This window comes from Neomonachus schauinslandi, chromosome 5 (assembly GCF_002201575.2).
Source record: "Neomonachus schauinslandi chromosome 5, ASM220157v2, whole genome shotgun sequence".
NCBI lineage: Eukaryota > Metazoa > Chordata > Mammalia > Carnivora > Phocidae > Neomonachus > Neomonachus schauinslandi.
This window is the reverse complement of record NC_058407.1, coordinates 24,210,791-24,282,879: the sequence shown is the minus strand read 5'-3', so window position 1 is coordinate 24,282,879 and position 72,089 is coordinate 24,210,791. Positions and strand designations below refer to the sequence as shown.

Here is a 72,089-nt window from a genome sequence, read left to right as displayed (position 1 = left end):
CAAATCTGTCTGAAATTTTTAATAGTGTCTTGTTTTATTATTCTGATTCTCTCTTTTCTATTGTCAACCATTTAAAACATACTTGTTTCCCTTTCTCTGTCATTTTTCTATTATATGATACTCCTGTGATATCGATTTTACTCTTTGATGTATCTGCTTACTTGGTTTATGCTGGATTATTTTTTCTCTCTCTTTTTAAAAAAAAATTTGGATTGGCATTTTAAGTAGGGTATTCTCAGAACTTTATCTGTGTAAATCGTGCAGGTCCTGGACTAAGGTTGGGTCTTTCTAAGAGCATTTTGCCAGGAGCTGCTCCCTGAGAAAAATTATTTGGATGATTTCTCAGTTTGGGAATCCCAGATCCTACACCTAGTGAAGGGCAAGGCCATGGTAACAAAATCTCAGGGGACACGTTTTAACCTAAAACACCAGGAAATTAAATACAATCCCTTGTTCTTTTTTTTTTTTTAAAGATTTTATTTATTTATTTGAGAGAGAGAGAATGAGAGAGAGAAAGAGCATGAGGGGGGGGAGGGTCAGAGGGAGAAGCAGACTCCTCGCTGAGCAAGGAGCCCGATGCGGGACTCGATCCCGGGACTCCAGGATCATGACCTGAGCCGAAGGCAGTCGCTTAACCAACTGAGCCACCCAGGTGCCCTACAATCCCTTGTTCTTTACCTGTGTTAATGAGCAGATTTTTTTCTAGTCCAACATTTATGGAGGCTGAAGTCTGCATTAGTTTCATATTGCTGCTGTAGTAAATTATCATAAACTGTAATTTTGTAGGTCGGAAGTCCAAAATGAATCTCATTGAGCTAAAATCAAGATGTCAGCTAAAAGGATTCCAAGGTGTCTGGAGACTCTAGGGGAGAATCCATTTCTTTCTTTTGAAGCTTCCAAAAGCTGCCCACATTCCTTAGCTGTTGGTCCTCCTTCCATTTTCAAAGCCAGCAATGCTGAATTAGGTCTTTCTCACATGGCATGGCTCTGATCTCTTCCTCTGTCTTCTTCTTCCACTTTTAACGACTCTTGTAATGACATTGGAACCACTCAGATAACTCAGGATAATCTTGTTATTATAAGGTTAGTTCATTCACAACCTTAATTCTCCTTTGCCATGTGTGGTAACATTCACAGGTTCCTGGAATTAGGATGTGGGTATTTTTAGGGAGCCACTTTTCTGCGGGCCACATGATGTTTTGAAGATCTCAGCTTCGTGCAAGGATCTTAGTTATAACATGCCACTCTGTGCAGTCCCAGACATCACAGCTGTTAAAACCTACACCCTTATGTTAGCAAAACCAAAAGCTTCATGCAGTGAGGCTACAGTATCAGCTGATATTCTTTCTACCTTGTTCTATTCTATTTGTTCTTCCACAGTCTAAGCATGGAATTTTTCAAGATGAAGGCTTAAGAAAACAATAACAAAATAAAACCATACATGTTAAGTCAGGTCCCTATAATATCAATGACTGTTCTCATGACATGAATGAAGATTTTATCACATGGGGGATGGAGGCGGTGTCCTGTCCCCTGCTCCAACACTAAGCCCATCTCACCCTGCAGTACCGTAGTTAAAACACTCTTTAAAGACAATCACTAAGTCACAGAGACCTTATTCTTCCTGACGCCTATCTGGTAATACTGAGAATAAGGCTGGTTTGATTGGTCAAACATTATATTTAATATTTACCACAATTATGAGATTCGAGCTGCCTGGAGAACCTGGCCAATGTCCAAGATTATCATGAACATAATTGCCTTTTGCAATGTAGAGAATACTAATTTACTATATTCCTATTCTGAGTCATTAAAATCTGTTTCTAATATCTTTACTTTGGTCATTTATTCATTGCTTCACTCACTCATTTGTTCAGCATATATCTAAGTATCTCCTATGCACTAGCTCCAAGAAGGAGAGTAAACTATGTAAGACATTTGCCCTACTCTCAAGGAATTTAAAGTCTAATAAAGAAGGAAGAGAATTTATAGTCTAACAGAAAAGAGAAAGATATTTTAGGAAAATAATCACTTTGCATTAAGAGGGAGTGTGTGTGTGTGTGTATGTGTGTGTGTATGTATTTATCCTCCAATCTCCAGGTGGGGAGGGGATGTTGCAGGGTTTTTTTTTTTTTCCTTTCTTTCTTTTTTTGTTGAGGTATAACATACATACAGACAGTTGCATGAATCCAAAGAATCAGCTCAAGGAATTTATTCAAATTGAGCACACCTAGTAACCACAGGGGATAAAGAAATAGAATTTCACTAGCACCCAAGAAGGCCTTTTCTGGTCAATACTTCAGCAGGAGGAAGGAAATATATCAAACAACTTTTTTTCCTATTCAACAATCTGCTTAATGCTTACTTTTCTGCGTCACAAGTCACCCTTGGACCATTGTTCGTCAGCTTTCAAAAATAGTTTCTCTGAGACAGCTCCCTTGTCCCCCACAAGCTGAAATCAGTGATGAAAGTCCAGGTGAAAAAGAGCAAAAAATTTCCAGCTGTCAAATTAACAGCCAGAGAGCATTTTTTTCCTCACAAAAGATGCGTCTAGACTCATGGAAATTAGAAGGGAAAAACAATACATTAGGTCATCAGGTGAAGGATTGTTCCCTGTGATATAATTCCTAGTTTTTTCTCTAGTTTAAAATGAGAGCAGCTGTTTTATTCAAAGTCAAGCCATACACATAAAGCACACCTAATGTACCCTTTATTATAGGAGTAGACAGGAAGCAAGCACCAAACCAATTAAATACTGTAACCCCATAATGTTGCATTAAAGTCTATGGCATGCTATTAGAAACCAAGTGATATAAAGCATCCTTTATTTTGTGTTTAGAAGGCACAGGATGGCCATCTGACCCAAAGGTGAACCTATGTGGCCGTAGGTAGACAAAGCATTCTCATCAAGGTATAGGAGTGCAAGCCTGTAGTGCTCAAATCTCCTTGAGTGCTAATATCTATCAGTAGCTACAAGAAATGCAAAAAGTCACTCTTTGGGATGAATCTTCCTTTAATCTTTTCTAGAATAGCCTCAACTCAGTTCAAGCAAAATGGCTAAAAGTAAGAGTGGTCTCTAGTAGGCAAATAACTCAGGTTGAGGTCTCTTGGATCATGTATTTGATGTTGTTTTTTCATGGAATTAGAAAAGGCATGAATCACAGCATTCGTGTTGTACATTTCAACCAAGTTGCTGTCGTTTAGTGACTTTTCTCCAAAACTAGCAGCTCTTTTAGGCAGAAGTTATGTTTTTGTTTTATTTTCTGCAACTACAACATCTACTACAGAACTTGGGACATGGTGAGTGTTTAATACATGTTTGGTGACTCAAGAACGGCTGTATGTACTAAGCTAAGGAGTTAGAACTTCATCCTAAAAATGATGGGGAGCCATCTCCTGAAGCATGTTCAGGAGAGGAGTGAAATGGTCATATTTGTTTTGTAGGAAGATCCTTCTGGTAATAGGATAGAACATACAGTATAAAGGGACTGACCTAGATGTAGGATGAGTCACTAGGAAGTTACAGTAGTATTCCAGACTAGATAGCTTGAACTAGGGTAGGGCATGTTAAGGTGAAAAGTAGGGGCTGATTTGAAGGATACTTAGAAAATAACATGTGTATGATCTAATGATTGATAGAATAGAGGGAAAGAGAAGATAGGGGAAGAGACTCTAACAATGATTCTTGGGATTCTGGATTGAGCTTATGGTTGGGTGATGGGTCAATCAGTTAAGATACAGAATATAATAGGTAGAAGGAGCAGGTCTGGTGTCAAAGACAGTAAGTTTACTATAGCCCCTTGGGCTGGAGGGGCTGGTGCAATGTCGGATTTAGAGTCAACAGAATAGAAGTGGGTTTTGAAGCTGTGGGTTTTGATACTATTTCACAGGAAGAAGGACACAGCATGGAAATCCAGGGGGCAAAGTGCCAAAAGGAGACCAAGATGGAGTGGTCAGAGAGATGGGATAAAATCTAAGAGAATAGAGTAAGAAAGAGAACATAGCTAACAGAGATGTGGACATCAAAAAGATTGGATGAGTTAAAGGCTGTGATGTCATATTGGGTACATTGGAACTAATTTGTAAGTGAAGCAGTTAGGTCTCTTTTTGTTGCAATTACTGGAAGCTCAGGTCAAATCAGTTTAAGGAATTTATTGGTTTCCATTGATGAGAATGAGAGGGGAGGAAGCAGGTTTTGAATGATATTACCATTTTCTCTCCCTGTCCTTCTACATTTTGGTCTCATTCTCTTCTACTGCATACAGGGTCCCTGTCCATGCAGGGATATGAGACAGGGGGCAGCTCCAGGCTTACATTTCCTCAGCCTTGTAACTCCAGAGAAAAGAAGGAACAACTCTTTCTCCACTTCAGAATATACAACTTGCTCAGAAGGACTCTGATTAGTCAGGCCAGGTTGTGGGCCCATTTCTAGGCTAGGGACTAGGTACTGTGAATGGCCACATGATCAGAATCACATGGTTTGAGAGGGGAGGAACAAATCCAAAGGAAAGAAGAGGAAAAAGTCCAAAGAGGGCAGGAATAAATCCAGAGGAAAGAAGAGTTGCTGTTTCCAGAATATGTGGGGAAAATGGAGGGCAACCAAAAACAACAGATGTCTACAATCTGTTGAATGATGATGGTGGAAGCCAGCTTGCAGTTGAAACCCAGTCAGCTTTTTAAACTCAGCTCTGACAGATATTGATTTAAAAATGAAGACAACCCCCCACAGACTAGTCTTCATTTTAAGGAAGCTTGCCTGTTAACTAAACATATGAATTTAAGATATATGTATTCTCAGAAAATCGCACATAAGAAAGGCAGACTTTCTTCTCCTTAATGGTGGTTGAAATTTGTTTTTGGCACGAGATAAAACTATAAAGTGATTTTTTTTAAACATTAGATGAAAACACTGGAACATTTTTCCAAGGTATTCACTTCGAGAAGCTGTACATTTATCTAGCAGTGAAATCACTGCACAAGATATTCCTGAAACTTCTCTTTTGAATTTGTCTCAAAGCTTGAAGGGGTAAAAATCTATTTCTTTAAAGGACAGATTTGAGTTTTTAAAACAAGTTGTCATTTGGAGTAAAATTAAGTGGAAAAGGTAAGTAAATAGGAATACAACACAATCATGTAGTACAATAATGAGATGGATTAATTTTCCTCTCCAGGACCCTAAATGATCTGCTCCTTTCCCCCCTTTTCTCTCCCTCACACCTATCTCTCTCTCTCTCTCTCCCTCTCATTCACTCCTTCTCTCCGTCTCCTTCGCTCTTCTCTCTCCAGTAGCTCTTACACACACCAGCCAGATTAATCTTCTGAAGCAGAATTCCAATCATCATGTCACTACCTTTTCCAAAATCTATCAGTGACTTCTGGCTACTCATATAAATATGTCCAAACCCTTCAGTCTAGAAGTCAAAGCTCTTTGCTGTCTTGCTAAAACTTGTTATTTGTTCTCTTTCACTCAATGAACTGAACTCTTGAATATTTTATGTTCGTTCTCTATGACTTTTTGTCTTTCTGTTCTGTATGTCTAATTTCTGCATCTCCTTTATGACACCAATCACCTGTCATCATTCCCATGTGTTAGCCTTCCCATGTGTTGCACTCCAGTTGATTATCCTTGGTTTTCTCCACCTGGGGTACAACTGTCATCCCTTCACCATGGGATTGCCCAGAGTTCCTATTTCTATTTATCTGGAATTTTGTGGGAAGATGGTGTTAGCACTGATGGAATGCTTTAGCTATCAATAATAATGATATATTTAATACAGCACTAGGATTTAAAAGACGCAGACAATAGGGAGACACCTAACACAGATTATATTGATCATTGCAGTGTAGTCAAAAAAGCAGCATAGTCTTTGGTGTTACTAGACAGACTGGGTTTGAATCCTAGCGCTTCCACTTATCAGCTGGGTGTTTTTAAGCAATTTATTTAATATTTCTCTAAGCATCTATTCTCCAATTTGTAAAATGGAAATGATGACATCAGTTTCGTAACTTTATGAGGATTAGAAGAGTCATGGAAAAGATTTTTTAAATGATCTTAGAGAGATGACAACCTCTACAAGTATGATAAAATCAAGAAGCCATAAAGGATTGATATTCTGACTTCTGAAAATGTAAACATTTTTGCATGGCAAAATAATGCTATAACCAAAGCCAAAAGAGTGGTAAACTAGAAAAAATGTTTGCCACATTTATGACAGATAAAGGGAGTAGTTTCATTCTCTGATCTACCAGTGAGGAAAAAAAACAATCCAGTAAAAAGAAGAAAGAAAGAAGAAAGAAGGAAAGAAAAAAAGAAAGAAACTAAGAAAGAAAAAATAATCCACAGAAAAGGAAATACAAATAACTTTTCAACATATAAAAAGATGTTCAACCTCACTTGTAATGAAGTAACTGCAAATCAAAACTCAGTGATATGCTATCTTTAACCGAACTGAAAGTAACGTAAATAAGTACAACTTCTTTGAAAGGCAATTTACCTCATATTCTTCTGAGCAATTCTTCTTCTAGGAATGTATATACCTTTGCCATCCAATATGGTAGCCATGACCACACCTAACCGGTTGCTAAGCCCTTGAAATGTGGCTTGTCTGAATTGGGTTGTACACTATAAAATATACACTGGAATTCAGAGACTCAGTCCAAGTAAAAGAATATAAAATATCTCATTGATGATTTTTTTAAAGATTATATTTATCTATCTATCTATCCATCTATTTATTTATTTTAGATTGAGAGAGAACATGCACGAGAGTAGGGAGGAGCAGAGGGAGAGGGACAAGCAGACTCCACATTGAGCACAGAGCCTGATGCAGGGCTCATCCCATGACCCTGAGATCGTGACCTGAGCCGAAATCAAGAGTCGGATGCTTAACCAACTAAGCCACCCAGGCACCCCTCTTGCTGATTTTTTACTTTGATTTACAAGTTGAAATATTTGGGAAATAGTGGGTTAAATATGATATACTTTAAAAATTAATTTTACTTGTTTTACTTTTTACTTTTTTATTTTTTTAAAGATTTTATTTATTTATTTATTTGAGAGAGAGCGAGAGAGCACACAAGTTGGGGGAAGGGGCAGAGGGAGAGGGAGAAGCAGACTCCCTGCTGAGCAGGGAGCCTGATGTGGAGCTTGATCCCAGGACCCCAAGATTACAACCTGAGCTGAAGGCAGATGCTTAACTGACTGAGCCACCCACGCACCCCTCTTTTACTTTTTTTAATGTGGCTACTAAAACATTTAAATTTGAGTAAGTTGTTTACATCATATCAGTATTTGACAGTGCTAGCAAATACAATTCTAATTGTGTGTATGAGAAATATGCATGTGTAAAGAATATCTGGAAACATCTTTAATTTTCGCTAACAGAGACTTTGTTAAATAAAACATGATACATCCACAAAGTGCAATATTATGTGATGAGAAAAAGGAATGAGATCAATATGTACTAAGGTGGGGAACTCTCCAAGCTAGATTGTTAAGTGAAAAAGAGAAGAGCACAAAACAGATGTATAGTAAGCTAATGTTGTGTTCAGTGAATAGTGAATGGATTTTTGAATGATGTATGTAAAAGTGTACGTATGTATAGAATATTATTGGAAAGGTGCATAAGAAATTATTTTTAGTTATTGTCCCAGAGGTGAAAAAATGTGGCTCAGTATCTGGGATGGGAGAAGATTTATTTTTAACTCTACCTTTTTCTACTGATTAAATGTGTTATAATATGTATTTACTATCTATTCAGAAAAAAAAGTATTTACAAGTCTTCATTGTTTTTTTTTTAAATATTTTATTTGTTTATTTGAGAGAGAGAGAGAGATAGCAAGAGAGAGAGCATGAGCAGAGGGGAGAGGGAGAAGCCGACTCCCCACGGAGCAGGGAGCCCGACGTGGGGCTCGATCCCAGGACCCTGAGATCAGGACCTGAGCCGAAGGCAGACGCTTGACTGACTGAGCCACCCAGGTGCCCCGGTCTTCATTGTTTTTGAAGAATTTCCCAAAAAGAATTTCCCAAAATCAGTTATGACAGATAATGATTCATGTTCATTTTTAAAAAGTAAAGATGGGTGACAGACACATGTAAACCATGCTGTCCTCCACATAGTAGGTTCCTAGGAAATATCCATTCCTTTCCCTTCCCCACACTTAGGCTAACAGCACAGATGTCATCACAGAATCTTTCCATGTTTTGGGGATACCTTCAGCGTTACATCACATTGTGACTCTAGCAATGTCAATTATTTGTAAATGAGGTAAGGCTACACGGCTCCTGTGGCAGTCCCTGGAAGTTAGTTATTTCCCCCCCAATAAATCCCAGAAGCTTGCTAGCTTACTTTTATACCTCTCTGGTCAAAATGGAAGGCAGCTTGTATAATATATAACTTTGCAGTCAGTATAGTACTATGGGCTGTCTGCAAATTTTATTACCATATTAAGGACTGAGGCAAACTTTTCCAGTTATTACATCCTCTGCACTCAAATCTTCACTCTCCTTGTCAGCCTCTAGATTCTTCAGCAGTTAAAACACTCTCTTTTATTTCTGTATCAAAAACTCTATGTGCCTTGCTAACCTCTTTGTCTACTTCAATCACCTCCTCTCACTTTCATGAAGTTTGTTGATTGATTGCTTCTCACGGGGTATGTCTGGCTTTCCAGCCTGTGTCTAAATTTAAAACACTAGACCCATCCTTCAGAAAATACACAGTGCTCAAGTGCATTTGCTCATAAAATACCTTTTGTTTTTTTGAACGAAAGTCTCTTATTCTGACTCCTTATTTCCATTCCTGTTGCCTCTGCTTGAGTCCGGGCTCTCTTCATCTTGTCCGGAATATGTCAGTTAGCTCTTAACTAGCCTGCATGCTTTGAGACTCCCTACCAGCAATCCATTTTCCACTTTACTGCTAGATTCTAAGAAGAGATTCTGAAAAACAGATTCACTCATTCATTCATTCTCCAAACATTTATTAAGTATCTCCTTTGTGTCAGGCATCATGCTAGGTACTGGGGACGAAAAGACATATTTTTCATAGGCAGGCGCTATGCCCCTGAGCTTTGGGTCTAGTGCAGGGGGCCAATGAGTAGATGCATGATTTACAGTCCAGTGGGGTGGGCCAAGGATGCGTGGCAGCACCCAGCAGGGGGGACAGTTTCTCAGTCTCTGCCGTCTGATCAAATTGGAGAGGGGCAGGACATGTTCTAAACAGAGGAAGCAGCAAGGACAAAGGCTAGACAAACTGGTACAGGGTATATCTGTCCTGTAAGGCTGAACAGGTAGCCAGAGAAAAGCTGGGGACGTCAGCCTGAGGCAGTGGTGAAGGGCCTAGGGGGCCAGGCAAAGGAGTTAGATTTTATTCTAAGAACCTGGGTTTTAAGCAGAGCAGTCATGTGATCAGATTTGCATTTTGTGAAAAGCAATGTGGTAGGAGTTTGGAAGATTGTTGGAGGGATCAAAACCTGGTACCACGAAAACAAATGAGGAGGAGACTCAACAATCCAGCCAAGAGTCAAGGATACTTTAAATCAAGATAATAGCTACTGGACATGGGGAGAACTGGACAGATTTGACAGTTATTCATCAACAGAATAAACTGGGTTTAGTGATGACCTATTTGGATGTTTGTGGGAAGGAGGGAAGGAACAGGGGAAAGTCAGTATTGACTTGCAAATGTCTGGTTTGAGCCCTTGGGATGCTCTGAGGGGCTATGGAAGAGGGGACAGTTTGGCAGAGAGGCAGTAGTATGATTTGGTGGAGACAGCAGCAGTTGAGTATGTATGGGTCTGCACTTAGGTGATTTAGACTGGAGATATTCAGTCTTCATCCATTTACACATTCAACAAATAACTACTGAAGGCCTACTAGATGCCAGGCACTGGTCTAAGCACTGGGAGTACAGTAGCAAGGAAAAAAGGGGTCAAAATTCTTATTCATGCAGCACTGTCATTCCAATAAAGAAACTAAACAAACCAAACAAAGGCAAATAAATGTATAATATTGTAAAATGTCAGGTAGTTAGGTGCTTTGAAGACAAATTCAGGTAAGAAGACAGAGCATGAGGAGGTGTGGGGATATTTTAGATAACGTAGTCTGGAGAAAAGAAGAGGTAAGAATTGAGCCCAAACCTGATTAAAGTGCCAGAAGGAGCCACGGGAAAGTCCTAGAAAGAGTGTGCAGAGAAGAACCATGTGGAGCAGCAGGGTCCCAAAGGAATGGGTGGTGGCAGTTGTGGGGAAGGGATGGAGAGAGAAGGGGTGCAGATCTCCATGTCATAGGACCCTATCAGTACCCGGAAACTGTAAGTTGTTAAGTATATGTCATCCTGCTTCCTTTTGAAACCAATCCTAGCTCCTTAGGCAGTACTAATTCTTTTGTCCACTGAGGCTCCCCAGCACTTGATAAATATTATAGCATTTACCACTTTGTATCACTAGTATGTGTTACCTTGGTATAATCTGAGCTTCTTCAAGGTAGGGATATTGTTCATCTTGGTGACCGAAATCACCTAACCCGCACAGCTTCCTGGGAAGTTGGAGGACTCACAAGTGTTCATTGACATTGCAATAATAACAAACAATGTGGTTTTTTGGCATATCCCTGAAAACCACTATAAAATATATTATCTAGCTGCTCTATCCTTTCTAAATCTTGACGCCTTAAAATATGAATGGGTCAATATTTTGTACTTACTTTTTTTCTTTTTAAATTTACTTTACTTAAAAGAATCAGACATATTGGAATAAGTTAAAAAGAGGAACATAAAACCACAAGGCTAAAAAACAAAACAAAAAAAACAAAGTCCCTTGCTTTTATTCATCATCACCCACTTACTACTCTCCCTGAGGCAACTTTTTTTGTTGTGTCTTTTGGATTTCATCTCCATCTCTCTGAATAATAAGCTTATTCATGATAAATATTTTTTCAGTTTTAGGATTTACTATTAACTTTCCACCATAGAAGGCAGGGAATCAGTTCTCACAGGACCCAACCACATGCAAATGCATACTTCCCATCTCCCTACCAACTCAAGATAGCTGTATCATAATTTTGGTTAAATTAACATTCCATGTTCATTTTTATGATTATGTTAATATTACTCATCACAGAATTATATGGTATATTGTCGTTGCTATTTCCATTTTTCCTTTCTTGCACAACTTTTTGTTTCCCTAGTGTTAGCTTTCTCTTATTGTTTGGCTGGTTGGTTGGTTTTCCAGTTTTTTATGTATTCAGTTAGGAAATAAGCCCTTTACCTCCTCTCTCCCAGTTCTGCAAATCTCTTCATAACACAATTAAGCATGTCAAATATGGGTGTGTGTGTGTGTGTGTGTGTGTGTGTATTTTTATTTTTGACAATAGCACTCCTGGAGCCTTTTGACCTGCTGTCTGGACTGATTGCTCTTTAAGCCCAGTGTCCGGCTGTTATCCTGGGATTTTCCTTCAGTGACATCCTGGGGATTCCCTTTACCTTTCTCGGGGTGGGTACCCACGCTTCCTCTCTCTAGGTTTGCTCCTTTGTTTTGGTGGAGCAACCCCTCAAATAGCTTCCTCACAGGGTGCATGGGAGGTAAATTGGTTAAGATGTTACATGACTGAAAATGTTTTTATTCCTCCCTCACACTTGAATAGTAATAGGACTAGATAATTTTTAGTTAATAATCTTTCTTCTTTGTTTTGCTCAAAAATATAAAGGGATTGTTCCATTGTCTTATAAATTCTAGTATTCCTATTAAAAATGTGGAAGCCATTTGAATCCTTGAAACTTGTGTAGTAACTTTTTTTTTTTTTATTTTGGGGAATGTTTAAAATTTCTCTCAAACCAATATTCTGAAATTTGACAGTTGTGTATTTTGGCATGTCTTTTTAAGAAATAATTAATTTTGTTTTTCTCTTCTAAGTCAAGGACATCACTTTATTTCTTAAGGATCTGGAACTCTTAGTCCCTGAAATTCTTTAAAATAAAATTTATTTAGGTATAATATACAAATATTAAACTGCATAGTTTAAAATAAACCCTTCTGTGAACTTTCATGGATGTGCTGAAACCACCACAAAAATCAAGGTAAAGAACTTCCCATTACCACCAATTGCTTCCTTGACTTCTTTGTAGTCCATCCCTCCCACTACCCAGGCAAATGCTACACTGCTTTCTGTCACTATGGACTAATTTGTATTAAATCTAGATCGACAGCAGGGATAGGTCTTTTGAATTTGTCTTTTTTAAAAAATTGACATTCTAGCAATATTTTCCATCTCATTAATATGATATCTATATCTATATTTAACTTCTCTCAGCAATGTTTTATAGTTTGTGTAGTTATCAAATATATTTTATTAAATTAACTGTAAGTATTATGCTTTTGGATGCCATTGGAAATGGAATTGTAATTTTTATTTCATTTTCCAGTTGCTTATTGCTAGTATTTAGAGATGCTACTTTATTTTTGTATATGATTTTGCATAAGCTTTGCTAAATTTGCTTATTGGTTCTAAAAGCTTTTTAACATATTTCTTATGATTTTCCAGTATGCAATCATATTGTCTACAAATAGAGTTTTGCTTCTTCCTGTATATTCTGTATGCTTTTCTTTCTTTCTGCTTGTCTCTTACTGCACCAGCGAGGGCCTCCAGAAGAATTTGAATAGTAGTTGTGAGACTGGGGCATCCTTGTCTTGTTTTTTTTTTTTTTTTTCATCTTCAGCATTTTTTTTTTATTTTTAAATTTTATTTTACCTTATTATGTTATGTTAGTCACTATACAGTACATCATTAGTTTTTGATGTAGTGTTCCATGATTGTCTTGTTCTTGATCTTAGGAGAAAAGCATTCGGTTTTTTACCATGAAGTACGGTGCTGTCTATGGGGTTTTCATAGATGTTCTTGAACCAGGTGAGGTATTTCCTCCCTGTTTTTTGCCTAGTTTGCTGAGACTTATTAATCGTGAGTTAATGCTGATTTTTTCAAATGCTTGTGCTTCACCTATTGATATAATCATATGGGTATTATTTATTTTGTTAATATGGTGAATTATATACACTGATTTGGGGATGTTAAACTAACCTTCCATTTCTGGAATAAACTCCACTTGGTCATGATGTATAATCCTTTTTATATGTTATTGGAATTAATTTGCATATATATTTAATTTGCATGCATGTATAATTTTTGTATGTATGAGAGATATGAGTCTATAGTTATTTCTTGTAATGTCTTTGGTTTTAGTATCAGACTAATACTATCCTTAAAAAAATAAGTTTAGGAGATATTCCCTCCTCTTCTGTTTTCAGAAAAAGTTTATATTGGATTGTTATTATTTCTTTCTTATGTGTTTGTTAGAATTCAATAGTGAAGCCATTTGATCCTGATATTTTCTTTACTTAATTATGAATGCAAATTCTGTAGTATATAGAGGGACTACTCATATTATTTCTTTTTGTGTCAGTTTTAATATTCATGTCTTCCAAAATATTTGTCCATTTTATTTCAAATTACCAAATTTATTGTTATAAGGTTGTTCATATTTTTCCCTTACTATCTTTTGAAATATCTTTCGGCTCTATATTGATGGCCTCTCTTTCACCTCTCCTATTGGTAACCTATGTTTTCTCTTTCTTCTTGATAAGTCTAGGTAGAGGTTTATCAATTTTATTAATCATTACAAAGATTCACCTTCTGATTTCATCAAATTTTTTCTACTGTTAATTTGTTTTCAATTTCATTGTTTTCTTTGTGTAATTTGCTCCTCTTTTTCTAGGTTCCTTAAGAGAGTGCATAGATCATTGGCTTTGGAACTCTTTCTTTCTCTTTCTTCTTTCTTTCTTTCTTTCATATAGAATAGTTAATAATGTTCAGATCTTCTACATCTTTATTTATTGTTTTTCTTATTTGGATATTCTATCAATTACTGAGAGAATTCTTTTAAAGTCTCAAACAATGATTCTGGATATGCCTTTTTCCCCTTTAATTATGACATTTATTCTTCATATACTTTGAGTTTTGTAGTCACATATATAATTTATATTGCTTCTGGTTTTACTGACACTTTTATTGTTACAAAGTATCCTTCATTGTCTCTAGAAATATTCCTTGTAATGATGTCTACTTTTGGAAAGGTATATATGTTTATATAATTCATATATTAGTGAGGTTCCCAACATTTGGCTTCTATTGCTTATATTTTATAGATCTGAGGAAAGTATGCACATAGACACAACGGTAGGAACAAGAATGACAGAACTGTCAAGACCATGTAACTTCTAACCAGTAAGAAAGGGCAGTGGAGGTTAACTTTTGGCTCTTTATGCTGTTTCAGCTCTTGACTATATAGCATAATGACTATATAGCACAGTCTTTATAGACTTATGGTTCTGGGTTTAAATCCTGTCCATACCATTTCTAAACTGTGTGACCTCAGGCAAATTACTTAACCTCTGTTTCTTCAAATGTAAGGTGGGGGACATATAATAGTATATGTTTTTGGAAGGATGACTTATAGCATACATACACACATTATATCTATACATGCATACATATATAACGTTTAGTAAAGTATGCATTATAAATAATATGTATTGTCATATATATTTGTTATTATACAGTATATAATATGTATTATATGACATGTATTATATTTTGTTTCACATTTTCTAGTCTCAATTTTCTTTCTGACTTTAACTTTTCAGAGATTTAGCCGTCTTTTTTTCCCCATTTGCCCCAATTCTCACTGCCTCTATTCCCTTACTCTATTTTATCATTTTCCAACTTTTTGGCCCTCATCCCTGCAAAAATTGGATTTAATAAACTCAAGAACTCTAAACTACACAATTAAGGCAGTTGCTGCTTGCTATCTTTCTCCTTTTGAGGCTTCCCATCAATCTTTACAACTTGGTTAGGATTTCAATTTCTGGTCTGAAAAAATTGCACTCAGAGTTTTCAAATTTATTTGCAACATGGGTACAAATAATTGGGGCTTATGAACCTAGTTCAGAAACCCACTCCTAATTCTTTCACACACTTGTGATGAAATAATAATACTGTTTGCAGAAGAAGTGCCCTATATTTATTATAAGTATTCTCAGCAAAAATTGTCAGTAAAGCTAAAAAAAAAGGCCTTGGTATTGAAAACTCAGTTCAGCTCCTCTTTCTTCCACTCTGAGAAATCTCCCTTTCAGAAGAATTCCAGCCAGATGGTGTTTGAAGTTCCTGACCCTGCAGTATGATTAAGAAGAAAGATCAATGATTAGGAAGAAAGATCATGGATTTTGAAGTCAGATACCTCAGACACTTACACTTTTGGTTATTTCTTAGCTTTTCTGAGCATGCCTTCTGGTTTGTAAATTGCATGGGGTATTACCTGCTCTCCGTGGTTTCCTCTTCAAAGGAAGCCTTTCCTAAACCCATATCCATGTTCATTTCCCTTTCATATATGTTTCATTCACCTCTTAGCTTTCCTTTGAAGCAACTGTCAGCTTCACTTTTCTTTTAAGTATGTAATTATTTATGAACGTCTGCCTCCTATAGTGAACTGTAAGCTCCACGAGGCCAGGGACGATGAACGTTCACAGTACCCCAGTACTCCCAGGCTAAGCCCATCATCGCGCACCAAGTCTATCCTAGAAGCCGGCACCCAGCGGGCAGTCAGCAAACAAATAAACAACAAAGGGGCATCTATCTACCTGTGCCCAGAGGCCGTCGCTGGGGCGTGGAAGGAGCCGCCCAAACCCCCAGCTCCCGCCCTGGCGGTGGGACAGGGATCCCCGCGGAGGCCCTGCCCCTGCCCCCGGCCCCGCCCCCGCCCACGCCCAGCCAACCCTAGCCACCCCCTCCGTGCAGCGCCTCTCCCCATGACGCCGCTTGCGGGCGGGACTTCCGGCCGCCGAAGTTTAACAATCCGGGCGGGAGCCGGAAGTCCAGCGCCGGAGCGGGCCGCGCCGTGGCCCCCGGTGTGCCGCGGCGGAGAGGTGAGGTTCCGGGGCGCCGGGGGTCAGCGGGCCGCTGCGCGTCGCGTCCTTGCAGACTCCCGAACCCCGCCCGCCTTCCGGCCACTCCGGGGGCGGGTCGGAGGTCCCCGAGCCCTGCGCGCCCGGGCCGGTCCAGTGCTCCGGGCAGTTGTCGGGCAGGGGCGCGGCAGCGAGTTTGGCGCGGAAGTGCACGGCAGCCGCGGTCCGGGGTCGCGCACCTCCGTCTGCGACAGTCACAGACTCGGCCTGAGAGGTGGCCCGGGCAGCTGGGGTGGGTGGGTTGGTGGCGGCTCTGGGGGGTGTGCTGTCCCCCGGAAAGTTTGCCGCTTCTCCACCGGCCGCCTCCCCTTTTGTAAACCTCTCCTCTACGGCTCGAATGCATTTTATAAGGTAACCCCAGTTGAGCAGTTCTTCTGCAAGTAAAAGTTGAAGAACTTTCGTTTAGACTAAATATTGTAGTGAATTTTTTTTTCCCCCGTGTAGGCGCTGTCCCTAAATTTGGGGTTGGCTGTCTTTTGCCGCCTTGTGTCCTGACAACTCACTTTAATGGGACCTTCTTTGAGAGACTGATGCAATGACTCTCCCTTAAAGGTGCTCAGTTCTCAGAAGAGCGAGGTAGATGGGCACGTGGACCCCTTCCCCACTCCACTTGAAGAGAAGGAAGCAGGCATTAAGTGACTCTGCGGAAGTCCCTGCCACCTAACTTTGGGGCAAACTCCTGTTTTCTGAGCCCTTACTTAAGTGATCTTTCCACACTGCCCCACACCGCTTAACGGGAATGGTGTGAGATTATAGTAAAGGCATTTTTCAGTTGTGTTTCCTGGGTTTAAGAGATCCCCTTTCCAGCACTTAATTGTACCGTGAGTAGGGAACCAATACACGTTACCACATGTCAAGGCACCAAATCCAAACACTGCATGTCCACATTTCAACAGATGACGAACAGCTTTTGGTAACACTGTTTTTATCCGATGAATGAAGCATAATAAGTCACCACATAAGTGACTTTTCTAGTTAACAAAAGTTTTAGTCTTTTTATAAGCACATTAAAATTTTTTTTTTTTTGTCTCTTGAGAATCAAAGGGCCTTGTAATTATTATACCTTTAACATGGCCTCTGAAATAAGATTTACTGGACATAAATGTGATGCTTTGTTGGTGACTTGAGACTCTGTGACATCACTACTTCTGTGCTGTCCTCTTACACTGTCCACACCAGGAAGGTGTGGAGGGTATATTTCTAGGCTCCTTTCCTTTTCTTCCATGTATTTTTGAGCATTTTTTTTCTGACTTATCATGCATTACCACTTGCTGCTCTTAGAGTATCTGCCTAAAGGAGCTCCCTTGCCTTCTGTTTTTTAGACTGCCTTGGTTTGTTAAATCACTTGTCAGAATTATGTACTCGAATTATATACTGTGAATAAACAATACGAGTGAAGCCATCCTAGACCAAGTATTGGTACAGGGACTTAGTGACATCTCCTTTGGCTATATTTGCTAATTTTGGAGTTATTTGGAAAAACTGGAGTCACTGGATTCTGACCCGCAGGGATGCTCCAGTTTATTATACATTTTAAAAAGATTTAGGAAGTTTTCTAGCCAGTACTTATTTGTTGAGCACCTACTGAGTGCCAGGAACATTTCAAGACTGATAGTAAACAAGACAAAATCCGTTTTCAGGATCTTTGTTTTGTTCAAGTCAGGAGAAGCAGACATTATTATGAGAACAAAGAGTTGCAAATAGCAGAAAGTGCTGTGGGGGAAAAAAATGAAACTGCATAATGGGCAACTGGTGTGGGGCTGCTTTAGCCATGGTGGTCAGGGAAAGCTTTTCTGAGGACACATTTGAGCTGAAACTAGAGTGAGGTGAAGGAAATGACCATAGGAAATCTGGGGAAAGAGTATTCCAAGCAGAGGGGGCAGCAACTGGAAAGATTGAGGCAAGAAAGAAGGCCTGTGAGTCTGGTGGCCCTGGGGAAGAGAGGTAGGACAGTTACCCTGGGGCCAGGTCATGCAAGGCATGCCAAGGAGGTTGGATTTCTTTATAATTGCTGTGGAGAGCTATTGGAAGGGTCAATTGAGAGAATGTGATTTTAGAAGGATTGCTCCAGCTACTTTGTGGTGAGCACCCCCCTCTGGAACAAAAGTGGACAAGTAGAACCACCTGATTTAGATTAGATCCTTCATTTTGACCTATCCTTAATTGTTTTTTAAATATATTGTTTTAAACTATTTGTAGGTGCAGTCATGCAGGAAAACCTCAGATTTGCTTCATCCGGAGACGATATTAAAATATGGGATGCTTCCTCTATGACATTGGTGGATAAATTCAGCCCCCACACATCACCACATGGAATCAGCTCAATGTGTTGGAGCAGTAATAGTATCCTTTTTTTTTTTTTTAAATAACCACTTTTTGTTAGGTTAAATAACAGTATCAATGAAACTTTTGCATGTGACCAATAAGAAATATATTTTGCATAGCTATGAAAGCTAGGTAGATAAAGTGAAATAGGGGTTTAATAAGTACATCATATGAATGTATACGTATATATATACACACACATATGTATATGTATGCGTATATATATATATAAACTACTAGATCGAGACCATAGAATTAGTTTTATTATCAACAGTTTGTCGTTTAACCCAAATGGAATAAGGTAGGTAATGGTGGGAAAACTTCTGAAAGGTTTTGGAATGAGTTTTTGCATCTACATTTGGCTATTTAAAGGTCTGGTCTGCAAATTAAAGACAGAACTCAAAGGCAGAAGCAAAGTTGGGGGAGGAGATAAAAATTAAAATTGTCCAACATCTTCATCTTACTAATGTACTCTCTGTATTTCTCTTTCTGTCTATGATGAAAATAGCCTGATTTTTCAGAGAAATTGTCTAGATTGAATTTTCCAAGCCTTTTGTGTTTCTGATTTACACGCTCCCTGTCTTAGTAAGCTCCTAAATGTGGGTAAAATAAATGAGGGGATGAAGCTTAGAAATCAGAATTTCTCAGCCTTGCACTATTGACATTTTGGACTAGATAATTCTTTGTTATGGGGGCTGTCGTGTGCACTGTAGGATGTTTAGAAATGTTCCCGGCCTTTACCCACCAGAAGCCAGTAGCTCTCAGTGGAACCATTGCTGCAAACAAAATACTCTGAATATGTTCTATAAACTTGGTATGCTAGAAATTATCATTCTTTTGTATAACTTACACATATAGACTATTACTTAAACACCAAATTAAGTTTTAACGTATGTCTGATCTTATCAGTATCAGATTATGAATATTGTGTTTCCTGATGAAAGTAAAAATATCAAAGCTTTAAAATATGACTGATTTATGAACAAAAACAGAAGTTTTCATGCCCAACCTAATTATTCTTGCAAATATGTAACAAAAATGATGAATTTTCTTACTGAATTAAATTTACCTCTTTATCATTCCTTGATTTTGTGTTAAAGTAGCAAAATAAATTACTTTGGTGCTCTATTAATCAAACTCCTGGTGAAGGAAGGGAGTACATTTTTGAAGGACTCTCCAGACGGGTAGTGGGGGAAAAATGTTTTAAGGAGAGTGACAAATATGTGAGGTTGCTTCTTTCTATTATTAGGTTTTTATTATGTGTAGAGCTTAATTTCCCTGTTACTTACTGTATAAGAAAAAAAGTAGCAGTTCTTGATAAGATTTATTAGTTTGAGTTTATTTTTATTCCAAGGAGTTTTATTAGGAGTTGGCATTTGCTGATAAACCACTTAATGGTCTATCAACAAAACTGATGTGACTATGAGGTAGTGTGGGATGACTTTTGGAAACTGGTCTTATTTCTATAAAGTTTTGTTGTACAGGTAGATACGCACTGGAAACTTTTGCATATAGTCTTATTTTTAATGAGGCTTTGATCTCTTCCATAGAGGTTAGTTACCAAAGAACAAGGACCTCCCAGACTCAGCTACTTGGGATCCACTTAGCATGGATTCCAAGAACAGGATTGAGTGAGGTACCAGGTTTTTGGCCCTATTAGGTAGGGTTCCTCACTTTCTCATGATTTCTAAAACTACAAGAGAAATAAAAGGAGTAACTAGATTACCCTCTCATATTTGTTCAGTCCTTTTCTGTATTCTAAGGAGAAAAAGTAGTAAACAGAGGATGAAACCAAGGAAAGGGAAATGATTTGTTCTTCTCAGTGCTATAATATCTAGGTGGGAATGATTTTATTTGAATCATGTATCATAATAAAATCACAATCCATGGTCTATTCATGAAATATACAAATGTTATAGAAACCACCCAAAATAATGCAGTTAAGGTTTCGCTCGTTAGAAATCAAAGATTTAAACTTCTGATATTTTAATTCATTATGACTCTCAAAATTAGGCTCTTATTCTTGATTATATTGTATTTAATCTTTTTAATTTAAAAATAATTTACAGTGTTTTTTGTTTACTGACTGTTCTTATAATTTCTGTAAAACAAGGTAAAATAATTTTAAATTAAGTTAAATTTTTAAATTAAGTTTTTAATAAATTTAACTTATAAAATAAAATTCTTCCAGAGCATAAATAGTTGCTATTTAACCACATATATTTATATTTGCTATATTTACTGTAATATTTATTCTTTATTTAAGATTGAAACATTCTATCATAAAAATTCTAGTTCTAAGGATATATCAGGCTTTATATTTTTAATGGATGAACAGGAGACTAATGTGGTTATTTGCTTTATAGCTTAAATTGGTACCAAGCACTGTGTTAATAAATAACTATCTTGAGCGGTGTTTATAGATGAAAAGGCTGATTGATATTTGCTGATGTTGCTTTTATCATGATCTCATTCTTGAAGGATAAAATTAGACCTTCTGGCCTATTCTTTGAAAATGGAGTAGTATTTCACTTGGGTAAAATAGCTTTCAAGTAATAGTAGAGCCAGAGAGGATAGTTCTTCCCTGCGGTAGTAGTAAAGAGAATTAGTAATTAGTAACCTGAGCCATTTTTGAAAGCTGATGTATAAGCTATATTCATTTGCTTGTCTTCTTAGGTTAGTGCACTTGCTTTTATCATCACAATTCTTGCAATAATAGTCTAGTGCTAGAGATGCTCATGAATTGTTTGATGCTCCATAACTCTTCATTTAGATAACTTTCTAGTGACAGCATCTTCCAGTGGCGACAAAATTGTTGTTTCACATTACAAAAATAAACCTTTTCTACTTTTCGAGCTTGGTGAAGGGGTAAGTGATTTTTAAAAAAAAAATTTTTAAAATCTTAGTTCTACTTGGGTGGTAACTGCTTCTTATGGTGCTTGCAACTAAATATAAAGGTGTTTAAAACTATAATTCTTAACCAAAACTCAAAATAATACAGTAACACTTAAAGAGGAGATGGGTACTGAAACATCTTCAGGTAAAATAATAGTGGATCTTAGGGGAGCAATCAAGGACTTAGATTATGTCAGCTAATCACTTGCTTTCTCCATCTCTCTGTGGAAGATTGCCTGGTATTGCTGCCTTTTTAAAGCCCAAGTCCTACCGCGGTCACCAGGTTGATTTGACCATTCAAATGTCCTAATGATATAGTCCTATCCTTACTGCTGTTGAGTTCAGGACCATCAGCTAAAGACCCCTATGTGATGGTAGCTTCTGCTTTAGCTTCTGTCCTTCTGGTTACTGAGGGGCCTGCCTGAGTCTCCTCAAGCTCTCCTGGAACAGGATGGCTTTGTCAAACTGAGCCTTGGTCCCAGAGCATTTAAATGAAGTTCTCACTGCATATTTTTTTCTGATCTTTTTGTTTTATATGTTAATCCCTCTGATTCAGGATAATGATGGTGTCCTCATTTTTAGTCACACACACTCCTTGAAATCTATTTTTTTTGTTAATAAGGTTTAACTAAAAAGGTAGAAGTAGTGGTAGCTTGTTCTTAATTTAAGGTTCAAAGTTTTCATAGCAGGCCCTAAACCATTATCAGTTGTCATAATTTTACACACTGGAATAGGTAAGGTAGCTCACTTAGAAAGAACACAGAAGGACAGTGGAATATGAGCTCATCTAATTTAAAAAGGACTTTTGATTTCTGTCCATCCTTTCCTAAAGGCAGGTGGGATTGACACAAGCATCAAATCCAGCCCACAAATGCTAGAGGCTGGGGCAGAGAATGTCTGCTAAGGGCAGATACAGAATTTGAGACACACTGCCTATTCAAACTCAGTTAAATAAAATTGAGGCAGAGAGTAGCCCTGGTTGATAAAAGGTAAACTGTACTCTTCAAGAGCAGGCAGAACATCTTAGTCATTTTTGGATCTTTAGGTACTATCAGAGGTGTCAACAAGCATTTGTTGAATTGAATAACAATATCAAAACAATTTCAGTTTCCACTTCCAGCACAATATTGTGCTCCTTCTATCCATTATGCCTTAGAACAGTTTGGGAACTTTGTAATTGTTGTTCTTGTTAAATTATGAAAATAGTAGATGATATTCACAAATGTGACACAATTCTAAGGATTTTGTGAATATTCCACATCAGTTGCTATAGTTAGTTCTCTTTCCTACAGTTAAGAAATCACATCAGAATACAGGTGGATGGTGGGCACCTGGGTGGCTCAATTGGTTAAGAGTCTGCCTTTGGCTCAGGTCATAATCTCAGCGTCCTGGGATGTAGCCCCTCGTGGAGTCCTGTGCTTGGCAGGGAGTCTGCTTCTCCCTCTCCATCTGCCCCTCCCCCTGCTCATGCTCTCTCCCAAATAAATAAAATCTTTAATTAAAAAAAAAAGTATACAGGTGGATGAAAGTGAGGTTATTACTTATAATTTGAATCTGCTTTAATGTAATTTGCTTAAAAGAATATTTTGCAAACATTGGTTCTTTAGCATTTGTTAGTAATTTCTTGTAACATATTAGTGTGTTGATCACCTTTGCTTTGTAGGATCCAAGTCCTATTATTTGTGTGCCATTTGAGATATGAGACCATTACTCCTTGGGGAAATAGGATTCTATCTTACTTACTTTAACACGATTTTTAGAGCAGAACTTTAAGTTTATATTTATTTTCTTTGATTTTGCTTTTAGCTCTTTAGAGTAGGCAAATTGATATTAACAGTAATATAATGATTATCTTAAGCTACTGTATAACCTAGACATTTGGCCAGCTTTTATTTTTAGATTTTAAAAACTTCACCCATTGCTTGTGTTTTAGGGTACAGGATTCCTATAATAAGCACACAGTTTTCATCAATTATTTAAGTTCATTAGCTACATTAATAATACATCAACATAAAGGGGCGCCTGGGTGGCTCAGATGGCTAAGCGTCTGCCTTCGGCTCAGGTCATGATCCCAGGGTCCTGGGATCGAGCCCCACATTGGGCTCCCTGCTCGGCGGGAAGCCTGCTTCTCCCTCTCCCTCTGCCTCTCCCCCTGCTCATGCTCTCTCTCTCTGTATCTCTGTGTCTCAAATGAATAAATAAAATCTTTTAAAAAAAAAAAATACATCAACATAAAAAAAAAAAAAGATCTTCTAACATCAGGGTAGGCCAGTTGAAAACATAGGTTTTGTTCTGAGTCCTTAATAATTTGAGTTGTTTTTGATGATTAGAATACTAATATATTGATTTTGATGGACACCATTCTTATTTATTTTCTTAAAGGTTATTTTGATAGCTCTTAGTAAACTGTCCTGATTTGTGGTGATAACTAGATTCTTTTTTTTTTTTTTTAAGATTTTATTTATTTGAGAGGGAGAGCACAGGTAAGAGAGAAAGCACAGGGTGGGGGGCGGGTGGAGGGGACACCTTCTGCAGACAGAAGCAGACCCTGCAATGAACAGGGAGCCCTATGTGGGGCTCGATCCCAGTACCCTGAGATCATGACCTCAACCAACTGAGCCACCCAGGTGCCTCCAGATTCTAAATCAATACTAGTCCCTTTAGACCAAAGTCAGTTCCTAGAATGGTGTCTATAGGGAATTGTAGCAACTGTACTGAAACATTGATGTAATGTGTTCCTGATATTTTTATATGTGTTAGTAATTTTGAGTCTTGGTCAAAATTTCAGAGCTGGAAGAAACCTCGGGGGAGGGATAGATTTCTTAGAAGAATCTATTGCTCTCCTAGGGGATTGAGAGTACACTTAATCATGATGAGCATGAAGTAGTCAATATACTGTACATCTGGAACTAATATAACACTATGTTAATTATACTGGAATTAAAATTTTTAAGAAAAGTGCTCTTTTGAGCACAGGATGTTTTTCAGATGCGTGGACTCTTGAGGTAAGAACAATAGATCTAGTCCTGATTTTTCACTTCTCAGATGAAGAAACGTAGGCTTAGAAAGGTGAGATGACTTGCCTAAATCTACATAGCTTACCTTTTAACTTCTAGCTAAGTCATAAAATGTGCCCCTTGGAATTCATTTTTCTCTTTTTTTCCCCCATTGCATTCAACTAGAGGTGAGAACAATTAATGTAACTGCAGAGTGTATCTGAAGGTTAAATAGGAGAAAACACATGCAACATTGTGTTTTACTGTGTAGCATAGTTACTGATGATGCCTCCAGATAGATGACGCTCACAGATACTCATTGTGAGAAAAACTTGAAAACCTCTGTATTTTTAGCCATTTATTCCATAAATATTTATCGAGCATGGATATGGTCTTTGCACTAATGAAACTGACATTCTGGCGGAAGACCGTAAACTACTAAACAGAATACCCAGATAGTGACTAAGTTGCTACACAGAGAATTAAAATAAGCATTGAGATAGCAAGTTACATTAGGTGGCCAAGGGAGGTCCCCAGAAAGTGTGGCTTTGAAGTTGCTGTCTATCAACTAGAAGTCATTCAGCCAGGGCTCAGGGAATTGAGGTTTCCAGGCAAGTATAGAAGCCTTGAGGCAAATACAGGGCTGATGACGTTTAAGGAATGGAAGAAGGCCATTGTGGCTGGAGAATTAGTAGGTGAGGAGGAAAATGGTGAGAGATGAGGTAGGGTTTGAAAGCCAGGTTAATGAGTTTGGAATTTATTCTAGGGCTGATTGGAAGCCATCAAAATTTTTTAAATGGGAGCATCATGATCTGATTTGCATTTTTTAAAGGTCATCCTACTTGTGGAGCACAGAATGCAGGGGAGTCGGGTTGGAAGTGGGACAACCAGTTAGGAGGCTGCTGTTCGTGTGGTTCTATGGGGTCCGGATTAGTATGTTGGTAGCCTCAGTAGATAAAGGGGAGCCCCTGTGGGGTTTATGTTAGTGTTGGAGTTTAAAGAACTTACAGTAGGTGGCAGGGAAGGAGACGTGGAATCAAGGGTAATTCTGGACTTTTGAGAAACTTAGTGGATGGTGCCTTTTCAGACGGGAGGAAGAGTGTAGAGTTAGGTTCTGAAGATCTGATATTTGAGACTTGGGCTCCACTGGGGGAGACTTTGTTGTGAGACTTTGGGCAAGTATCTTGTCCTCTTTGTGAACTTTCCCCATCTGTAAAAGAAGGGGTCTAGACATTCTTTAAAGTCTCTTCTACGTTTAGTGTTTTCTGAGCTGTGGGTTGATTCTAATTCAAGATACTCTGTGAAAGTACAAGAGTAGGTTTTACTAAGGGGCAATATTAAGAGCAAGTAAGCCATGATGGGAGGCCAAGACTTGCTGGTGTTGCCTAAGCTTCCTCTGTCAGCTCTGTTCTATGGAGGAGAACACCACTCTGGTTGAGTTCCTTGAAGCCTTTTTGAACTCCTTTCAAGCTGTTGGATGCGGGTGGAGGATGATGAGAGGTCAGTCTAAGTCTTAGCATGTTTATAGCATTTAATTCAACAAATGTTTACAAAGTGCTCACTAAGTGTTGGATGGGACTTGAAAGTCAGCTCTGGGCTCTATTAAATTAAGGTAACTTTTTTTCTTTCTTTAATAGCAAAAGCAGACATGTGTCAGTTTAAATTCCACATCTATGTATTTAGTAAGTGGAGGCCTAAATCACACTGTTAATATTTGGGATTTAAAATCAAAAAGAATTCATCGATCTCTTAAGGTAAGCAACTTTTTTTTTTTTTTTAAATCCTTGTAGTAATGAGTATCTTATGATGTTTAGAATATTTGCCACACTTTTAATTTTGAGCTTTTATGATAAAAATAAGATGCTTCAGAATTGAAGTGAGATTTGTTAGGGAAAATAAAGATGCTATTTAAGTCAGAAAAATTTTTTTCGTCTGTTTTTACCTCCATGTATGTCACTAATGCATATTGTTGGTGTTTAAAACTTTTCCTTTATTCTTTTCACTTAGTTCCTCTCTTTTTTCAGTGAACCACTTCCTTCATTTTTTCTGAAGTATGAGTTGTCATCAGAAATCTTTTTTTAAGTCTCTGAGAAAAATGAGAGTGGTTTTGGGATGGCCATAATCGACCTACTAATCAAAGTTGGGGATTTGACTTCTTAGTTCTCTAACATATATGGTTGCGGCTGTTTGTGTTATTTTTGTGTGTATGTGTTTTCATCTTGGTAATTAAATATTTTCTAAAATAATTTACTATTTACAATTAGTGTTTCTTTAAATAATTAGCTTTTTGTAGTTTTAGAAAATAAAAATACTTGTCACGTGAAAGCTTCTGGGTTATGATGATTTTTTTGGAATTCACCTTTTCACTATTATGTACTTTTAATATTTGGAAACTCATTTTTAAGGTTATTTTTCATTTTCATATGTCTTTAAAAAACTTTTAATATGAAAATTCTAAACATGAATACACATACACATACATTCATCTGACTTTGATGATGGTCAACTCATGGCCAATATTATTTTATATGTGCCCTATCTACTCTCTAATCAGATTACTATGTAAACTCACCCTCAGATTATTTTGAAGCAAATGCTAGACACATTATCATTTTGTTAATGTCAAATGTCATTGGGTTAATTCTTGCTAGGGAAATTGTATATAAAGAATGATTTTGTTTTAAACAGAAATGTAATCCTGTAATTGCTGCTTAAAATATTACCTTTGGAAGTTCATTATTTTAGATATTAGCTAAACTTTGAAGAGTCTTAAGGATAATTGAAGAGTTGCCAATAATGAGAATAGTTAACTTTTATTGAGTTCTTTGATATGCCAGCCACTGTGCTTAACTATGTTTATTCTTTGTGTCACAAGAATTCTGCAAAGCAGGTAGTACTATTTCTGTGAACCCATGGAGGAACTCTGGCTCAGGGATGTTAAAGAACTTGTTCAGTGTCAAACAGCTAGTAATGACAAAGATGAAATGCAAACTCAGATATTATCCATTGTTTAATTTTTTAAATTATGAAATTGAGTTAAAGTTATTTAGAGGGGTATACCTACTATGAAAAAGATTATTTTACAGAATTGAGAAGAGATTTGAAGTTTGTGGCCCCTTTTGTCACGTATTCTCATTCATTTTAGGAGCATCTCTTACCCCTATAACTCCTATGGCATGGCAAAATGCTACTTGTTCTTCCATCCTCAGTTTTCCCAATTACTCCGGATAGTTTTGTCTCTTCCCATTGTTTACAACTCTTAGAGTACTTCATTTCTTTATTCATTCAGTTAACAAGTGTTTGACTAACTAATTTTGATAGTGGGAAATCTAATCTTTCACCTTTGGGTCTCTTCTCTGCGGTGCTCTCCCTGGAAACACAATTTCTGGCACTTGGTAGGTGCTTACTGAATATTTGCTGAATGACTTATTTTCCACAGTTAAAATAAGGAAGACACTTGCTTCTTTTTAAAGTCATAGAAATTGTATTGGACCCCATGTTCGTAATTTTCCAAGTGGGAACAATGAACTAAATGTCCACTGTCTTTTTTTCTTCTCATCAGACATTTTTTCCTTGGGATAGCAATTTTTTCTTTGATTTAAGTAAGGAATAAAGTGTAAAGATACCTTCAGACATGCTCAAAGGGCCATTTGAAAACATTGGATTATAAGTGGAATATTATAGCTACTATTTATGATATTACATTAATCTAATTATTAGATGCAAAAGTTAGTTTATTTATATTAAGATACAACAGCAAACTGTTAAAAACTATACTTCTAACCCTGACCAGTTTTATTTCCTTTTTTTTCTTTTTTAAGATTTTATTTATTTATTTGACAGAGAGAGACACAGCGAGAGAGGGAACACAAGCAGGGGGAGTGGGAGAGGGAGAAGCAGGCTTCCCGTGGAGCAGAGAGCCCAATGCAGGGCTCGATCCCAGGACCCTGGGATTCTGACCTGAGCCGAAGGCAGACGCTTAATGACTGAGCCACCCAGGCGCCCCCCTGATCACTTTTCTATGCTCCTGCTAGATATCTCTAATTTGATGTTGGAAAATACAGTGCTTGTGAACCCAGTTTGTTTAAAACCAGTTTTGTTTCCTCAAAGTGGATTCCCCTTTGGATTGGGAGACAACTTAGTATAGAGAGGGAAATAGGCTTTGGGCTTTGACCTGGAATTGAATCTTGGATCTGCCACTTAGTAGTTATGTGAGCTTGCACAGATTTCTTAACCTTTCTGTGCCTCATGTAGTGAACTCATCTATAAATGAGAAAAGTGACCTTGCCTCCCAGGATTCTTCTAAGGATTAATAAGAATTCATAATGTTCCCAGCAAATGGAAACAGCTGCTGTCGTCTCTCAGCCATGCCTTGCTTCTTCTGGCTTTGGGGCTTTTGTTTTTGCTCTCTTCCATTTTGTGTGTCTGGTTTCTTTCCCCTTCCCCTACTTATTGTTTATTTTTTCTCTAAGGTCGAACTCAAGCTTTATGTCTTCCCCACAGCTTCTTCTGTCAACTTAGGTCACAGTCATGCCTCTTTCTCTTTCCTAGGACACTTTGCCTCTACTACTCATCTAGCATTCCTTCTGCCATTTTCATGTTAATTTAAATGTCCTGTCTTTTCCATTGAACAGTGATACTTTCAAGGCCAGGGACTCTCATAATAGTCAACTTGCAATAAATGTTAGTTGTCAGTGGAAGGTAGACATATTGCCATCTAGAAAATTACCTTTCCCTTTTGTCTCTTGTTTCAGAGTGCCTGATCATTATAACAGTTATAAAAACTAAGTCTCTGTTCCCTGAGAAGACTTGGTGTTGATCAAATAGTTTCCTACTCATTTGAGTAATTTTTTTTTAGGTTATTTGAGGAAAATGTTAAAGCAGATATTAAATTCACAAATACATAATATTTACCAAAAATGAAATTTACAAAAACATGAAAATGTGCGGTGTGAAGGTTATGTGGTAGTGTACTTACTTTCATTTCTTTCAGGATCATAAAGATGAAGTAACTTGTGTCACATACAATTGGAATGACTGCTACATTGCTTCTGGATCTCTCAGTGGTGAAATTATTTTGCACAGTGTAACCACTAATTTATCTAGTACTCCCTTTGGCCATGGCAGTAACCAGGTATAGTATGCATTTATTCAAATCAGAGTTGATAAGGTAGATTTTGAATTATCTTACATAAGACAGTGAATTTTAAGTTTTCAAAATTAAGTATTTTAAATTTGCATTTAGCTTGCTTAAAAAACTTAGAGCTAGCTGTTTTTTAATGGTATTCTTTAAAAATGTTCAAATAAGGTAATTCATACTGGATTATGTTGCCTACATGAGTTCAGTTATGCCATTGAGTAGTCACATGCTCCTAGAATATAACTGTATATGGCAAAATATAAACAGTTGTTGGGTAGGTTAAATCTGATATATGGATATTAATCTTTCTATGACATCACAGTTATCGTAGCTCAAACTATGTCAGCTACAAGATAGATACTTCTGTCCAAAAATGCTTTTTGGTGGACATAGATGGTTGAGTGTGTTTAGGCACAAGGTTTTTGTGTAAGTATATGATAGTCAAAGTCCCAAAGCTTGTTTATGGACTTTCAGGTTAATACAGGAGTAGTGAGGGAAACTTTATGAAGGAAAATTAGTCAAGTAATTTTTTTCTTTATAAAATATTCATCTGTAAAATTTGTAAAAGAATAAGTTCAGTTACTCAAGAAATCTAAGTTTTGGCCAGCTTTCTGTGAAATTCTTGGCAGAAATTTCCAGTGAGGTGCAATCTCTTTCAATCCTTACTTTTTATTATAATCACTTTGGCCTTAACTATTATTAGATAAAATATGGGAGCTATTCACTTTTGAAAAGCAATTTTTGAAATCATGATTTGAATAGTATATATTTAGTGTTTGAGGAAAATTTAATGGATATTAAAAACAGAAAAAAGTCTTCTCAAGTTCCTTATATGTTGGGGGAATAAAGGAGATAAACGTAAACATGATATAGATGTTGATATAAAACAATCTTATGGTGATTCAGAGCAGGGGGAGAACTATCTGGGAATAAAATAGGGAAAAGTGAAGGAGGGAGGATTTCATCTGTGTCTAATGCTTAAATGATTTTTATTTTGCTTTTACTACAGTATAAATTGGCTTCTTTGCTAATTGATTCTAATTTATATTAGGGTTAGCTCTTTACATTTCCACTTTATAGGTGGAACCATGTCTTGTTTCTTTGTCCTCAACCATTATCCAGCTTTGTACTTTATATGGAAAAGATCCTTAATAAATATGTAAATGGTATAGAGATAACAAAGATCTTAATAGGCTAATACAGAACTTTGGGAGAAGGGTATTTTGTATGTAGGAAATCAAAAACACTAAGGAAGGCATATAGGTTTTTATATAGGGCCAATGTGAAAAAAGATTGGTAAGGTAAGTATGAGCATAGTGTTAATGTGGAACTTTGAATGCCAGAACAAAGATTCAGCTTTTATTTTGGAAGGCATTTGAGGAGCTAATCAGAGTTTTTGATTAGTTCAATGTTCGAATCCTAGAAACCTTGAACTAAAAGAAAGCGTTTACAGGTAATTTCACTTTCTGCATTTTATGGATGTGGATAAGTGATTTGCCACAGAGAACGTATTAATACAGTCATAAAAGCAGGAAGTAATATTTTTTTTTGTCATTCTTTTTTTGGTTATTTGTATTTTGATAATGAGACATAAAGCCTAAGCCCATAAACATTGGAACTATTGTGAAAAAATCTTATCTAATGTTCACATGTCTTGCTTTTTAAGGAAGTTAATTTTCTTTCTTCCTTTCCTTTTTTTTTTTTTTTTTAAAGATTTTATTTATTTATTTGAGAGAGAGAGAATGAGAGACAGAGAGCATGAGAGGGAGGAGGGTCAGAGGGAGAAGCAGACTCCCTGCCGAGCAGGGAGCCCGATGCGGGACTCGATCCTGGGACTCCAGGATCATGACCTGAGCCGAAGGCAGTCGCTTAACCAACTGAGCCACCCAGGCGCCCCTCCTATTTTTTTTTTTTAAAGATTTTTGATATATTAGAAGCATGACACATTTAGATTAAAAATTCTTGGCTGACTTTTTAGTAACATAAACATTAGGTCAGATACCTACCATGTGAATTCTTATATTTCAGTTTTTATTTTATCTTGTTAGAGAGGTTTTTTTTTTTTTTGGTTGGTTTGTTTTTATTAAAACCAGACATGAAGGAATAGTTCTGAAAGCATTAGGTTTAGTTCTTGCTCTTGGCTTTATTATGTGCAAAGTATTTAAATTTCTAAAATTGAGATATAATTTAAATAATAAGGGGCATATATCTTAAGTATATAGCTTGATGAATTTTTATATATGTATATACCTGCATAACTACCAGAAGGTATAGAACATTTCTGGCACACCGGACGACTCTGTCTTAACCCTTCCTAGGCACTACCTCATATTTCTTTCTTTTTTTTTTTTTTAAAGATTTTATTTATTTGACAGAGAGAGACACAGCGAGAGAGGGAACACAAGCAGGGGGAATGGGAGAGGGAGAAGCAGGCTTCCCGCGGAGCAGGGAACCTGATGCGGGGCTCGATCCCAGGACCCTGGGATTGTGACCTGAGCCGAAGGCAGACGCTTAACGACTGAGCCACCCAGGCGCCCCTGCCTCATATTTCTTAGGGAATTGGATGTGTCTGGTTTCTTCTAGTCTTCACTGTTTGCCTTGTTGCATGGAATAGTAGTTCATACTGTTTTACTGCTGTGTCATTTTCCATTATATGAATATGTCACAGTCTGTTGATGGACATTTGTGTTGTTTCTAGTTTTTAGCTATTACAATAAAACTTCTGTGAATATTCTTTGTGAATGTCTTTTTGTGGACTTATGTTTTCATTTGTCTTGAGTAAATACTCAGAAATGGACTTGCTTAGGTCTTAGTGTAGGCATCATGCTTTACTTTATTAAAAAATGCCAAAAAGCTTTCTAAAGTACTTGAGCCATTTTACACTTCTACCAGCAATGTTTGTGAGATGCAGTTGCTCCACATTTTTGCTAATACCAAGTATTGTTTATCTTATTAGTTATAACAATTTTGATGGTTGTGTAGTGGTACCTCATTGTGGTTTTAATTTGCATTTCTGCATGCCGGATGTGTTGAGTGTATTTTCATATGCCTTCTTTTGTGAAGTGACTGTTCAAGTCTGTTCCTCCTTCTTGTATTTTGTTACTTGTGTTTTTTTCTGATAGATTTATAGTTTATTATATATTCCAGATTGAGTAATTTTTTTGGATATGCATGCTGCATATATCTTCTTTCAGTCTACAGCTGGCCTTTTAACTCTAATGCCTCTTTCCTGGGATGGAGCCCCACATCTGGCTCTCTGCTCCACTGGAGGCCTGCTTCTCCCTCTCCCACTCTCCCTGCTTGTGTTCCTGCTCTCGCTATCTCTCTCTCTCTGTCAAATAAATAAATGGAATCTTTAAAAAAAAAAATGAACAGAAGTTCTTAAATTTAATGAAACCTAGTCTAGTATATCACTTTCACTTATAGATGCTCTTTTTTGTGTCCTCTTGAAAAAATCTTGCTCACCCCAAGGTCTTAAAAATAGTGTCCTTTTGTTTTCTTTTGGATTAAAGCTTTATTGTTTTACCTTTAGATAAAGCTTTATTTTTTTACCTTTCCCATTTATGTCTATTATCATCCATTTCAAATTAATTTCTGTGTATGGTGTGAGATACAGGGTTCAGCTTTCCAGACAGGTGTATAATTACGTCAGCATTACTCATTGCAAAGACCATCCTCTTGCCACTGGGGTGACTGTAGGTGGTGAGAGGGTTTGGAGAGCCTTCCAGGCAGAGGTTATCACCTTCATAGGATCCTTACTACCATTTCCTGTGTTTCAAGCACTGTGATTATTGCTTTATGTTACATTTTCTTGTTTAATCTTTGCTACTCCCTTGTGAGATGTATGTTACAAATTTTTTTTCATTTTTTAATTTTTCATTTTACAAATGAGGACTTTTAGATGGCAAGACTTTTAACTATTTTGAAAATCTGTTCATTAAGAGTGGTAGCACTGTTTTCTTTGGGATCTCTTTCTAGCTCAGAGGCAGCTGAATGTATAAAGATTTGAGAATCCGAAGCTTCTGGAAACTTTGCAGTATTCTCTTGCCACTTTAAAGATATTTTAAAATTCTAGGTGGTCGGTCACTGTATGGTTGGTTTTCAAAGGATTTTCATTGATTATTTGCATAGCAAAACTGAATTTAAATTATTTTCTAGTTGAGGAAAACAGTAATGCTGTAGGCTTATCTCTTGTGTAAGGTCACATGATATCTTCATGTGTCTGCTGCCTCCTGCTAGCACAAGTCGGCATCTCCGTAGGATCGTTGGTATAGTTCTGTATCGCAGGTCCCACATTTATTTGGAGAGCTAGCTGTGTGAACCTGGGCAAGTTACTTAACTCTCAAGCCTCCTTTTCTTTATCTGTAAGTGAGAATGCGAATATACTTTCAGTAGAGTCCTGTTTTTTTGTTTGTTTTGAGGGCTAAATGAGATGCTGAGTGTGTTTAGCATCGTTCCTAACATTTGGTAAGAGATCAATGAACTTCAGTGAGCTTTTAATGAATAATCATATTAAATCATTAAAATAACTTTTGTGATTTACTTTCCCAAACTGGTTTGCGTATCTTTAGGTTTAATGAGTTCCCTCTAAACCCTTGCTAATTTTCCAGTTGTAACTTGACCTCAGTAATCATGTTTTGTGTGTTTGACTTAGAAAAAGGAGAGCATTAAAGAAAGTGAAGAAATTGAACTGGAGTATTTTAATTTTTCCCCCTTCCCTGGAACAAATGTTTGTATGTTTTGTGTACTGTATTATTTAACTTTTCCTCTGTACCTTTAACACAGAGTACGTGGGCTAGGAAATACCATTTGGTTGCTGTGTAACTATGCAATTTCAGTTTTTTTAGTGAAGAAAGTCACAGTTTTCATGATTCTGCATACTTATATTTCCCTTCTATGAGCATTGTAATTGAAATCTTTGGAGTGGTATTGTTTTGTTTTGTTTTTTCCCCCTACAAATGATTTTGTTATGGTGTATTTTTTTTTTTTAAAGATTTTATTTGACAGAGAGAGACACGGTGAGAGAGGGGAACACAAGCAGGGGGAGTGGGAGAGAGAGAAGCAGGCTCCCGGCCGAGCAGGGAGCCCAATGCGGGGCTCGATCCCAGGACCCTGGAATCATGACCTGAGCCGAAGGCAGACGCTTAACGACTGTGCCACCCAGGCGCCCCATGTTATGGTGTATTTTATCTGTTGGTGACTAGAGACATAGAATTGCTACTTGAGCATTCATTTAGATTTCTTAAAATTCATTTAAGACTTCAAACATATTAAATATTCATTTCTTAAATTTAAACAATGTTCATAAAAATTTTAAGTCTGTCAGAAGATTGACATAATTCAACTCAAATATACTGTTAGCCAGCCCGTTTTTATGTTGATCAGTTACTATAAGTAGGGTCTGGGTATTGAGAAAAATAGTAGATAGGACACATCTAATGATAAAAATAAAAATTTTATTTTTTTAAAAGATTTTAAAATTTATTTTGGCGAGAGAGAGAGCACGCACGCATATGTGCACAGGAGCAGGGGGAGGGGCAGCGGGAGAAGCAGGCTCCCCACTGAGCTGAGCAGGAAGCCTGATGGGGGGGGCGGGGGACGACTCGATTGATCCCGGACCCTGGGATCATGGCCTGAGTCGAACAGATGCATAACTGAGCCACCCAGGCACCCTAAAATAAAAATTTTAATTTTTGTTTCTATGAACAATCAAGAATTTGAAATATTTAAAAATCATCAGATTGATTTCTTAGCAAAAGTGACAAAAACCTGGAGTGTCATTGAATCTGCATTATACTGAATCTCATATTGGAAATGAGATTGCCTGAATATACTTAGATCCTAACTTTGAAGTGTCTGAGCTGAATTGAAGCTATTAGTTTTATGTGGATCACAGTGTCTTTCTGCAGGAGTGAGGGGGCAGATGTGGGGGGAGGCTTGCGGCCTCTGCAGAACTGCTAGGGCTGACAGACTTTCTAGATTACAACTGCATGTTGCTGTTTGGCAGGTTCAGCAGCGGAGGCTCACAAATAGGTTAACCTGTGTTGCCTTTCCCAAACTGCGGCCCTTTTCAAAACAGTTACAAAGTGGATCTATTTAATGATTCCTTAGACTTAAAAATGATCTTTAAATGCAGCAGGCTATTTGTGAGATTTTATTTTATTTTATTTATTTATTTTTTTAAAGATTTTATTTATTTATTTGAGAGAGAGAGAATGAGAGACAGAGAGCATGAGAGGGAGGAGGGTCAGAGGGAGAAGCAAACTCCCTGCCGAGCAGGGAGCCCGATGCGGGACTCGATCCCGGGACTCCAGGATCATGATCTGAGCCGAAGGCAGTCGCTTAACCAACTGAGCCACCCAGGCGCCCTATTTGTGAGATTTTAAATATAATGTATTTAAAAAAAAAAAATAATGTATTTCAGTATATGTTAAATAAGTTAATTTTATTCAATGTAATTTTTGACATTTTAGGTATAGATTTTGTAAGTATTAGTAACCATGTTTGGGTACAGAGTCCAAAAATGTAAATAATTATTAGTTACACTTAAAAATAATAATTATTTTATCAAGAATGAGTTTAATTTTAATTGGATTAACTTGTTTGTCTGGTTATATTTATACCTGAATTTTACCACTCAGAGAGTTTGACTACAAAGCTTTATTTCTAGAATAATGGTCTCCTTGATGTTATATAGGAACATTGATATACAGTGTTTGCATGATAATATGTCCTCCATGTTTTTTCTTTCTCTTTTTTTAAATTCTATTTTATTATCTTACGTTAGTCACCATACAATACATCATTAGTTTTTGATGTGGTGATCCACGATTCATTGTTTTTGTATAACACCCAGTGCTCCATGCAGTATGCTCCATGTTTTTTCTTAGTATTTGTGTATATTTGTCTAGCCTATCTAGTATGTTCTTTGAGCAGTTTTATAATTGACATGTTGGCATAAAATAAACTTCTAATCTATATTTTTAATGTAGATACTTTTTTTTTAGTTTTTTTTTTTTTTAAGATTTTATTTATTTATTCATGAGAGACAGAGAGAGAGAGAGAGAGAAGCAGGCTCCCAAGGAGCAGATACCATCTGACCCACCCAGGCACCCTAATGTAGATACTTCTTAAAGGCTATTTTTTTCCCTTCTATATCTGTCTTCCAAATTTTCTGTAATGGGAAGAATGTTTTCTTGCAGTGTTTCTATGTATAGCTCTATCTTCCTTCCATACAATTATAATCATTCTGTTGGTCCAGTCTTGTTTTTTGCCTTTTTCATGGTAGTGTTCCATCCCAGGTATTCTCATTTTACTAGTCTTCATAACCATAATTTTTAAAAAGACTTATATATTTATTTTAAGGAGAGAGAGTGCACATGAGCTGTGGGGAAGGGTAGAGGGAGAAGGAGAATCTCAAGCAGACTCCCTGCTGAGTGTGGAGACCAACACACAGAGCTGGATCCCATGACCTGAGCTGAAATCAAGAATTGGATGCTCAACCTACTGAGCCACCCAGGTGCCCCCATGACCATAATTTTTTAGTGGCTCCATAATATTCCATTGTTCAAATGCCACAGTTTAAACATTCCTATATTTTAGGTACTTTCCAAAATTTTATAATCACAATGAGCACCATATATCGTTTCCATAAGTATGTGTTTTCTGCTTTTTGACTTTTTCTCTAACATAAATTCTCTTTTGATGTAACTCAGTAGGGGCGCCTGGGTGGCTCAGTCGTTAAGCATCTGCCTTCGGCTCAGGTCATGGTCCCGGGGTCCTGGGATCGAGCCCCGCATCAGGCTCCCTGCTCCGCGGGAAGCCTGCTTCTCCCTCTGCCACTCCCCCTGCTTGTGTTCCCTCTCTCGCTGTGTCTCTCCCTCTCTATCAAAAAATAAAGAAAATCTTAAAAAAAAAAAAGAAAGAAAATGAAAAATGATGTAACTCAGTAGCAGGCTCACATTTTTTTTCCTTGAGGAACTTCAATGTGTTACTCCCATCATTGTTGGTCTCAAATGTCTGATGATAATTTAAGTATTTTTTTCCTTAGAAGTCACTTGTTTCTTTTTTCCTAGATGTCCAAGGGATATTTTTTTTTTCTTTAAAGTCCAGTAATTTTGTTAGACTGTGTCTTGGTGTTGGTCACTCTGTATTGCTATTCATAGGGACATAGTGTGCTTCTTTAATATGTAGTTTCAGATCTTTTCTTTCAGGGAAGTTTTCTTGAATTATTGCTTTTAGTATTTGTTATTTTCCTTATGTTTTCTTTTTTTTCTTTATTAGATCTTGTCTTCACTGATTTACTTTCAAATCATTTTAACTTTTTCCTTATTTATAATTTTCAAAAATTCTTTATTTTTTGCCCATCTCTAAGGTGTTATCTGTTGTGTTTATTCATTCTTATATTCCTTTTAAATTAGCCTTCATTTTTGCAGAGACTTCTGAAATTTCTAATTCTTTTCTAAGTTCTAACATCTCATTTCTAATGAGATGTTTTCTAATTCTGATTTATATTGTTTTCAATGTCTTGTATCATTTTATTTTCTTGTTGGTCATCTCCTCTGAGAGTTCCTTTCTTCTTGTTCTCATAATAACTTCATATGGGATTTATCTGTGGAGTTAGTTTCCCTGAACTTCTACACAGAGATGGGGTTCAGGGTGTCTTTTCTAGCTTTACAAGCTCCCTCTTGTTTTCAGTTAGTTTTGTTTTTGTTTTAATGGTGACTTGTTTTCTGAGGTTGCCTAGCTTTGTTCCACTCACTTACTTGTATGTGAACTTTTGCTCTCCTTCAGCTCTGTTGACTCCATCCTATTTAGGTTTGCACTTACTCCTAACAGTGTCTCCTTAGTGTGGTGCCCTGATCTGGGAGGTAAGCATCTCATCTGGTCAGTTTGGGGAGTTCATTGCAGCTAAACTTCTCTAGCTCCTCAGACCTTTCTCTAGACCTCTGTGTGCAATGCAGCAGATAGTCCTGGTTTCGGCTGAGCTTGTCAAATTGGTCCCCATGCTTTTTTTTTTTGAATACCTATTGGCTATTTGGGACTTTTCCTGTTCTCAGCTCTGTCTCAGACTCCCTGTTATTTCCTTCTGCTTCCTTTGCACAGATACTAATATTATGAGGGACTTGTGGCTGCTAATTGTTTGACTTTCTAGCATGTATTTTGGGGCTCATGAGGATCCCTGATCGTCTAGTTTTGTTGTAAATGTTCATGGGATTTTACTTTTGCTGTCTGGGGTTTGCTGTCTGTCTGTAAAACATACACGCACACAAAGTCATTTAAACTCACTGTGCTAGGGATCCCCAAGACCAGGTTTAATGATTCACTAAGAGTACTCACAGAACTCAACATATAATCATACATATGGCTGTGATTTATTACAGTGAAAGGGTACAAAGCAGAATCAGTAAAGAGAAAAGGTGCATGGGGTGAAGTCCTGAGGAAACCAGGTATAAGCTCCGAAGCATCCTCTCTCAGTGGAGAGGAGGTACTTAATTTCCCCAGCATCAAACTGTGACATGTATGAAGCGCTGTCTACCAGGGAAGCTCATTAGAGATTCATTGCCCAGAGATTTTAGTGGAGGCTAGTTACCTGGGCACCCTCTATGTAGCATATATTGAAATTCCAAACTCCTAGAAGGAAAGCAGCTGTTCAGCCATGGTGCAGTCATAAACCGTATCTCATACACAAACAGTTTCGGCACAGTGAGCCACTTTTATCAGTCAGTGAGTCGCTCTTTTCAGTTAGGGTAGTGGAAACCCTCCCAAAATCCCAGATACCAGCCAAGGGCCAACCTTGAGAAATAGGACTTTCTAAGGATAGGAAGTCTAGGCCTGCACACACACACACACACACACACACACACACACACACATATGGGGTTATTCAGAGAGATTTCAGAAACCCTGCCACCGCTGTAACAACTAACTTTTCAGAGTCTTCGAGTTAAAAGGATTTTAAGCAGGACAAATATGTTCAGATTTCCAGTTTTGAAGAGGTTACTGCTGCAGCAATGTGAAGGATGGATAGTAAGCTACTGAGAATGGAAGTGGGCAGTACCTCCAGTGACAGTTGATTAGTGCTTGAGACAAGACACTGGGACTTAAGAAGAGGGAGGGGATGGGGATGCCTGGGTGGCTCAGATGGTTAAGCATCTGCCTTCGGCCCAGGTCATGATCCCAGGGTCCTGGGATCAAGCCCCACATCGTACTCCTGGCTCAGCGGGGAGCCTGCTTCTCCCTCTCCCTCTGCCTCTCTCCCTGCTCATGCTCGCTCTCTCTCTGTATCTCTGTGTCTCAAATGAATAAATAAAATCTTAAAAAAGAAAAAAAGAGGGAGGGGATGGAGTTGAAGGGATACTGTATATATTTATGCATGTGTGTGTATGTGTGTGTGTGTCTATATGTATGTCTATATACACACGTATAGTATCTGTTGTATATATAAGTATAGTGTCTAGTATATATATGTATATATACATATATATGTATTTAGGTACATACATATTACAGATTATAAAGCTATAATAAAATATGAGTGGATATTCTTATCTCTGTGAAGGTAAGGCTTTTCTAAGTATAAGAACAAAGTTATAAGTTAGGGAGACAGATATGATAAATTTAAATGCATAAAAACTTAAAAGTCTGACAAATAGCAATCTTTTAAAAAATTAACAAAATTGAAAGAAAAATGGGGAAATATTTATACTTATGAGAGCTTTAATGTCCTTATTATAGTAAGATCAATTGCAAATTAGGATTTAAAAAAATCTTAATAGCCCAATGGAAAATAAGCAAAGTAGATTAATGTGTAATTCATAAAAGAAGGAAGACAGATGGTCACTTAGTATTTTTCAACCAAGAACCTTACCTTTAAAGCATGAACAACAGTGAAATACAAATTCTTTCATAAATTAGCAGATTTTAAAAATGATAGTAGTTAGGATACTTGGAAATTGGAAATAACCTAAGTGTCCAACATTAGATTATTTAGATAAATTGATATATATTCATGTATTATCCAGCTGTTGAAGTCATGTAGTAGAAAGTATTAGTGACAGTGCTGAGTTTATAATAATAAAGTATGATCCCAGGTTTTCTTTTTATACTTACTGAATACACACAAACATACATTCACACAGAAAAATATTTAAACAATAAAATTAAGACTTATTTACAACAAAACTAAATGTTAACCAGTTTTTTTTGTGGGTGGTAGGATTGTAGATTTTTTTTCTCTCCTTTTGTGTGTGTGTGTGTTTAAGATTTTATTAAAATATTTGAGAGAGAGAAAGAGATAGTGACAGTGATAGCGAGAGAGAGCACAAGTGGGAAGGAGAGGGAGAAGCAGGCTCCCCACTGAGCAGGGAGCCCTACATGGGCCTGGATCTCAGGACTCTGGGATCATGACCTAAGCTGAAGGCAGACACTTAACTGACTAAGCCACCTGAGTGCCCCATGTTTTGTTTTTTTATTTCAAACATTTATGTTTGAAAACTATGGGACCAACAAACTGTGACCCAGTAGCTGACCATTATTTTTGTAAATAAAGTTTTATTGGAACACAGCCATGCTCATTCATATTGCTTTTGCTGTACAACAGCATAAAATATTTACTGCTTGGCCCTTCAAGAAAAAGTTTGCCAACCCTTGATCTATAGTGAGTGATGTACTTTTTATATTTAGAAACATATATTTCTCCACAAGCACATACACTCTTACATAATAATAATGTAAGAAAAAATGGCATTGCTGCTTTTAGGGATGTTTTTCATAAGGTTCTTGGCAATATTTTTTTTTTTCCTTAGATGGTTTGAATCTGGAACCAGGTGTAGGGGCTTAATAAGTACTGCTGGTACTAACATGTATTATTAGTACTTATTTTAAATATAATTTAGTAGATTAATACTTCATTTATCCAGGTCATTGGATAGTCTTTTAATGATACTCTAAAGACATGATGATTTAATAGCTGTAGAAAGGTCAGAAATGTATCAGAGAGATAGAGGGGAGCCATTTAAAGAAATCAGTTTGGCTACTTAAGGGTCTTTTAAAAAAGTATATGTAAAAGATGGTCAAATGGGTACATATACAATGAAGAATGAGTCATGAGCCCGTGAGAATAGTGGCGGCTACGGCTGTGTACACGGCTCTGTGCAGAGATTCTGTTTAATTCTTAGAAGAACTTTGACTGGAAAATAAGAGCGTTTTCTGTCTTGTAGATGAGAACACTGAGGCTTGGAGAGTTTAAGTAATTTACCCAAGACCCTGCAGAGTTTGGCCGAGACCCTGCTTGAATGAAGATTGATGGTTATCGTTAGCCTTTTTTCTTCTCTTAAATAAGGTTGCCAAATAGGTCCACAGAACATGTATGAAGCAATATTTGGAATTTAGGTTTCGACTTAATCAAGAAATGCATTTTTAACTATTTATAAAGTTTCATTATATGAAGTAGTAAGCTCCTTTTTCCTTGCTATATTCAAATAGATTCTGGATGACCACCTTCCAGTAGGAATCCTGTGGCTAAGAGGTTGAATTTTATGTACTTTGAGGATCTATGAGGTCTATGTTTTATGATGTTAGGTTTTTTTTTTTAAGTTCTGCTTGTGTATTTAATCTAAATTTAGATTATATGAAGGACCATAACTATATAAACTCTTTTTTTATTCTTATGTTAATCCCCATTATATAAACTCTTAATGTGCTACAGAATTTTTAAAAAAATTAATGTTTTGCTAGGTTGATATGTGACTATAAACATCGCAATTCACTAAGGACCTCTGTCTTTTTTTTTTTTTCCTTTTTAGAGAGAGAGCTTGGGGATGGAGGGAGGGGCAGAGGGAGAGAGAGAACCTCAAGCAGGCTCCATACTCAGCATGGAGGCTGATGCAGGGCTTGATCTCATGACCCTGAGATCATGACCTGAGCCAAAATTAAGAGTCGGACACTTAACCGACTAAGCCACCCAGGTGCCCTCTATGTCTTTTATATAGTCAAGGTCCAAGTAGTTTATTTTTCCTTGAGTGTAGACCAGAGGAAAGATTGTTCTGTTGGAATGGATATACTTTTCCTCAACAAAAATGGAAAACACAAGCTGATGTTTTCTCTTTGTACTTTAACCGTCTGAAAATGAGGAGCCATATTTAATGCATGACCAAAGTAATTATCTCATGTTGGGGTGTCTGATAACAAATACTCCTTTTGTTTCCTTAGACAGAATTTGTTTTGTATTAATCATAAATATTTTTGTTGTTGAGGGCTGATATATATTATTTTGAAACATCTTAGAAGTAGGTAGTATATGAGTTTTTAATATATAGAAGCTAGTGGTTTCTGAGTGGTTTCTAGTGGTATATAGAAGCTTTTGGAGTATAATAGATTAAACTAGATAGAACAAACAAAAAACCTTCAGATTTGACTTTTGTTTTGTGCCAGATTTATCTGGGACCTATATGTATAGCTACTCTCAGCCTACTAGAGCCTGATTCATTGCTTTATTTGGAACTCTAACTTAACTCTTTGAAAACCAGTTTCCCACTCTTGCAGATTCTACTGTTAATTTCTATACTTATATTGCTGTTTCTGTGCAGGGAAAAATTAGCTTAAATGTAAGATACTTAATCCTCAGCTCAGTAAGTGATAATATCAACACAAGTTTGAAAGCAACATTTTAGTAAAAGTAGATAAAATTCATCTACTTTACTCAAACTGGATCTTTGTTTATTCTGATCCAGCAGAAGCTAGAAAGAGAGAATGTCTCCACTGCCCCCAGGGATGAGTGTTTAGAGAAAGGCCAGTATTGCCCTCAGGCTGATGCTTTTGAAAGAAGGATATAGTCCATCCCCAGTCTAGAGTGTTGTCAGTTCTTTGTGGTTTACTTAATTTTTTTATTATGCTTCAAGTGCTAAATTGCCAGTGCATCAAATGCCCAGATTCAAACAAATATATCCAAATATCTAAAATATGTAGAGGGCGCCTGAGTGGCTCAGTCGGTTAAGCGGCTGCCTTCAGCTCAGGTCATGATCCCAGGGTCCTGGGATTGAGCCCACATCGGGCTCCCTGCTGGGCAGAGAGCCTGCTTCTCCCTTTCCCTCTGTCTGCCGCTCTGCCTACTTGTGCTTTCTATCTCTGTTAAATAAATAAATAAATAATCTTTAAAAAAATAAATAAATAAAATAAAATATGTAGAGAAAATAAATTTGAAATATTGCTTATTCTCTGCCAGTGTTCTCTGATACTTATAAATCGTGATTTGGCTGTGATTAGCTACTGGGCCTTTTATTATGGTAGATATTCCTAAGCCTGATGAGTTAATGTAGTTAATCTCAACATACTATATTTTTCCTCTACAAAAGGGGAGGTTGAGGTAGCTCTATTCCAAGATAATAAAATCATGACAAATATTTAATTACTAGAATATTGGTATGTATTAGGATCATCTTATAGCCCACTAAGTGATTTTTATGGTTGTCATAGTTGAAACCTCTTACTCTATGAACAAGAGAAGTCCTAAATCCTCTGTGAATAGTGTGGTTGACTGTTGCCATCATTTATATAGTTTATATAAAACGTTCTTATGAATGGTTACAATTGCATAAAATTTATTCTTATTTTTATAGTCTGTTCGGCACTTGAAGTACTCCTTGTTTAAGAAATCACTACTGGGCAGTGTTTCGGATAACGGAATAGTAACTCTCTGGGATGTGAATAGTCAGAGTCCATACCATAACTTTGACAGTACACATAAAGCTCCAGCTTCAGGCATCTGTTTTTCTCCTGTCAATGAATTGCTATTTGTGACTATAGGCTTGGATAAAAGAATCATTCTCTATGACACTTCAAGTAAGAAGTAAGTGTGACACGATCATTTCTTAATTTAGTGACAAATAACTATTATCTCATTAGCAGACATTTGTGATTTGCATAGACCTCTGGTTAATGTTTGGAAGATCTAAAGTTGTGTGCTTGATATCTAGAAGGATAGAATTTTCTCTTTCTTCCCATGCAGAAAAAAATACATGAGATGCGGATATTCTTTAGAGTACATCTGGATGTTGAATGTTGAGGATAGCATGTTAATGATTGCACATCTTTATTTTAGCATATAGGCATGGTATTCTTTTTCAGAAATACAACTAAATATGTATATTTTAAAAGCAGTGTGATTAATTTGCTTTAAAATTAATTCATTATCAAGAGCAGGGTTTCTAAACTGTTGACATTTTGGGCTGGATAATTCTCGTTTGTGGGGGCTATCCTGGGCATTGTAGAATATTCAGCAGCATCCCTGGTCTCTATCCACCAGAGGCTAGTAGCACTCCGCATATTAGAAAAAGTAGCAAAATTGCCCCCAGTTGAGAACCACTGATCTAGAGCTAAAGGGTACATAATCTTCTAAGTATCTGGGTCCATTGTGCCTTCTGGCTTTCTTAACAGTTATAGGTGTGCTTGGTTAGCTATAAAAAAAAAAATGGTACAAGAGTGCTACAGGTGTATTGAAGACACCTAGCAGTATCTAAAGATTGTATGGAAGAAAGTGGTAATGTTATGACTAGGGAAGGACTTTTTGTCAGTCCTTGTTAAAGTTTACTGTTACTTGTTTTACTTTCTTCTTTTTTAAAAATTTTTCTTTTTTATTCTTTCTTTTGAACTTTACTGAGAAACTTAAGAGTCAGTAAGCATTTCTCTCTTATACCAAATAACTGTGGCAAAGAGCTCAGCTTCAGCAGTTTAGTATCCATATTTCTATATTAGCTTCATGAGGATCAAGCCACATGGATTCTGTTAGCTTTCTGGTCAAGAAATGCACAGCTAAAAGAGCAAAGTAGCAGCTGCTCCCCTGCGAAAGGTCATAGTCCTCTTGAGACCTAAGCAGATCAATAAATGGAAAGGGGATGGTTAGGGCCTCCTTAATCCTGAGACTAGAGCCCTTGTTTGTGGAATAACACTCAGGAAGTCTGTCATGTTCACTGTCGAAGTAGTAATTACTCAGAGAAATAGTTGCTGCTTCTAGATGATGTAGAACGTACCTATTGGAAGTGAAAAGGAAAAATAGGATGGAGTAGGCAGCAGTTCCTTTATATGCCATTGTATTAGAAAGGTCTCTAAGTCTGGTTCTGAATTTACGCTTTACACAAATATTGGGGATGCATATTCTAAGTCACTTTGCCAAATGCTAAGTAGCTTTGGTTTTGGTAGATAGCTATCTATAGGTCACATACACTTACATACCTATATAGGCTCACATATCTAGATATACTTTGTTACCCTTTCCAAAGGCTAGTGAAAACCTTAGTGGCCGACACCCCTCTGACTGCAGTGGACTTCATGCCTGATGGAGCCACTTTGGCTATTGGATCTTCCCGTGGGAAAATATATCAGTATGATTTAAGGATGTTGAAATCACCAGTTAAAACCATCAGTGCTCACAAGACATCTGTGCGGTGTATAGCATTTCAGTACTCCACTGCTCTTTCTAAGGTAAGGTATTTCTTTTCATTATTTTTTATTTTATTAAATAAGTCTAGTTCAGAATATGGAAATTATATTTCGTCCATTAAACACAGTGTAGTTTTACTTCGTAATTATTTTAATATGAAAGCGTTTTAAATGACTGGTACAAAGCCATTTGATACTTGGTTTTAAAACTATTTTTTTGTACTTAATTCTCATATTTCTCTCTTCAAAAAATATCTTAAAAGGCTTTTTGGTTCAGAGGGAAACTCTCAGATCCACCAGCAGGCTTAAGATTTGTAAGGGAAATTATATATATTTTTAACCTAACAGGGAATTGATAAAATATTAATGTATAGTATGGAGCATTAGAAACCTGAGCTTTTAAATATTCCATTGCATTTCAGTCAAGTTTAAATAAAGGCTGTTCAAATAAGCCCACAGCTGTGAACAAACGAGCCATTAATGTGAGCACTACCAGTGGAGGAGTTCAGAATTCTGGAGTCGTCAGAGAAGCAGCCACCACTCCCATTGGCACGGCTCTACCACAGCCCATGACAACAGCCGGGGGGAAAGGAGCAGTTGCTGTGCAAGACAAAGCAGGTAAATGCTGCTTATGTATCATATGTGGAGTTTCCACCCGGCACCCCACCCCGGTATATATTATTAGTGCTTTCTTCAAGAACCTGGAACTCAAATTCACTTGTGTATTTAGGTAAAATTATTAATAGTGAAAATAGAAGAAGTGACCATTTTAACTTGAGCTATAAATTTTTAAAAAAGTAATGAAAGGCACCTATTCTATTTAGCTGAACTTCTGTTGTAAGACATATTGATTATCTTAAAAACAGAATAATGCCAATCCAGAAATTATCCTTAATACCACTCCAGACTGGATGACTGTCCATTGTGTCTTCAGATTAATCAGTAGAGAATATGATTCTTTGATGCTGTCATTTTGATTTGATCTCTGAGTCACAAAAAAAGCTATTAATGGCTTCTTTTATTTCATATTTCAGAAGGTAAAGTAAGTCAGGTGATGAATGTATTTAAGTGCAGAATAGTGCCTGGCACATATTAAGCAGTATATTTTAATAGTTTATTAAAGAAAAATAAAAATTTTGCAATTTTTAAATAATTTCTTCTACTCTGAGAATCGTACTGATGAAATGGTTCTTAAAGAATTCCTTTAGACTTTGTGAAGGTGTAATATAAGCTTCCCTGTATTTACTGTAGAGAATATTCCTTTTCTCTAAATTCCTGAAAACATTTTTTTTCTTTTAAATTTTAAGAAGTTACACTATACTGTCAACTTGCGACGTATTTTTAAGTCTGCATGGTAGGGGCATCTGGGTGGCTCAGTTGGTTGAGTGTCCGACTCAGGTTTGACTCGGGTAGTGATCTTGGAGTTGTGAGATCAAGCCCCACATGTTGGGCTCTGCGCTCAGTAAGGAGTCAGCTTGGGATTCTCTCTCTCTCTCTCTCTCTCTCTCTCTCTCTCTCTCCCTCTGCCCCTACTCCCACTCTCATGCACTCTCTCTCAAATAAATAAATAAATCTTTAAAAAAATTTTAAAAAGTCTGTATGATATACCACTGTGTTTCCAAACTAGTCTCATTAGAAATGCATGTATCCATGTCTTTTAAGGTTTCAGGACAAGTAGTTAACTTGGACAAAAATATTTGTTGTACCTTCTCAGCATGAGTTTACAGTTTTCAAGTAGAAGCAAAACTTTAATTTGTTAGCCTTGATAGTATGGAATGGTTTTTAAAAAGATATAATAAGTATATATCTTCATTATAAATTTTCTGTTAATATCTACATCATCCTTACATAAAAGTCATTACATATTATATAGAAAAATAATTTCTTATTTAAGAACTCCCAGAAACAAATATTATTCCTATATACTTAGAAGAAGAAATTCATTTTGAAATAGAACTTTGGGTAATGTTCACCAAGATGTTGAATTAACTATATTATAAAAATTGTCATTATTTTTTTATTATTGATTCTATTCATAATTTCCAAAATTAAACAAAATAAAGTTTCTCTTATTTACTCTGAGCTTTCTGAAGTCTCACTGTTACTCATTTAGTTTTTAATAAGGAAACTCATGTGTAACGATGACAGCATTAATTAGGAAATGCAAGAGTTGGGTCTGCAGGGTCACTGATTAATGATAACTGTTGGCTGATTAGCAAAGTTTCTGACAAAATGAATGTTTTCTCTGTACCCACAGAGTTAGAAACTTTTGTTTATTAATTTTATTTTGAAATAATTGCAAACTTATAGAAACATTTCAAAAATAGTACAAAGAACTCCTGAGCTCTAGTATACCCTTTAGCAGATTCAGTTTTATAAATTTTGCCACATTTGCTTCATCATTAGCGCGCACTCTCTCTCTCTCTCTCTCTCTCACACACACACACACACACACACACACGTACATCTTCCCTACTCTGAAATATTGAGAGTATGTTAGGCGTAAGTCTTGGGTCTGTGACTTCTACCAGCATGACTCTGGGCAGTTTTCTTAACCACTTTGAGTCTTATTTTCTCTTCCATAGATAATATTTAACTTTTAGGGTTACTGTGAAAACCAGAGAAGATGTATCAAAAGTGCCTGGCACATGATAGGCACTTAGTGAATTATGGTTTTGCTAATATTGTCATCACGGTTATCATCGTTACTATTATTTTTAACTTCCTGTAAAATGAATCTGAAATTTGAAAAAATTTCACATTGCTTCTACTAAAGGTGCCAACCACTGCATTCCCACCAACAGTGTAGAGGGTTTCCCCTATCTCCACATCCTTGCCAACACCAGTTGTTTCTTGTGTTGTTGATTTTAGCCATTGTGACAGGTGTGAGATGATATCTCATTATGGTTTTGATTTGCATTTTTCTGATGATGAGTGATACTGAGCATCTTTTCATGTGTCTGCTGGCCATCTGGATGTCTAGTTTGGAGAAATGTCTGTTCATGTCTTCTGCGAATTTTTAAATTAGACTATGCATTTTTTGGGTGTTGAGTTTTATTAAGTTCTTTATATATTTTGAATACTAACCCTTTATCAAATATGTCACTTGTAAATATCTTCTCCCATTCTGTAGGTTGCCTTTTAGTTTTGTTGTTTTCTTTTGCTGTGCAGGAGCTTTTTGGTGAAGTCCCAGTAGTTTTTGCTTTTGTTTCCCTTGCCTCAGGAGACGTATCTACAAAGAAGTTGCTATGGCTGATGTCAAAGAGGTTACTGCTTATGTTCTCCTCTAAGATTTTAAGGGTTTCATGTCTCACATTTAGGTCTTTAATCCATTTTGAATTTATTTTTGTGTATGGTATAAGAAAGTGGTCTAGTTTCATTCTTTTGCATGTTCTTGTCCAGTTTTCCCAACACCATTTGTTGAAGAGACTTTTTCCTACTGGATATTCTTTCCTGCTTTGTCAAAGATTAATTGACCATATAGTTGTGGGTTCCGTTCTGGGTTTTCTGTTCCATTGATCTGTGTGTCTATTTTTGTGCTGGTACCATACTGTCTTGATGATTACAGCTTTGTAATAGAGCTTGAAGTCTGGGATTGTGATACGTTATTTGCTTTTTCTTAAATATAGAAAACAAACTGATGGTTACCAGAGGGGAAGTGAGTGGGGGGGGGGATGGGTGAAACAGGTGATGGGGATGAAGGACTGCACTTATTGTGTTGAGCACCTGGTGTTGTATGGAAGTGGTGAATCACTATATTGTACACCTGAAATTATTACACTGTATGTTAACCACCTGGAATTTAAGTAAAAACTTAGAGAACCTTTGCAGACTTGTTGCTAGTGCTTATTTCAGAGGAAAACAGCAGTTTAAGAAGTAAAAAATGTCTTTAGCACTACTTTCAAATGATACCAAACTTCTTTCTCCTAAAGTTCCAGAGGCTAAAGTTATGCATTCATACATGTTTAAACATCTAGAAGAAGGAGAGAAAATTTATTCTTTATAACAGTTTAACTCTTGGTGTAAACACTTCAATGACAGTGATGTACAAATGTTCAGTAATATTTTAACTTTTTATCAGGTGTTACTAGAAAAGTTTATTTTATTTGCCAGGTTTGGACCTTTTTGGATATGCTGGCTGTTCTTTGTTTTTATCCCAGCTTTTCAGTTTTCATTTGGGACCAAGATGGCAAATAAAACACTATTTAAAATGTAATACAGGGGGCACCTAGGTGGTACAGTCCATTGAGCCTCTGACTCTTTGTTTCGGCTCAGGTCGTTATCTCAGGGTTGTGAGTTCCTGAATTGAAGCCCCATGTCAGGCTCCTTGTTCAGCAGGGAGTCAGCTTAAGATTCTCTCCCTCTCCTTCTGCCCCTCCCTTCTCTCTCTCTCTCTGGAAAAAATAAATTAAATAAATCTTTTTAAAAAATGTAATACAATAACATGCTACCAGTTAAAGTACCAGACTTTCATCACAGCTCTTGAATCTCTAGAACTCATTCTTCAACCCAAAAATGGGCGAGAAGCTACTGAGCCCACACAGTTCAGTCTTACAAAGTCCCTGCCCTAATTCCTTGCATTATATACTGGCAGGGAAAATAAACTGCTGCACATCTCTTCATTGTTGTCTACTATGCTGTTCTTTATGAGTTTAGTATTCTGGTTTCTTTCCTCTTAGTAAACTATCCTGAGGCTAGTAAAGTCATTTGAGATCAATAATACTGAGAGCAGTGTTAAGCTTCCACAGTTAGTGAAGGAAAAGACAGAAGAGGGAAAAAGGAGATCCAGTTACTGCAGTTATGGAAAGGAACTAACATTACTTGAATCCTGCTCTATGTTAGGCATCGTGCTATATGCCTTACAGACTTTTTTAACCATTTGTAGATGTTCATAAAAGTGAGCCCATTATAAGAAGTTGGTTGTGTTCAGTATACTTTGTTAAAGAGGGCAGCAAAGTATATAAATCATTTTGGGAAAATTTCATCAAAATGGCTAAAATAAGGTGGTATCATATGAATAAATAGATTATTTGCTTTTGAGAAGCCCTTCCTTCCATGAAAATCATGGTTCACTGAGCTGTTGTTACATTGTTTTCTTTTCCTGGTGCTCACTGTTGTAATATTACAACAGTGATGTATGTAATATATGCATGATACATTAATATATGCATGATACATTAATTTTTAGAACCTAGCTTCTGACGGTAAATTCATGTATATGTAGTAACAGTTATTTTTATATCTAATTTTCCTATAAGGTTTGCCTCGAAGCATAAACACTGATACTATAACTAAGGAAACGGACAGTGGGAAAAATCAGGATTTCTTCAGCTTTGATGATACCAGAAAAAGTAGTTTAGGGGACATGTTCTCACCTATCAGAGATGGTAAGTCTGTTCAGATCCAAGGATCATGTTCTTTTGCTGGCAGTCATTACATTTTTATTCTAGCTAAAAGATGTGGGTAATAGCTTTAGTCTGACTCTTTTCATGACAGTTGCTAATTTTCTCAGTCCCTGGGGTGGTATCTTTTCCTTTGCCCTGATATTTCAGATGTTACCATTCTGAAGTATGTGCTTGTCATTTTCACATGGGAACTATGCAAATAGCTCTCAAGTTAGCATTTTAATTTTCACAGAAGTTTCTTGAAGTTTTGCCTCCATAGGCAGTTTTTTAGTTGTATCTACTTCTAAATAAATCTTAAAATCTTGGATATTTTGATAGGCAAAAAATATCTTCTAACCTAAAAATATTTTGTGTTTTGATTATTAATATCTAATTGGTATATTTATTCATTGTTTTCATAGAGATATACGGCGGGGGGATAGATTGCCTCATCTTTTACACTAACTATTTGTGAAAGTAACACACACACATACACACTCTCCCTATTGCTAGGAGATGTTGCTACTAAAAAGAAAATAAAAATATAAAAAACTTTACCATTTTGATAAATAGAAACATTATATATCATTGTTCATACTGTATGAACTAGTCACATTGTTTGGCTGTGTTTTTTTGATACTGATGTTCATACTGTTTTCATTAATTGGGTAGTCTCACTGCTAATAGCAGTATTATTAACAAAATGGGTAAATTTCTAGAGCATGATTTGGCAGGTTAAATATTCATACTCTTTGGACTGTTAATTCCATTTCTATAAATCTACCTAATAACTTGTTCAGAGAATCCCACAAAGATTTGTATGTACTGTTTTTTTTTTTTTTTTTTATAATAGTGGAACTCTGGAGCATATCTAAATGTCAACAGTAACAGAATGTTTAAATTGTTACATCCATTCATGATCTTATAAAATTTCATTTTTTACTTTAAATTGTCTGTTTTCCAAATTTTCTACAATTAGTTTCGTAATCAGAAAGAATAAACACATATGTGATGGCACAGAATTACTTAGTGTATTCTGCCTTATCCTGGCCTGAAAATGACTACTTTAATTGCCAGGTCAGATTTCCCTATCTTCCACCTAATGAAAGAGGAAGGATTCCTTTCTTTCAGGATGAAGAGGGGTCAGACTACATAGTTAAAGAATAAAGAGAGGAAAGATGTGGGCAAAGGAGGGAAAAGTGGCATGAGCTGGAGTTGAGAAAGGTTTTGGAGGTTAGTAACCATCTGGGAGCTTTGGCTTATGAGAACCCCTGGGGTAACTTTTGAATTGGAGAATGTAGGAAGGGGCTTTTTGAAAGTGTTTGAGTTATAAATGAAATTCTCTTTAATGGTTTTTTAAAAGAAATGAATAAAGGATAGAAATTCCTCTTTACTTTTTTAAAATATGATTAGAATTTGAGCTATATGCCCTTCATTTATTAGCATTTCGTATTATTAATAAAAGAACATGTATACTAAATATAGGACTGGTTTTCATTGTCAAGAAATTTATGTTTTGATTTCAAGAATGCAACTCTCCTGAGGTAAAAGGCTGAATCTGTTTGCGCTTCAATTTCTTCATCTTTTAAATAAGAATATTTCTGCTTTTGTTAAAACTAATAACTTCTAAAAGTGTATGTGTGTGTGTAATTACTAGGTGTATATACACACATGCAGATGTATAGTTGATACTCCTACTATGATAATCATGTATGATAATTCATTGGCCATTTGAATTTCTGACGGATTTTTTTATGACTTGTGCTCATTTTTCTAAATTAATTTGCTAAAATGAAGTTAGGCAATTTTTGGTTGTTAATTGGTAAATGAATAGTATTATAGTATTGGAATATTCTTACACATATTCTGCCGTTAAAATAAATATTAATAAAATCTTATGTTTTGTATATCATTGTAATGCTCACAAACTATTTTGACGTTGTTTCAGCTGATCTTCAAAACAATCTTGTGACATGGTCAGGACGTTATTCCCATTATATAGATGCAGAAACTGAAGCTTAATTGTATTAAAGTCTTGTTGTCTAAGGCTATTAAGTGGTAGGCAGAATTGGATTATAGATTTCTGGAGCCTACTGCAGTGCTTTTCTAGTATACCTTGCTGTCTCATTAAATGACCCTATACATAGAATTACTCTTCATACGTGTTGCTATGCATGAAGTGAAAAGAATAAAAAGGGAAGTTTATATGAGTCCCAGCTGTAACTTCACTCAGATTTTCCTTTTTAAAATCAAACTCTTTGGGGAATGAATAGGAAGCTTAAGTTGCTATGGCTTCTTTGTCACAATTTTAAAAATTTGATTTTCTAATTGTATTATAGATGCTGTGGTTAACAAGGGAGGTGATGAGTCCATAGGCAAAGATGGTAAGAACTATTGAGAAGTATTTTTAGGAAAATTAAAAGTGATATTGTGCTATCTATTGATATGTAACAAATTACCCCAACATTTTTTTTAAAGATTTATTTATTAATTTGAGAGAGAGAGAAAAAGAGGGAAAGCGAATTTCAAGCAGACTCCGCACTGAGCACGGAGCTGGACACAGGGCTTGATCTTACGACTCTGAAATCATGACCTGACTCAAAAGCAAGGGTCAGATGCTTAACCGAATGCACCACCCAGGCACCCCCAAATTACCCCAACAATTTGAAACTTAAAAGAACATTTATCATCTCGTAATTGTGGGTTCAGAATCTGAGCATACCTTAGCTGGTGCCTTTGGCTTAAGGTCTCTCTTGATGCTTTAATCAGGATGTCAGCAGGGCTGCAGGCCTATTAAGGCTTGACTGGGCAAGGATCTACTTCTAAGCTCATTCAGGCGGCTATTAGCAGAAGATGCCTGTCCCTTCCCATGTGGGCCCTTCTGCAGGGCAACTAACAACATGGCAGCTGGCTTCCCTCAGAGTTGGTGAGCAAGATGGTCAGAGATGGCACTCAAAATGGAAGCCACTGCATGTTTGTAACCTAATCTTGGAAGTCACATCCCACCACTTTTGCTGTATTCTCTTTGTTGGAAGCAAGTTACTAGGTCCTGCCCACATTACCTGAGGGCATGGATCCATGCCAGAAGGCAGGGATCATTCGGAGCCATCTTAGAGGCTACCAAGATATACTACATATATATACCAAATTAACAATTTTCAGTTATCAAAAACTAATAATATTGACTAAAACATTCATTGGGCTTTGCAATTTTCAAAGTAGTTTTATATATAATATCTCTTTTTAGTCTCACCACTCGGAGATGGATATCATTATTCACATTTACTGATCAGGAAACAGAGTTTTGCAATTTTTGCCCAAGATTTTGTATACATCAAGTAAGGGGTAGAGCTGACAAATGAACCTGCCTTCTGAATCCAAATTGCATGTCTTTCTACCATATTAACCTATTTATTTTGTTAAGTGCTTTTCTTAAATATCCAAGATTGAGGAAAATCATATGCAAATAGTTTTTTCTCCTCTTTTTCAGGCCTTGACTTTCTACCACAATTGAATTCAGTCCTTCCTCCAAGAAAAAATCCAGTAGCTTCAAGCACTTCAGTGTTGCATTCTAGTCCTCTGAATGTCTTTATGGGATCTCCAGGGAAAGAAGAAAATGAAAATCATGATCTGACAGCTGAATCTAAGAAAATGTATCTGGGAAAACAGGAACCTAAGGACTCCCTCAAACAGGTATCTGCCTAAAAATGATACTGAACTCACAGTGTGCATTTATCAGTGGCAAGCATATAATGAAGCTCATCACGAGACAGAAAGCAGGCGGCTGCCAGGGGATATGTCCTAATTATCGACAGTGCTGTACCCTTACCAGGTAGAAAATATTCTTAAATCTTGATGTCACATGTTAAAAACTAAAGGATACTTTTGAAATCTGTCTTTGGAAATGTTGGAGGTAACAGCAGATGTAAACTTAATGCTGTTTTTTCTAAGATAAGGTACTTGACTAGTTTATACCTGAGTTTTTTAGAATTTATTTCCATTGCAGCAGAAAGCACCAAGTTGATGGTTAAGTCATTTACCCTAAGTCTTGGAGCTAACTGATGGTGCTAAGAATATTTTCATATTGATTTTTTAGAATGATATTGAAAAGATATTTAGGAAGTACAAAAATGTCTTCTGATGTATTTTTCAAATATTTCTGGCTAGTTACCACCTGAGAGTTTGGGGATTTTTTTTTTTTTTTTTTTTTTTTTTTTGGCCTGTGATTACCATTTTCAGTGGCACTCAATAGCAGATGCTTATTAATAAATGAGCTTTTCCTCATCATGTTACCATTGAAATTGTTTTTGATTAGTAAAGTTGATTTATTTTGCCACTAGTTCTTGCAATTTTTTTTCCTTCTATATCCCTTCTTATTCTTCATTTTTCTGATCCTAACTACTGGAAAAAGAAAAGTAGGTACAAATTATATGTATAAAACCAGAATTGATATATTGTTTATTTTAAATGTGAAGTTTGCAAAGTTGATTTCTGGTGCTGAAACTGGAAATCTGAATACCTCTCCGTCATCTAACCAAACAAGAAGTCCTGAGAAATTTGAAAGGCCAGAGAAAGAAATTGAAGCCCAGTTCATATATGAACCCCCCCTCATTGGATCCTCAACTCCAAGTAAGTACATAAAACTTCCTGATATTTGAAGGTGTTAAGTTGAAGACTCCCACTATTTAACTTGATAGAGTGATCATAGACTAAGAAAATTAAAAGGAGTTGAAACTTCACAACGCTTGTCTATTATGACTCTCTTACTAGAGGACAATGACATGTAGGTGAATGGTTAAACTCAGTGACATTGATTTGATACTCTTTTGGTGTGAATTTTATTGTCAATCCAATATGTAAGGGTCTTGATCTAATATAAATAGGAATATAATGTAGGACCCTTTGAAAATGAGTCATTAACTACCTGAAATTGTCTTTTTTTTCCCCTCCTCCATACTAAAGTTCATGCCACAGATCCTAAAAACTTGATCACATTTAATGGGATATTGGGTTGTTATACAAGTTATCTATAGAAAACAACTCTTTGTATAGAAGCAAGCAACTCTTCTATATAGATATTTATGTTTTACTTTAAGGTTTCTGTGGATATATTGTATTAGTGTAAACTCTGGGGCTTTGCTTATAGTGGTACTTTACTCCTATATTCCTTCTGTTTATTTTTAATAGTCTTGGTTTATCTAGTTTATGGGATAGCATGTCACATTCATCTTTTATAAGAGGAAATGGTTCCAAGATTCTTCAAGATTAATCCCTCTGTCATATGTTATTATATTAGACAGTTGGCAGTTTATATATATAGATAAATGACTATGAGAAATAATGTCATAGAAAGTTTCTAAGATTTGTATTCCAGACAGTAAGTTTTTCTAAATGTCACAGGAACACTGTTCTTTACCAGTTTTTCAAGTCTCCTCATGCCAAATCTTATTTACAAATGTTTGATGTCTCTTAGTCTAAGCTGACTATTAATATTTTCTCCATTTTTTATTTTAGATCCAAAGATAGCATCCTCTGTCACGGCTGGAGTTGCCAGTTCACTATCGGAAAAAATAGCTGATACCATCGGAAATAATAGGCCAAATGCACCACTGACATCTGTTCAGATCCGTTTTATTCAGAACATGATACAGGAGACATTGGATGACTTTAGGTAGTAACTGAGAAATTGTTCTTTCTGTCTAGACATTAACTGGCTTTTTTTTATTAGGTGTAGAACCGGAACCATAAGTAATATTGGTGGTTACTACTTTTGCCTAGGTTTTGGGGTCCATAAAAACAATAGAAAACATGATGAGTTTTGTCGATCTTGCTGTATTGAATTTATTGAATATCAGCCAGGAAAAGGTACATTTACCTAGGGCAATTATTAGATAACTTGGCAGGGCAGTCTAGCAGGCAGGCTGCCATCAGGGATTTTTTTTATCAAAATTTGGGCAGCAGATTCTGGTAAGGCCCAGTGGTATTCTTACGTGAAGTATTTATAAATCACCTGTTAAATATGCTATGGGTAATAATGTAATAGAGAAATAATTTTTTAAAGGAATTCTGAATATTTTCAAACAGAATGCATCAGAATGTAATAGTCAATTAAAAAAAAATTTTTCATGGATCTGTCCTTGTCTCCTCATCCTTTGAATTTTGAACACTCTAAGAATGTGTTTGACATTGTTGCTTCCTTTTACCTATCATCTCAATATATATTGGAGCTATTTTCAATTATTAGAATCTTTTGTATATGTTTTTTCCCTTTCTGACCTGTAGTTACTTAGTATTCTAGCTCTGATTTGGAATATAGCGAGCAAGAATGCTAGAGAAGATGTACAGTTTTTGTTGGTACAGGTTTTTTTGTTGTTGTTTTGTTTTTTTAAGATTTATTTATTTTAGAGAGAGCACGAGCGGGAGGGGCAGAGGAGCCTGACATGGGGCTCAATTTCACAACCCTGAGATCAAGACCTGAGGCGAGATCAAGAGTCAGACACTACCCAACTCTGCCACCCAGGTGCCCTGGTGCATGTTTCTTTTTAATGTTAAAAGTGTTTTGGGGGTTGCTCCTGGATGGCGCAGTTGGTTGAGCATCTGACTCTTGATCTCAGCTCAGGTCTTGATCTCAGAGTCATGAGTTCAAGCCCCACATTGAGCTCGATGCTGGAGGTGGAGCCTACTTTTAAAAAAAGTGTTTTGGGGCGCCTGGGTGGCTCAGTTGGTTAAGCGACTGCCTTCGGCTCAGGTCATGATCCTGGAGTCCCGGGATCGGGTCCCGCATCGGGCTCCCTGCTCGGCGGGGAGTCTGCTTCTCCCTCTGACTCTCCTCCCTCTCATGCTCTCTGTCTCTCATTCTCTCTCTCTCAAATAAATAAATAAAATCTTTAAAAAAAAAAAAAAAAAAGTGTTTTGAAAAAATATTTTTAAATGTTAACATATATATTTTTAAAGGAAAATCATCATTTTTGGTTATTTTTGACATTTACAACATGCCTAGTATATGTACTGGGTACTAAGGATGCAAATATGAATGATCTGTCCACAAAGGCCTTCTAGTTTAATTAGGGTAGGTACAATGTGTCCTGTTATGACGCATTGTTTCTTTAATGTGGATTAATTCATTTGTGATTGGTAAATAGGACAGTAATGACAACATATCTGATAAGGAAATTTTGTTGGTTCTTGTAACAGTTGCCAAAACAAAATGTATGAACATAGCTAAAGGCAGCAAACCACCTATCAGTACCCATCTCTTTCTCTTGCCTTCCTCTTCACCTGGTTTGGCTTTGTGCTCTGTGTTTGGAAGGACTTATTTTGTGATTATTCCCCATCTTTGGTTATTTTATCCTTGCCTCCATCCTTCACAGCCCCAATCCTTTCTTCTCTTTTTCTTACCCCTCTTATCAAGTGACCATCACTTTTTTTAAGGTAAAAGTCTTTGATTATTCACTATTTAAACTATGCTAGTATTTTTTACTAGGGTTTGTTTTTGTTAGTGCTCTGGTTCCAAAGTTGCATAAATTTTGAGTAGTCTGCCCCAATCCTTTTTCTTTAAATACTGTTATCTTCTTACTTTCTTTTTCTTTTCCTTTTTTTGTTTTAGTTTTCTTGTGGTGAGAACACTTACAATGAGATCTACCCTCTTAATAAATTTTAACTGTATAATCTGGTATTGCTAACTATAGGCACAGTGTTATATAGTAAATCTCTACGAGTTATCCATTTTGTTTAACTGAAATTTTGTATTTGTCCCTTGGCAACTTCCTATTTCCCATTCTCCCCACCCCGATACCTAGAATTCTGTTCTTTGCTTCTATGAGTTTGACTATTTTAGATATCTCATGTAAGTGGAATCATGCAGTATTTGTCCTTCCGTGACTGGCTTATTTCATTTAGCATAATATCTTCCAGGTTCATCCATGTGGTTGCATAGTGCGAGATTTCCTTTTTTATGGCTGAATAATATTCCATCACACACACACACACACACACACACACACACACACACACACTACATTTTTAAAATCTGGTCCTGTTATTTTCAGGAATGTATATATGTGGCAAAACAGCAGAATTGTCTGACTTTAATATGATGTGAGTAAAGCAGTGTTGGAAGGGGAGAAAGCTCTTATGCTGGGCAGATTGAGAGAGAGAGCACTGCCCTGCCTTCAGCTTTCAGCTTGCCATGCATGCCTGCACCCGGGGAGTGGGGGTGAGTAGGGGCCTCTCTCAATTCTTCTGCCCCTCCAGTAACCATAGGCAGCTTCTGCTTGGGACTCAATGAGGACCCAGAGAATGGCTCAGAGAATTTCTATAAATTTGCTGCTCTGACGTCAACCTTCAGTAAGTCTTGAAGAGCTATACCTTTCAGTGGAGGGACAGAGGGGCTGTTGAGGGGCTCCGTCAGCTGTGGAGACTGCCTTCTCCGCAAGGGTCTGGAGTGCTTCAGACAGGTTACTCTCAGTTGTCACAGAGCTCAGTCTTCACACACCCTGTGCCTCTCTGCCTTAGGGTGTCTCTCTCAGTCCTCCTGCCCTGCCCCTAATGGTTTACATAAGCACTCAGTGAAGGCCTGTGGCAAATAGTTGGTGAATGAATGGAGATTTTCTTTGTGGCTCGGACTCCTTGGGTCCAGTCCTACTTGGCCTACAAAAATCTATAAAAATTTCAGTTAGTTCTCCTTACCCTATCAATGGCAGCTGTGTCAACCCTACCTCTCCAGCCCCCCACCCCCCCTTCACCACCACCACCCGCCCTCTGCTCTGTTGAGGATGAAAACAGTCATGGGTATGGGATTAACATAAGAATAAAAAAAAAAGAAAAAAGAAAACAGTCATGGGTCTCTTCTCCTAGGAGGGACTCATCATTTTCTGGATTTTCGTTCATTTAGGTTTCTTTGCACTCTCAAGTTGAATTTAAAAATGTATGATTTTATAGGTTATCTGGCTTGTCCTCACTATTAGAGTTGGAGAGATTATATCCTAAGCAGAAGTCTATGGGTCTATTTTTATTGTCTTTCAAGAAGATTTAAGTTTCTTCTGGCAAGCAGATCACTTCGTTCCTATACTTGCTGGCTTTCTGGTTTTCTTAGGGCTAGTTTATTTCTGGTTGCCTTTATTCTAGGGTTTAGTCTCTGCCCTTCGAGGATATTCACCAGGCCTTTTTACCTTGGTGGGTTCTGAAACTTTAACCTCCATTTCCCCAGCATCGCAAGGCCGCCAAAGTCTTTCTCTGCTCTAGCTGTGACTTTATGTTTAATTTTCTGTCACCAGTACAGACAGTGCTTAGGAGTCAATAGATATCTCGAGGGGGAAATTGCACAGTTTTAGGTTTACTTTTCTGCAGGTACCTTCTTGGCACCTTGAAGCCTTGCTGCTTGGGCTGTCCAAAACCCTAGCACTCCCCAACCCGGTGAGACTCTCTCAAGCTCCAGGTCACTGCTTTCAGCTCAGCCTCTGTTCCCCTCTGTCCAGTCAGCACATCCCCAAGGGAAAACAGAGGTAACTGTGGGGCTTACCTAGTAGACTTCCCTTCTTTGCAAGACCATAGCCCCTCAAATCCTGACCACCTTAGTGGTTCTCTGATGCTTTCGGTTTGATTGACTGATTGATTGATTGATTGACTGATTTTTAAGATTTTATTTATTTATTTGTCAGAGAGAGAGAGAGAGCCCGATGCAGGACTCGATCCCAGGACCCCGGGATCATGACCTGAACTGAAGGCAGAGGCTTAACCGACTGAGCCACCCAGGCGTCCCTGTTTTAATTTTTTTAAAGACTTATTTATTTGAGAGAGAGAGCACGAGCAGTGGGGAGAGGCAGAGAGAGAGGGAGAAGCAAACTCCCCGCTCAGTGGGGAGCTCAGCTTGCCACTCCATCCCAGGACCCTGAGATCATGACCTGAGCCGAAGACAGCTCCTTAACCAACTGAGCCACCCAGGCGCCCCCAGTTTGTTTGTTTTAAATACAGCTTTTGTCATAACTGAAAGCAGAAGAGAATTTTTTTTTTAATTTTTTTATTCTTATGTTAATCCCCATACATTACATCATTAGTTTTAGATGTAGTGTTCCATGATTCATTGTTTGTGCATAACACCCAGTGCTCCATGCAGAATGTGCCCTCCTCAATACCCATCACCAGGCTAACCCATCCTCCCACCCCCCTCCCCTCTAGAACCCTCAGTTTGTTTTTCAGAGTCCATCGTCTCTCATGGTTCGTCTACCCCTCCTATTTCCCCCCTTCATTCTTCCCCTCCTGCTACCTTCTTCTTCTTCTTCTTTTTTTTTTTCTTAACATATATTGCATTATTTGTTTCAGAGGTACAGATCTGAGATTCAACAGTCTTGCACAATTCACAGCACTTACCAGAGCACATACCCTCCCCAGTGTCTATCACCCAGTCACCCCATCCCTCCCTGCATAGCCAGAGGAATGTTGAAAAAGATACAAAAGTAGGGATCCGAAAGAAGAGAATTTTTTTTTTTATTCTTATGTTAATCCCCATACATTACATCATTAGTTTTAGATGAAGTGTTCCATGATTCATTGTTTGTGCATAACACCCAGTGCTCCATGCAGACGAAAGAAGAGAATTTTTTAAAAACCCTTACAGTTGTAACAGAAAAAGTACTTAGGAATAAATCTGACCAAAAATGGTAAAGATCTTAACTGACTGAGCCACCCAGGCGCCCCCAAAAATGGTAAAGATCTTTGTAGAAAAACACTTAAAAATTTATTAGAAAGCATTAACACTTAAATAAATGGAAAGATATGAAGATGTTAGTTCTTCTAAATTGGTCTATAGATTGAATGCAATTTCGGTCAAATCCCAACTGTGTTTTTTGGAAGATGATGATAGGATAACTTCAAATTTATGTGAAAGAAGAAAAGATCCAGGAATAACCAAGATACTCTAGAGAAGAACAAGATTGAAGGTGACTTGTTAGTCAGATGGGTAAGCTTAATTATTAAGCTATAATTAAAATAGTGTAGCATTAGCACAGGATGGACAGATTGCCGAAACGAATCAAATAGACCAGAGAAGAACCTGGGCATATATAGAAATGTGATATATGACAGAGGAAAAGTATAGATCCTTATTCCCTGCTATTAAAAAAATCAGTTCTACCCAGCGTGAAAGTTTAAAGGGTAAAATTTTAAGCATTGTAAGGGAATTTATATATGATTTCAGGGTAGGGAAGTTATCAAAACATAAGAGGATACACTACCTATAAAAACATAGATTGGCAAATTTGATTGTGTTATTAGGTCAGTAATTAGAGAACATTGACAAGGACTGCTCATCATAAGGCACCATTAACAAAGTGAAAGGACAAAAATCTATCTATGGTACTTCAACAAAGGATCCAACAAAGGTTTGGATGATGTAAAGAACTCTTAAAAATAAATAAGAATAAAAGACATTTGAGGGGTGCCTGGGTGGCTCAATCAGTTAAGCATCTACCTTCAGCTCAGGTCATGATCCCAGGGTCCTGGGATTGAGCCCCTGCTTCGGGCTCCCTGCTCAGTGGGGAGTCTGCTTGTCCCCCTGCCCCTTCCCTTGCTTGTGCTCTCTCTCTCAAATAAACAGTCTTTTAAAAAAAAGACATTCAACAGAAAAACAAGCTTAAAAGGCATGGACAAGCATTTCACAGAAGAGGAATGGTCTGTGAACATAAGGAAAGGTGTTCCATCCTATGGTTAATCAGAGAACTGAAAATGCAACAGGATACTGTTTCACACCCATTAGATGGGAAAATGTGAAAAGTCTGTCAAGACCAAGTCTTGGTGTAGATACAGAGCGAGAGGAATTCTGTTACACTGATGACAAGCATGTCCACTGATACTACCTCTTCAACAAATAATTTGCATTATTTTGTAAAACTAAACAAGTATACATCTGGCCTTTAACTCAGCATATCTACTCTTGGATCTATGGGTGCAGTTATGGGTGCATATGAGTTGGGAAATACATACATGATTGTTTATAATAACATTGTAATAGTAAAAGCTTGAAAGCAATCTGAATGTCAATTGATAGGAGAATCTGTACACTGATACAAATCAGTGAATTACAGATGTATAGAATATGAATGTTGAAAACAGGATATTGGGTTATTTTTTTAAGTGTACACTACTTAGTACTACATAGGATGTGGTATTTTTATAATGCTCAAAACCAGGCAAAACAAAAATATATTGACTACATCTTTTTTTTTTTTTTTTTTTTTTTTTTTTTTTACATTGCTTAAACAAAATTCATCAGAGTAGTGACTTCTTTCTTGGGCTTCTCCTAAGTTAAGTAATGGAATCAGAGAGGAGCACATAGGAAACTTCTATGATTTTGGTAATGTTCTGGCTCATAAGTTGTATGGTGGGTGACTGAATGATCCTTTTATTATTATACCTCATAATTTTCATGTATTTTCTGGTATGACTGAATTGTACTTTATAGGTAACCTTTATTATAACCACCCAAATAACCCTTTCCATTCTACTAGAAGTATTTTTTTTAATAGCTAAAACATTGATAATAGTTAAAACATTGTAGCCTAGTAAATGATCTGTATTTCATTGTAATATAAACCTGTGTCTTTCCTTAATGATAATTTCTATATTAAGGGATGTGTAGTATGAGAGTTCTCGATGTATACAGCTGGGGTTTATATACTAGCTCCACCATTTACTGGTTGTTTGATTGGATAAGTTTTAACTGCTCTGTGGCTTAGTTCCTTCACTGGTAAAATGGAGGTAATAATTGCATGTGATGTAAAGATTAAATGAGTTCTTCCATTCAAAGTACAACAAACAGTGCCTAGTACGTAGTAAATAAATTCTAGGTGCCTTGGCATTTTTATTATTATTATTACTACTATTATTATTACTAACATCCAATAATTTGAAACAACGAGAAAAGTTTAGCAGTTTCTTGAATGATCTAGAATTGGCAAAACCATTATAATTCTAATAGGTATTTTACATTCTTCCCTAGAGAAGCGTGCCATAGAGACATTGTGAATTTGCAAGTGGAGATGATTAAACAGTTTCACATGCAATTGGTAGGTATGACCTTTTATTTTAAATGAGTATAGAGTTGTGGATCTAAAAAGTCCATTAAGGGTGATATATTTTTACTTTATTATATCTAGTTGCTAGAATAAACAAACAGGGAGTTTTCGAAATTTAAAAGTAAAATAGATTTTAACTAGTCACCCTTCCTTTTAACCTGTAATAGTTAAGGCTACTTTTTCACAGCTTTTTATTTATTTATTTATTTCCATAAGTAAGCTAAAAGCTTCCCACATGTGCAAATATAAACCTTCCAAATACGTAACTTTCACCAGTGATCTTTCATTTATATTAACAAAGTAGTAAGGTACCATTCAGCTAGGTAATTGAACATGACAGAAATGATAGCTGAAACTATGTAAAACAGCTTTCCAAATAAATGTGAAGTATCAGTGCTTTAAAAAGCAATTTTTTCTCTTTTCTAGAATGAAATGCACTCTTTACTGGAAAGATACTCAGTGAATGAAGGTTTAGTGGCTGAAATTGAAAGACTACGAGAAGAAAACAAAAGACTACGGGCCCACTTTTGAAATTTCAGTGAATACCTTAGTGTTTTATAATTTGGGAAGCTTCTGGCAACACAGAACTGCATGGAATCAGTATTGTTTTCATGGTCTCTAGGAAAAAAGTTTTTTTCAAGTAAAATGGTGATGGGATTTTATACCAACCACTATTTCACCTTCTCTGTCAAAGATATTTATATTTTTATATTAAAAACTGTACAACATGTCATCTGCCTAATAGGAAAGTCAACAGGATCTATAATTTCTGAAAGCTTTAGCTGTACACTAAGTGCCCTTTTTCATAAGAAAACAAAATTGTGCAAAAAAATAGGTTATGTATGTTTTTTAATCACCTTTTTTAACAGATAATAATTTTGATTGACAGTTGCCTTCCAAATTTTTTTGGATATTTGAGGATTAAAGAGTTTGATATGCCTTCTATTTTTATGATGAAAGTAATTTTTAAATGGCAGTTGGTGTTTCTAAGCAATTGACTAGTAAAACACAAGGTTGGTTAGTAATTATTTTGTTAACTTGATAAAGTCAAGTATGACTATTATTTATTACTTGTACATTTCATAAGAAAATTTGGGGAATTTTGAATTGCACAGATTACATTATATATCTATTGCATTTATGTGTTTTGTACTTCTCACAAATCTCTACTCCTGTTTGGTATTTTTCAGCTAATTTCACTTTACCTATGAAAACGTTTAGGGGTTTATAAGACTTGACTAGAGCTGCATATCTGCTGATTGTCTCATGAATTAATAACATGCAAAGTTATTCTGTAAAGTTTTAATCAATATGATTCAACTTACAATGAGTGAAAATTTTATATTAGATGCTAAGTATTCAGTATTAGTCCCATTTTTTCCCTTCCAAATGAGAAGTATGGATTATTATTTTTTGTGGTTTATATCATTAACTTTCTCTAATTCTTTGTGTGCTGTGTGTAATGTTTTTATTGACCTTACCATAAAATTTAGAAAGGTTAATTGTCAAAAGAATTCATACCTCTCTGGTGTGGGTGGAGGTATACATCTACCTGCTATGATATACAGTCTTAGTGATATAAGATTAGGAGGGCTACTGGCTTATTTACCTTCTTGTAGTCTCTTGTCCCAAAGATTTAAACTATGTACCTTATATACAGCACTACTACCCAATTTTGACTTCTGAGATAAAAATACTTACTAAAGTAAAAAGGAAATCTAGCTAGCTTACTAACTTTATGGTTTTCCAAAGTGGTGGAAATTTTAAGGATATATTTAATAAGTGTAAACCTACTAATAATTACTTCAGGAAATAAAAACAGAAATCTTTCTTTTTCCCAGTGTGGCTCAGAGAATGTTTGTGTTAAAGTATAAATGGGTGCTAATGTGATCTTTTTTTCCTGACAGATTATTGGAAGCATTATGATTTGTAACAAGTTTCCTTATATATCATTATCAAACATGTTTAGAAAGCATAAAGTGTGTTTTGCCTGCATGCTGTATTTAAGTCCATTAATATTTTCCTGTTGCCTTTTTCTATAAATGCACATAATGTGTATTAAAAGAGGTGGGATAAATAAAACAATTTTAGTAACTTTATGCGTATAGATGAAACATTTTGTCACGGAATTTAAAAGTTACGTAAGTACAAAAAGTAAAATTTTTATATGGTAAAAATGAGATGCCTGAAATTGAACTTTTGCCTCTGGCCAAAATGGAATAATAGAGATTGGATTTACCTATTTGAAATTCTAAAAACGCAAAATATGAGACCGTTTTCAAATATAAGGTATTAGGCAGCACAGGACAGTGTTCCCTGAGAGAGGGAAACAAATAAGACCCAAGAAACCCAATGAACCTCTAAGTACAAGAAATAAAGCTATACCAAAACACATCATAATCAAATTCCTTAAAACTTGCGTCAAAGGAAAATTCTTAAAGCAGCTAAATTTAAAAGGCACAGAAGAACAAAGACAAGAGTGCAGAGACAGTGGAGTAACATCTTTAAAGTACTGAAAGAAAAATACTCAACTTTGAATTCTATATCCAGCAAAGATGTCTTTCAAAAATGAAAAATAAAACTTTTTCAGACCTTGGAAGGCTGGAAGAATTCATCACAAGCAGACTTGCTCTACAGGAAATGTTAAAGAATGCCTTTAGTCAGAAGGAATATGGTACCGGATAGAAATATGTTTCTATGCAAAGTAACCAGGACACCAAAAATGGTAAATATGTGAACAAATGTAAGGCTTTTTTTTTTTTTTTTTTCATTTTAAATTATCCTTAAAGGATAATTAATGATTTAAAGCAAAAATAATGACAAGGTGTTGTGTGGTTAATATAAGTAAAGTGAAATACCTGACAACAGTTGCAAGGGTGGGAGGAGGGAAACGAAGTATACTACTCTAAGGTTCTAACACTAACTGTGAGATAGTGTAGTATTACTTGAAAGTAGACTGTGATAAGTTAAGGATGTTTACTGTAAGCCCTAAAGCAACAATAAAAAGTCGTAACTAATAAACCAACAAAGATGATAAAATGTAGTCACAAAAAATAATGCAAAGAAGGAAGAAAAAGAAGAAAGGGAGACTAAGAATAAATGGGACAAATAGAAAAAAAAAAATAAGATGGTAGATTTAAACAGCAATGTCAATAATTACATTAACTGTTAATTGTCGATTACCCTGATTAGATCGAGTTTTTTTTAAATCCAGCTATATATTGAATCCATGAAACCTATTTAAATATAAATACAAGTGGTTTAAATATGAAAAGAAGAAATAAAAAGTATATTGAACTTAATGCAAATGAAAACAAAATTTGTGGGAATCGGATAAAGCAGTACTTTACAGGGAAATTTATATCATTAGATGTCTATATTAGAAAAGAAAAGAATTCAAATCAAGGACTGAAGCTTTCACCTTAAGCTAGAAAAATAATAGCAAGTGAAACTCAAATGAAAGGAAAAAGGATTAGGGAAGAAATCAATGCAATAGAAAATAAAATCCATTGAGAAAGTCAGTGAAACTGAAAGCTAACTCTTTGAGATCAACACAGTTGAGAAATCTTTAGTCAGACTGATGAGAAGGAAGACAGAAATTATCAATATTAGGAATGAGAGAAACGACATGACTACAGGTTCTACAGATATTTCTTTTTTTTTAATTTGAGAGAGCACATGCGAGTGGGGAAAGAGGCTGAGGGGGAGAGAGAATCTTAAGTCAACTCCACGCTGAGCACAGAGCCTCACGCAGGGCTCAATCTCAGCACCCTGAGATCACGACCTGACCTGTAATAAAAAATCAGACTCTTAACTGACTGAGCCACCCAGGTGCCCCTACGTATATTTCTGACAGAATATGCCAAACCTAACTATACTGGTGAATTCTTTCAAATAGTTGAGGAGGAAAATACTCAATTCTCAACAAATACACCCATGAAATAGAAGAGGGGATAATTCCCAACTCCTTCTTTGAGGCCAGCATTACTCTGATACCAAAATCACAAGAAAACGACAAGCCAATATTTATCACAAACACAGATGCAAAAGTTCTAAACGAAGTTCAACAATTTGAATTTAACGATGTGTAAAAAGGATAATATATGAACTAGTGAGGTTTATGTTAATGCAAATTTGGGCTAACATTAGAAAATTCACTCAAATAATTCACTCTATTGATTAACATAGGAAAACCATATGATTGTCTCAATAAATGCAAAAAGGGTATTTGACAAAACCCAACTTTTTTTTTTTTTTTAGGTTTTACTTATTTATTTGACAGACACGGCGAGAGAGGGAACACAAGCAGGGGGAGTGGGAGAGGGAGAAGCAGGCTTCCTGCTGAGCAGGGAGCCCAGTGTGGGGCTCGATCCCAGGATCCCGGGACCATGACCTGAGCCAAAGGCAGACGCTTAATGACTGAGCCACCCAGGCGCCCCACAACATTAATTTCTGATAAAAACTCTCAGTAAAGTAAAAATAAAAGAGAACTTCCTCATCTTGATAAAGGGCATCTTAAGAAAAACCTGCAGCTAACCTCATACTTAATGGTGAAAGACTAAATGTTTTTCCCCTAAGATCAGAGACAAAGCAAGGATGTCCACTATTTTCTATAAAACGTTGTATTGGAATTTCTAGCCAAGACAATTAGGCAAGAAAAAGAAAAACCATTCACATTATAAAGGAAGAGGTAAAAATCTCCCCACACATGACATATTGGACTCTACAGAAAACCTGTGGAATATATGAACATTCTAAAGTTAATATGTGAGTAACAAGGTTACTGTATACATGGTCAATATACAAAAATCAGTTGCCCCCCAACCCCAAGGTATATAATCAGTCACTCTTCACAACCCCAGTGCAGCTCTTTCTGCCCAAGGGTCCTGTCCCCGTGCTTTAATAAAACCACTTTTTGCACACACGCACACACACAAAATCAGTTGCATTTCTATATACTAACAAAAAATTGAAAAATCAATACTATTTATACTAGCATCAAAAATATTACATACTTAGGTATAAATTTGATAGAAGTTATCAAAGACTTATACACTGAATTCTACAAAACATTCCTGGGAGAAAGTAAACCTAAATAAATGAAGAGATGCTATGTTCATTGGTTGGAAGGCAAATGTCAGTTCTTCCCATATTGGTTTACAGATTCAGTATAATCCCAATAAAAATTTTAGCAGAAACTATTTTTCTCTTCAGCTATGTCTAATGCACTGTTTACCTAATTGGTAAGTATTTAATATCACCTGTTTCAATTTTCAGCTTAGAGTTTCTACTTGGTTTTTTTTTTTTTAATAGTTTCTAATTCTCTGTTGAAATCTTATAATTTAATTCCTTAAGTGTATTCATTTTAGTTATTCTAAAGTCTGTGTCTGATAACTAATACCAGAATATCCTATGGATTTGTTTCCATTTTACATTATTTCTCTCAGGTTTTGGTCACACAGTGCCTTCTCGTCTTCTTGAGTATTTCTTTACTGAGGGACTGACATTGTTAAGAAAAATTGTAGAAATACTCTTGAGTCTTTGAATGCTGCTGTCTTCTCCCAGAGATTTTTTCACTGTGGAAGGCAGCTAGGGATGAGCTGATTCCAAGTTGAGTTTAAGTCCCTAGTTTATTCTTGTTTTTGTGGTTTAATCCTTAAGAGGGTTTTTTTTTGTTTTATTTTTTTAAGATTTATTTATTTGAAAGAGAGAGTGTGCCAGTGGGGGGAGGGGCAGAGGGAGAAAACTCAAGCACACTCCGGGCTGAGCACAGACCCTGACATGGGGCTCAATCCCACAACCCTGAGATCATGACCTGAGCCAAAATCAAATCAAGAGACACTTAACGGGCTGAGCCACCCAGGGTGCCCTAATCTTTCAGAGTTTAAACCAAACCCATTAGGGTTCCATCAGGTTCTATCTTAGTGAGTCATGAGCTCTTAATTTTTGTCTCTCCAACTCTGTAGAGATTTTCAAAGTTTTGTTTCTTATCTTATTGATGTTTAGATAGACTATTTTGCAGGTGAAGTTAACAGAATGCCTGACAAGTTAGTGCTGTGGATAGTCACTTTTTCTTATCTAAAATATTTCTAATAAAGAATTATTTTATGTATCAAATTCTCAAGTTCCACATTCTTAGATAAAATAGAGCTCTTAAAGACTACAGTGATATAAAGATAAAGAAATAATATATGTAGATTTATATTATTTGTTTTTTTTTTTTTTAAAGATTTTATTTATTTATTTGACAGAGAGAGAGAGAGAACAAGTACGCAGAGAGAGAGGGAGAGGGAGAAGCAGGCTCCCTGCTGAGCAGGGAGCCCGATGCGGGGCTCGATCCCAGGACCCTGGGATCATGACCCTAGCTGAAGGCAGCCGCTTAACCGACTGAGCCACCCAGGCGCCCCGATTTATATTATTTGTGGGAAAATAAAGGGTGTGGCTATAGAAACAATCCTGAACCTCTGAGAAGAAAAAAGGTATCTAGACCAAGGATTCTCAAAATGTAGTTTGGTGATCCCTGGGAATTTCCAAGGTCATTTTCGGGTCTGGTGAGATCAGATTATTTTCATAACAATACTAAGACATTGTTTTTTTTCACTCTTATTTTTCTCATGGGCACAGTGGAGTTTTCCAGAGGTTACATGACAAGTGAATACCATTGCCCTGATACTTAATGGAATGGGTACTTGTGTATTCTTGTACTTTCTAGAATTTTCTAAGGTGAACTCTTTGTGGAGTCCTCAATTTTTAATAGTATAAAAGAGACTGAGACTGAGAAAATTGAGAGCCTGGAGTATACGTTTTCAGCTGAATAAAAGGATATTTATGAAGCTTAAGGGCATGGTCCCCTATCTGTCAAATGTGCTTAGTAGTAGTAATTAAGTCAAGAATGAGAGAAAAGCCTGTCTAGAAAAGAATTGTGGGTATGACTTCTGGCTTTTGACACACACAGTAGACTGTGGAATCAAATGCATAGAAATTCACAAATTGTTTCAGACAGTTGAATTAGCAAAAGCACCGCCATCTAGGACTAAAAGAAATTGAGGCTTTTCAAAAATATTTTTTTAACTCCTGAGAAAGTTGCTCTGTTGTTAGAATGGCAGATCTTCCAAAGCCCTTTTCAGAAGTGATTGAGGAGGAGGATGAAATCTCACAGAGCAGAGTCAAAACCAACAGAAAATAAGGGACGGTGGGGAGGCACTCCCAGGAAACAGAACCCAGGCCTAATTAAGAAACATTCCCCATCCACAGAGCAACATTTGTCCAGTGGGATTTCAGAATTGCTGCAGGCCAGTGACTGCTAAGAGCTCCCCGTTCTTAAATGGGGGTGTGTATTGCAGGTATCCTGCCCCAACTTCACCACTGTTTGTAAGGTGTGTGTGTGTGTGTGTGATCAAGAGGGGGCAGATAGCTCATTCTTTTGTTTGGTATTCTCTGAACAAAGAGCAATCGTTCTTTTCAAAATGAGACTCATCTGGATCTAATGTAGATTACAAGATCCTAAACTTGGAATATGATGCGGTGATTGGATGTGGCTTTTGAGAATCCATTGATGGGGGTGAGCATGTATTGCATTTGGGAGGAACACAAGTGACTGTGGCCCAGAGGGCAGAGTGTGACATATTGCATTATTAACGCCAGTCCTTCTCTCCTACCTGTTTTCCCGCCCTTTGCCATTTGAATTTGCAGTTCCTACCAGTAAAAATATGATAGGGTGTTTTTCCCCATCTTCTGACTTTGGGTTTGGCCATGTGGCCGATAAAACAGAAGTGATGGTGCGCCAGTTTCAAGCCTAAGCTTTAGGAGGTGTGGCATGTTACCGCCTTGTACT

The 72,089-nt window shown here is 36.7% G+C and overlaps 1 protein-coding gene across 1 annotated transcript; it reads left to right on the top strand.

Moving 5' to 3' along the window:
- Positions 1–15,938: 15,938 nt before the first annotated feature.
- On the top strand, positions 15,939–66,435 carry NEDD1 (NEDD1 gamma-tubulin ring complex targeting factor). The gene is made up of 15 exons (XM_021687542.2): positions 15,939–15,969; positions 18,208–18,351; positions 21,107–21,201; positions 25,862–25,978; positions 29,218–29,358; positions 43,983–44,212; positions 45,642–45,843; positions 46,224–46,419; positions 51,060–51,188; positions 53,525–53,569; positions 54,676–54,878; positions 55,661–55,814; positions 56,700–56,856; positions 64,180–64,246; positions 64,682–66,435. Exons 2-15 carry the CDS (start codon positions 18,216–18,218, stop codon positions 64,784–64,786), a joined length of 1,977 nt encoding a protein of 658 aa, XP_021543217.1. The 5' UTR covers positions 15,939–15,969; positions 18,208–18,215; the 3' UTR covers positions 64,787–66,435.
- Positions 66,436–72,089: the final 5,654 nt, after the last annotated feature.

Bases quoted from the DNA above. Each gene is read 5' to 3' on its own strand.
- NEDD1 (XM_021687542.2), top strand. From the start codon at position 18,216: ATGCAGGAAAACCTCAGATTTGCTTCATCCGGAGACGATATTAAAATA. The intron at 46,420-51,059 runs GTAAATGCTGCT...TTTTCCTATAAG, and splicing joins TGCTGTGCAAGACAAAGCAG to GTTTGCCTCGAAGCATAAAC. The intron at 51,189-53,524 runs GTAAGTCTGTTC...ATTGTATTATAG, and splicing joins GTTCTCACCTATCAGAGATG to ATGCTGTGGTTAACAAGGGA.